Here is a 72,089-nt window from a genome sequence, read left to right as displayed (position 1 = left end):
TTATGCAATAGAACACAAACAATGTTGCAGTAAAGCCATCAGCACTACCATGTTCACTGCAGCACTGCTCACCGTAGCCAAAAATAGGGAATCTTGCTATTCATTATATATATGTATCATTATTTACTGTAGCCAAGATATGGTTGTCCTGAAATGGACAAACACCACTGAAATGTGAAATGGAAAGACTTGGAAAAATTATATTAAATGAAGTAAGCCAGACCCATAGAAACAAAGGTTTATGGTCTCCTTCATTTGTGGTGGCTACAAGTAAACACACTGGTAGTTTGAAAGTGGTTACAAATGAATTAATTGAATGATAACAGACTCTATGGAGAGTTCAAATAGTATAATCATCCATAAGGGCTAGGTCAAAACCCAACAAAATCAACACCATTTGACTAGATGAAGGGTGTGTGTGGAAGAACACAGTCCAGAATTTATTGTAAATACCACAAGAATAAGAAAAGTCAGGGAAGGGTTGGGTCAAAAAAGTGTGAGAATGTTGAAGGAGTTACACTGATCAAAGTACTTTGTATTCATAAACTGCTTTGTTATAGGGCACCTCCTTTGTACAAACTACTTAAAGATAATTTTAAAGGAATTCTATAGATATAATATCCTAGTTTGCATGGCATCTAGATTTGGTAGAATCTGTTCCTACACATCAGGACATTGTCATTACTTACCCTCAGATGTTTTAGGAGCTAGTTCCTCCTTCTGATCCTTAACCAGGTCAAGGCCTGAAAAGTAAAATACTTGTTATTTTAAGTCTCAAGGCATGATTCACAAAAACAAAACTAAGAATATTTCTCACTCTAGACTGAGATAAACGCCTTTGGTCTAGTGTGGTAATAGCATCATGAATAAAATTGCTAGAAAATCATTTCAAAAGCACCTCTGCACTTAATCCACTTCAGAAGACTTCCTTCACACTATTTAGCTAAACATTTTGTTCTTCTCTGGCATTTTATTATTACAATAATCACAATTACCTACCATACATTATGCCATGAGAGACTAAATGGAGAAAGAAACATGTACTAAATGTATAAAACTGGGACAAATTAATGAATGGCTTTCATAACTGGACTGAAGAAACTTTCCTTTTTCATCAGAGGCAATTAGCCTTTGAAAAACTAAGGACTTGGCCGATATAGAAGCAGAGTAAATGTTCATGACCAGTAAATGTAATGCAATATTCACAACTAGACACTTGTTAAAATAAATTCCTATAGAGGAAATTACCAAGACAAGCAAAATAAAATACCAAGACCATTTTTATCCTCAAATATGGTGTGTTCTCATTGCTAGATTAATTCAATGGAATAGGTCAAAAGATCATAATGTATGAAACTTAATTTAAAATATTCAGCTTTAAGTACAATTAAAAGGTACATGTGTATACATAAGAGGAATACAAAGAGACATAGAGAAGGAAGCAGATAAGAAACCAAAGACTATTAAAAGCTGATAAAGCTAAATAGTATAAATATGAGATTTTTCTATTCGTAAAAATAAATGTATAGATTCTATTACATCAATATCAAAAGAAAAATAATCATATTTCAAAATAGAACTGCTTTCTTAAGAATACTATTTTCTCTTTTTTAAAAAACATCAGAATAATGTGTATCTCATTTTAAAATCAAATACGTTATTTTTATTACACAGGTGATGTACATAGTGGTTATAGTTTCATAAGTCAGGTAATGAGTACATATCTCTTTGGACAGTATCACTGCTTCCTTTACTTTCTCCCAGGTTTTCCTTCCCATCCTTGTTTTACTGTTGTTGTTTATATGTTGTGGGCCTTGAACTCAGGGACTGGGCACTATACTTAAGCTCCTATTTGCTCAAGGCTAGCACTCTATCACTTTGAGTCAATGCACCACACTCTATTACTTTGAGTCAATGCACCACATCTGGTTTTCTGGTGGTTAACTGGAGATAAGAGTCTCACGAACTTTCCTGCCTGGTCTGGCTTTGAATTGCAATCCTTAGATCTCAGCCTCCTGAGTAGCCTAGGATTTAAGGGATGAGCCAACCAGTGCCTAGATCCAACTACAAGTTTTATAGTACATTTTCAACATAGTGTTTACTGAGTACCACTGCTGCATTTGTTCAACCGTTGTACTTCAATTGATATGTCCTCCGAACCCCTGCAAAAGATAAATGAACAAACAAGACAAAAAGAAAAGCAAGACAAAAGAAAAGAGGAAAAGAAAGAAAACCTACATTTGCAAAATTTAGAGTCAGATTTTATGTGTTTATTACTCTGTGTTATGGAATCTCTCTGTTCTAAAGGATAGCCTAAGGATAAATCACAATGCACTGGAATGTACTGAACCATGTGGTGTGTGAGCATTAACTATCAGTGACATCTGAAGTCTGCATTCTGGGGAGGATTCCAGGAATACTTTATGTCAAATTTTCTGTTATGTAAAATGAAGAATCTTGGAACCTGTTACATCTCTTTTATACTAACAGGAGTGATTAAAAGTAAACTCCATTTTATGAGATTTAAAGATATCAATGCCAATGACTGTCTAGAAAACTTTTCACCAGGGAGTGTTTGCCTTATGCATACCTTGTGGCACTCTAATACTTTCCTTTCAAATGCTGTACATTCGAGAAACAGTGTGGTTAGCGTCTTTAAATTTTAATTTTCTAAATCAGTTTCTTGAAAAGAAAAACCACTTTAACATTTATCTAATTTGGCGAAGGGGCGAGGAATAACAAAATGCTGAAACAAGAACGAACAGTGACCCACTGCAACAATGATACTCACAAGACACTATGTTGGAAATGATCTTTACAACTTCAATGGGGGGTGGAGAATTAGGAGAGGTAGGAGAGGGAAAGGATAGTTAAAAAAAAAAAAACAAAGGAGGGGTTAACAATGTTCAACAAGAAATGTACTCATTACCTTACTCATGTAACTATAATCCCTCTGTACAACATCTTTACAATAAAATAATTTTTTTAAAAAGTGTATCAAAACAGCTAGCCTTTGCCAAGTATTTCCTGCAAAGACTAATTTATCCCAGAAATCCTAGCTACCCAGGAGGCTAAGGTAGGAGGATCACAGGTTCCAAACAGCTCCTGGAAAATGTTTATGAGACTTTGTCTCAACCAACAAAAATCTGAACAGAGCACTACAGGTCTGTCATTCTAACTATATGGGTAAAATAGATAGGATCCTAGTCCAGGCTGTCCTGAGCAAAAAGCTAGATGCTGTTTTAAAAAAATCACAAAATCAAGAATGGCAGGAAAGAAGCATGAGTCAAGTAGCACAGCACCTGACTAGCTAATACAAAGCCCTGAGTTCAACATCCTGTACTGAAGAAACAAACACCCAAATCATCAAGCTTTCAATAAATGTTGCCATACAAAATTGTGAAGCCAAGGAAGCAATGGAAAACAAACTTCGAGCAAAATTTTCTGGCGTCTTTATATTCTTCTACTGAGCCAAGTCTACTGTGTGACATTCAGAGCTATTTTAAATTACATGCCTCTGATTTATAAGTAATTTGTTTGTTTGTTTGTTTTTTGGGCCAGTTGTGGGCCTGAACTCTGGGCCTAGGAGCTGTCCCTCAGCTCTTCAGCTCAAGGCTAGCGCTCTACCACTTGAGCCACAGCGCCACTTCCAGCTTTTTCTGCTTATGTGGTGCTAAGGAATCGAACCCAGGGCCTCATGCATGCAAGGCAAGCACTCTACCACTGAGCCACCTTCCCAGCTGATTTATAAGTAATTTAAGGAAAGTTATCTGTCATTGTTAAATATAGAGGGTAGGAAGAACACAAATTTTGGAATGAAAAATGCACCTGACTCCTTCAGTCTACTGTTTCTTGTTAAGTCACAATGTCAATGTTACTTACACCAATATACAACCAGGATTTTCTGAACTACAAGCTGTATTGGCTTAGAATTCTAACAATTTGGTTTATACATTTAATGCAATTATTATGAAGGTCCCCAAACACCATTCTAATGAAAACAATTTTAGTGCTTTATGTTGTGTGCACTGACAAATTAAAATTCCCTACTCTTTTGGTGTTGGTTAAAGTAGTGCTTTGACTATAGCTGTGTTTTTAAAATGCATTAAATATATCTTGGAGGGAAAGATACAATGCTTTTTGATATGAGACAAGTGGAATAAAATGGGAAGCCCCTCCACTCTCCATTCAATTTTCAGTACCATTTCAGACCCCTTTCTAACATGTTATTTGCTCACCTTCTTTGTATTTCACTATGCAGGATGCACACTCCTGTTCCCCAGCAAGCATTCTTCCCCTGGATTCATCTGGAATTGTGCATGCTCCTTCATCTTCCATCTCCATCTTAGCCATAATGCTGTACAGCTCAGCCAGTGGATTCACTGGTTTAGGCTTCTCCTCAGTAAATTGCTGAGCCTAGGAGTATGAGCACATGCAGTTTTATTAATGCTCATTAATAATACATAACACATGTATGTATGTCATATGTGCATTTTATTAATCAGATATATAATATCTACAAATAATACATAGGTAAATCTAATCATAAGGTTTTTTATTTTATTATTTTATTTTTTTGTCGGTTGTGGGCTTGAACTCTGGGCCTAGGCACTGTCCCTGAGTTCTTTAGCTCAAGGCAAGAGCTCTGCCACTTGAGCCACAGCCCAGTTTTCTGGTGGTTAATTGGAGATGAGTCTCACAGATTTTCCTGCCCAGGCTGGCTTTGAATCATGATCCTCAGATCTCAGACTCCTGAGTAGCATAGATTATATGTGTGAGCCATCAGGGCCCAGCTAATCATAAGTTTTAAACAGAAGTGTCTATGTATGTGTGTATGTGTTCATAGTAATGTTACTCCCTGCCATAAAGGCCATTCCAAATAGCAGTCCATAAGGACTTTGCATCTATCTTCAGCTACAATAAGATCAGTATGTGCCAACTCTTGTATAAAAGAACAACAGGGCGGACACAGACCATAATTCTGAAAAATGGATCAACATATGCACTCAGTCATCACCAGAATATCATCCTCCAGGCACATTAGACTTAAATGTTACTCACTAGCACTGCATTTCTGTACATTTATACCTACTTCTGTTCTAGTTTACATTTAAAATTCAATTCCTGTGACTCAAGTCCTGCAGTGTTAAGATACTTACCAGATGAGCTCTGCTCCGTAGGTAAGGTACTCCATAATCTCTCCGCCCTCTACGGGTAGATTTCCTTGCATTACTCATATTTCACTCTGAAATATGACATTGATATTAGCAAATTGTACCTCATGGATAACAATATTTGGCTACTCCCATGGTTAAAGGCAGGTTTATACATTTTATAAGTTCTGAAGGCATACTGACAATATTTCAGTGTAGTTTTAAATATCCACACTTTCCAATCAAAACACCTACATAAATACGTGGTAAGGTAAACTCATTTTAAATAGGCACAACAATACCTTTAAGAACTATGGCAAAATATTTTGCTTTGTTCTACCTTTTCTTGTTTAAAGATGTTAGAAATCAATTATTTGTAATATTTTCTTTGTAGCCTTAATAGTAAGGACGTCTGACTTTCCCAGTGTGCTGTGGTGTGCCATCATGGAGGAATGAAGGAAAACAGCAACAAGTTTATTGGAGATGAGTCTCACAGAACCGGTCCTGGTGGCTCACGCCTGTAATCCTAGCTACTCAGGAGGCTGAGATCTGAGGATGGCGGTTCAAAGCCAGCCCAGAAGTCCATGAGACTCTTATCTCCCATAAACCACTAGAAAACCAGAAGTGGCGCTGTGGCTCAAGCAAGTAGTTGCCTTGAGCTGAAGAGCTGAGGGAAGTGCCCAGGCCCAGAGTTCAGCCCCCGCCCCGACAAAAAAAAGAAAGAAAGAAAGAAAGAAAAGAAAGAAAGAAAGAATCTCACTGACTTTCCCACCTGGGCTGCCTTTGAACCACAATCCTCAGATCTCAGCCTCCTGAGTAGCTAGGATTACAGGCATGAGCCTCTGTTGTCTGGCTTTTTGTTTGTTCTTGAGATGCATTCTCTCCAACTTAACTGTCCAAATTCTTCTCAAAACACAATCCTTACACTCTCAGCCTCCTGAGTATCTATGCGTGCAGCCACCTGTACAGGTTTTTGTTTGTTTTTTGTCAGTCGTGGGGCTTGAACTCTGGGCCTGGGCACTGTCCCTGAACTCTTCAGCTCAAGGCAAGCACTCTACCACCAGAGCCACAGCGCCACTTCCACATGCACAGTTTTTATTACTGCTCAAGACCTAGGGGAATTGATTCACACAGCAAAGGGAACCTCTAACACCCCCTGCCTTATAGTCACTAACCCTGACTGATAGAGAACAAATTCTGCATTCCAGGCATTTTCCTCACCAGCTGCCCCACCCCATCCCACTAGTTTCCTGTGATTGGCTCTCCATGTTGCCATTGCAGCCAGCTGGGGATCAGAGAGAGTCCCAGTACAATTCCAAAAGTCCATCCAATCTCTCATTAACATCACCATCACTGTCTTACTCTAGGGTGTACTCTCATCCCCCAGTAGCAATTGCAGTCCCATTTTTTTGCCTGCACTGGAGCTTGAACTCAAGGCCTGGGTACTGTTCCTTAGTATTTTCAATCAAGGCTAGTGCTCTAACACTTGAGCCACAACTCTACTTTTAACTTTTTGTGGAGATAAAGTTTTCATAGACTTTCCTTCTCGGTCTGGCTTTGAACTTTGATCCTCAGATCTCAGCCTTCTGAGTAATTAAAATGACAGGCATGAGTCACTGGCGTCTGTTGTTTTTAATTAAGTTTTTTTATTGTGAAAATACTGTACAGAGGAGTTACAGTTACATGAGCAAGGTAATGAGTCCATTTCTTATCCAGCATTGTTGCCTCCTCTTCTGTTTTTCCCCTACAGTTGCTTCCCTCCCCACCTCCTCAGCTACACCCTCCCAACCCCACTGGGGTCTATTTTTAATACTGCTAACTGCATAGGCGAGAGGAAGATTCAAAGGGCAATGGTAGTTCCCTCGCCCCTACTCCTGCTCTAACTTCCTGCTGAACAGACAGATCCACAGAGTGAAGATCCACAGGCACTTTCCTCTTTCCAGACCCTGCCCTTCTTGCTGGACCATGGAAGATTCTAGCATCTGTCCTGAGGCCATCACAAACACTCACTCCCAGGTTTAGAGGGCTAAAAGCTGTTCTATCTCATATTACTTCTTCCTCCCTGACCTCAATGCAGTTGTTTTACTTCAGAGTGACCTCAGAAACAGGATCCTTCATCTCTTGGCCTCCCAAGGTGCTACCATTACAGGCATAAGCCATCAGTGTTCTAATTTTATTACTAAGGCACTGGAGAGAAATTCTTCACAGATCAGTGCAACCCTTTCATCTCCTCCTGCTCTGACTTCCTGCTGAACGGATATCTCCCGCAGTGTCAGGATTACCAGGCACTTCCCCCACTCCCTGCTCTGCCTCCCCCCAAAAAATGCCCATGGAAGATTCCACCATCTGTCCAGTGTCCAACACAGGGGCCCTGCCCTGGGCTCACTAAAGGTCTCTAGGACAATACTAAATGCTGGTCTCTTTATCTTACTCTTTGTTACTCCTCCACATTGCAACCATTAGACTCCAGTGGCCTCAAAACGTGATCCTTCTACTATCTGCCACCAAAGCATCTCCTACACTCTTGAACCACTGACATCTATCTTTTTGTCACACCTCACCACAGAGTGAAAATTTATTCACAGAGCAGTGGGACCCTCCTTTCACTCTCCTTCTGCTATGACTTCCTGCTGAACAGATCCCTCACTGTAAAGATTGACAGGCAATTTCCTCATGGCACACCCTATCCCCCAAGCTCCATCCCCAGGGATGATTCCGCATTCTGACAGGCAGTCAACACCTATATCCCATTCGTAGGATTTTTGAGGGCAGAATGCTCCTCTTTCCAATATGCCTCCCTCCCTGCCCAACTGTGATCATCTCACTCCAAGTGGCGTCAGATTTGATCCTTCATTCTACTAACGTCTGCTCTTTATTACTACTGACTGCCTACAAGAATTGCTTCACAGGCAGTGGGACCCTGGCTGCACCCCGGCGCTGACCAGGAGCTGAACACAGCCCCGCACCCAGGTGGCCAAGCATTTTCCTCAGCACGCTCCCGCCCCACCCCCACACTCAAGATCCTCTGTCCTGTGGCCATCAGAGGTGCCCTGCACCCCGGGATTCCATGAGCACCTCCTAGACACCCTTATCTTATCTCTCCCTCTACTCCTTCATCCCGCACCCCCCACCCCGGCTCCCGGCCACCTCACCACAGCATGGCGCCAAAACTGGATCTTTCCTCTCTCAGCCTCCCCCGCCCCCAAGTAGCTGCTATTATGTCTGTGAACCTCTGGCCTCCACCCGGTCCCTGGTGTGCTGACAGATCCCAGCATGTCCACGTGACTCAGGGAGTCCCTCCCAACCTCACCCTCCTGCCCGCCCCTCTCATACTGCCCATCCCCCACAGCCACCTCACTTTGTTCTGGCCGCGCCACCATGACAAAGGCCCATGCGACAGTGCCACCTGTCAGGGACAGGACGACGACCTTAATACAAGAACACCTCCAAAGCCATGGACCATACTCCAGACTCCTTCACCGACTCAATCATACTTAAAGTGCAGACAGGACTGCTCTTAGGCCTTACCTAAACTTTGAGGTCCAAGTTAAGGAGAATGCAGCACAAGCTCTTGCGCCACCTCCCGGTGCACAGCTCAAGCACCAAGGCTCACTCAACCGCATGCGCAGTAAGGAACAAGTATGGCGTGGGCACATGCGCAATGTGGAACATGCCCAGAACAGGACTTGAACATCCAGCCATAAGTCAGCATAATCACTAGAAATAGTCACGCCCACTGAGTCAAGCTCCCATAGGCCTTAAAGGTGTTTTCCTGCCCACATGGAAATAGACACGTCCAGATCACCTAAGCCTGGAAATGGACATGAACAACACTTCGCTCCTACCCAAACTTTCTCCCAATAGCAGGAAGTTCAGAAAAGAGACCCAGCTTGCCTCTATGAAGGGATGTGTCTGAAAACACAGATTGAGACAAAAAGGTTTTAAAGTGTTACTTTTGGAAAGTTACTCCAATCCATTTTTCCCATCCTTCTTTCTGTCTTTCCTGTCATTTAGGCCCACCCCTGTGGAATAAAGACATTTACTCCCGATGGCTTTCATATTTTTTGATTCCATTACTGTATATGAAAATGTGTGACCTATCTATACAGAGTGGAACAGTCTGGATGCAGTATGTTTGATGGAGAGCACCTTCCCTTTTTACTCTCTAACATTGAAATTCATTTTTAGATGGAATTATTTGCTTTTGATATCTTCCTTTGAGATGCCTAAACTTTATTGCTAAGATCCTATGCTCATTGATTTTTGCCTCTTTGTAATTAAAATATCAAGTAATACTTATACTTCCATGGTGTCTGTGAAAGATTAAAAATATCAAGATAGGCAGTTCCCTTAAGTCTGGGAGACTAGGGTAGCAAACTCCTGTAGTCTAGCTTTAAATAACAGGATTACTTAATTGTCTGCTCTCTGGGAGGGTCATATTATTCCATCTCATAGATAACCACGATTTAAATATGAAATCACTCATTTGTGTATTTTCAGTTGATACTTGCTTTGTTTCTAGATTTTAGCTGTAACACATAGGAGCTTATGTAGAATATACATGTTACTCTATACAAGCATATTGTGGTTTTCCAGAATGCTTACTTCCACAAATTTAGGTTCATATTAATGGACTTTTATAACACTATAGACACACTTATTAGAACAACCAATAAAAATTGGTGACAAGACACAATTTCTTATACTCAAAATCCTCTCAGATAGTGTGAGTCACTGCTGGCTATATTATACAACTGCTAACCTGGTGGCAGCTGGGATGATAGCACATGACATTAAAGTCACAGAAACTAATGGTAAAAAAGCTCACTGAGCTCCTTTTTATGTTCTGTGTGAACAGAGATAAGGACCTACCAGAATCAGATGGTGAGAGCAGAGGTTAGACCAATGCACTACAGAGACAATCTCAATACTTGCTGGACCGATGGTTGCAGTTCCCCCTGATCAGCTTCCCTGAGCACTTTTCACAAGACATCTCTTGGCTGTGCCTCAGTTGTTCCAAATCAGTCCTTTCTCAATGTTTTTGATCCATACATCCTCATAAATGAAATCCGCTTTCTCATGGCCCCATCTCTCCTTGGTCATGAGTACCTTGGTATACTGGGAGTGTAATTATGTCCACTGACAGGTGAGGAGACTGAGGTAAGCAGATGCTGGTCCTGCACCTTCACAGCACTTCAGTGATCAAGTTTGGATCAGAAGCTACTCACCGTATGGTCATCCAAATTCTCACACACAAGAAGTTTTTTACTGCCCCATCTCTGAAACACCACATTGTTGTGTGTTTCCTAGCTCTTCAAGATTGGTATATCATACATCAACAAGGGCCTCTGCACCCAGCACTCAGGCTTGGGTAGAGATTTTTCTTAAGCTGATTTTGTCTTGTTTGTGGCTTGCAATTGGTGGCCTTTTTTTAAACCCCAGGCAGTTCTGCAATAGTTCCCAAATCCTTTAGCATTGAGACCAAGCACTTTGAACTACAAAAGTTCAGGGGTCAACAAAGTTTTCTGAGGGCAGCTTTTGACATATAGGAAATCTTGCCATCTGTTCTTTCTCACTACATATTCATCAGTTAATGCTCTTGGGATTATTTGTATGGTATTTCTTAACATGCTATCCTGTATACTTTTATTTTATTGTACTGATCAAACAGGTATTGATTCCTGTTTTATATTGAATGTTTTACTTAAGTTGATGAAGTTTTGTTTTATAGTACTGCCATCAACCCGGTCAATTTGTACTGCTATTGCTAAATAGTAGCAGTGAGTGTTTAGATGGCCTGATACAGAGCTGGAAGATCTTAACAAATCTAGAGCCTGTGAAAATGTCATGGGAAGACATGAAATCCATTTGAAATGCACACTGTAGTGTTCTGTATATTAGACTCTGAGATATCCTTTGAGGTAGATACAAACAAGATTACACTTTGTTGCATAGTATATATATTTTAACTACCTATGGATATTTTCCAAATCCTTTTACAAATGTTTGCATTATAAATATATAATAATGTTCACAGCAAACCTCAATTTGCATGAAATATGGTGATATAAAGAAACAAGCTTACTTGGTGTGCACACAGATGCCTGTAGTCCCACCACTCAGTAGATCATGAGTTCAAGACTAACCTGTGCTACATAGCAAAACTCACTCTCCAAAAAGAATGTAAAAAAAAAAAGTAGGTTCTACTGACAACATTGTGACTATGCCAACTTCACTTGTTTTTGTAACACATTAACAGATGTAAATTAGGTATTGTTGATCTTCTAACATTCTTTTTAGCCTCTTCCTTTCAAATCCTCTCAAATATTTCCACAGTGGAAAATGTTTTGTACATATATATGTGTGTGTGTGTGTGTGTATTTATATATCCATATGTGTATATGTATCCACATATATGTACACACATATAGACACACACATATACACAAAAAGTACTCAACACACCTGCCCTTAAAAAATGCTAGTCATAAGAGAATTGATCCACTCTTCTTAGATACTCAGTAGTTTTGACATGGGTATCCAGGGTTAAAGTCAGCCCAGACAGGAAAATCTATGAGACTTTTATCTTCAATTAATCACCAAAATGCTTAAAATAGAGATTTGGCTTCAGTGGAAAAAAATAGCCAGCAATGGGATTTCATTTAATTCTAGTTAGAATAGTCATCATCAAAAACGTAACAACAAATGTTTCTAAGGTGGTGAGGAAAAAGGACCATTTATACCTTGTTGATGCCAATTTAAGCTATCATATAAGTCATAATGATTATATATATATATGCACACACATAAATGTATAAATGAACACAACCCCATATGATCATTTATGTGTAAGCCAATCTGCCAAGGAGACTACCCGGCTTACCTTGTGGTAGAGACTGGAGCTGCAAACTCTTTCCTAGCTTTCTCTCACATGGGTGCTCTCCCACACTCTTCAGCTGTCCTCTTTCTCTCTTGTGATTCTCAGTGTTCTTCCAGTTTGGCTCTTCTGAATATAGTCTCTCCTTTGTTTCCCAGATTTTACTCCTTCAGCCTCTGATAGGGAAACCTACTCCCCCACACTGAAGTTCACTCCTCTTGCTTTTTTCTGTTGGTCCTAGCAGGGAACCAGGAAAGAACTAGGGTCTGTTGAGGGCCAGATTCCTTACCATCTGTTCTCTTTTTGGGGTGCCACAAGCAAGTCTTTTCCAAACTTGGATGAACCTCAGTTTCCCTATCTATAAAGTGGAGGCCCTATAGTTTCCTTCACATCATCTATTCCATGTATGATAAGTTATTTACCAGTTGAGGAACCTGCCAGTCACCTGCTCTATTGCCTTCTCTACTTCATTTGCTCCCTGGGGCTAGGAAGGGCTGCCTACCTCATTACTGCATTCTCAAAGCATAGGGTCGCTGCTTAGGGAGATGAGTTATAAGAGAGTATGCACAATGAATCAGTTCAGCACTCCTGTACTATGATTGCCACCACTGTGTAGGGGGTGCCAAGATAATAAGGGAAGAGGGAGGGAGAGATAGAGGGAGGCAGGAAGGAACAAGCAGGAAGGGAGGAGGAAGGGAGGGAGAGAGTGACACTGAGATTCTGATAAAACTGAATGTTGAAGCAAGGCAGTCCATGGATGGCCTCCCCTCTTAGCTGCTGGCTGCAGAGCCCTGGCCAACCCATTTAGACAACTGATTTCTATTTCTGTACTTCTGGTTTTCTTCAGCCTGATCGATATGGTTATCCTAATGTTCCCGCTTCCTGCACTATAGACCTGGCCTTAGTAGGACACTACCTCTAGTGCCCTAGAGCACAATAAATAAACAAACAAACAAAAAACCATAACAAGCAGGCCTCAGCTTCCTGATCATCTCAGAGCTTGGAGGTCAGTGCTCTGAATCTTGTACAGTAGCTAGGTTGCCACCTGTGTCATTTCCACTCAGATGTTTTGGAATTGTGAGGAAGGAAAGTGTGAGGATGGCCAGTTTGAATTTTATGGAGAAGTAGGAAACCTGAGTGTGGGGTGCAGTATTGACCTGTAGTGACAGGGGTCAAACCTGGATTGCTCTTGTCTTTGCCCTGGGATCTCTTGGCATTAGGCAGGTCTTATGCAGGCTTCTTTTGCCATTTCCAACCCAGGTTTCTACTTTTGTGCTGCTCATGAAGCCTCTGTCCTGATTCCATTCTTGTTCAGATCCTTTCTCACAGAAATCCATTTAATCCATAGTAAGAGTCCCACAGTTTGACCTACCCTTTTGTATATAACTGGACTTCCCCAGGCCCAACTCAGCACATTCTGCTCATTCCACTCCCAATCCTCCCCAGATTTTATTTTGGTTTACTTGTCTAGGTTTTGAAACAAAGAAACCTGAGATTTGACCTCATTATCATCCTGAACTCCTCCTTGAACCCTTCTTAATTTTCACTGTCAGAGAACTCCTATACAGGCTTGAGGCTTAGCTCAACTCTCCTTTTTTGTGATAGTAATGGATCTTGAACTCAGGGCCTCTAGCTCTTGCTTAGCCTTTTTGCAGATGGCAGGTGCTTTGCAACATGAGCTATGTCTTCACTCCTGGAATTTTGGTGGTTAAGTTGCTGGTTAATAGATACTCATGAATATCTCTATAGCAGCTGGCTTGAAACATCAGTCCTCAGATCACAGCCTCCTGAGTGGCTAGGATTGCAGACATCAGCACTGTCAACCAGCAAATGAATGAGATATTTTGTAGTTGGTTTTTTTTTTGTGCTGGCGTTGGGGCTTGAACTCAGGCCTTGCATCCTCTCTTGGCTTTATCACTCATATCTATCTTTTTTCACTGCTTGCCAAATAGGGAAGAAGTTTATTCACAGAGTAGTGTGAACCCACAGCGCCATGGATGCTCTGACTCCTTGCTGCACAGATCACTAAGAATCAAGATTGACAGGCACTTTCCACACTGCTTGTCTGAACCCAAGCCCACGCCGAGGGAAGATGCCACAGTCTATCCTGTGGCCAACACGTGAGCCCACCTCTGTAGACTGTGAGGTCTAAAGTCTTCTCTTTCTTGTTATTCGTTTGTCTCCCCAACACACTGCAGCCAGGTTACAACACTGTGGCATCAAAACACGATCCTTGTACTCTGATCGTTAGCATTCTTCTTTTATTATTACTCAGTGGGACCCCTCACTCCACCCTGGCCTTGAGGAAATGTTGAACTGATCCCACGGAGTTCAGGTCGCCAAGCATTTTCCTGAAGTTCTCCCTGTCCTGTGGCCATCAGAGGCACCCTGCAAATTGTGGCTCAATGAGAGTCTCCTACACAGCTCAAAGGCTCATCTCTCCCTCTACTACTCCTTCCTGCCCCTCCCCCCACCTCACCACCCCATGGCGCCAAAACCAGATCCTTCCGCCCAAAGCCACTAAATAGCTGCTATTGCCACAGGCGCTTCCGGCCTCCATCTTGCAAGAGTGCTCAGGGCAGCCGGCAGAAGTTGACCCACAGAGCCGTGCCCCCTCCCCACCCACCCGGTCCCCGGGGTGCTGACCAGCTCCCAGCATGTCCACGTGACTCAGGGAGGCCCTCCGACCTCACCCTCCTGCCCGCCCCTCTCGTTCTGCCCACCCCCCACGGCCACCTCCCTTTGTCCAGACCGCGCCACCATGACAAAGGCCCATGCGACAGTGCCACCTGTCAGGGACAGGACGGCGACCTCGAGCGAGGCTCGTCCACCTACAAGGCCACGGGCCACACGCCACACCCACCGGAGCCCTCTGGCCCGCCCCTCCCCCCTCCCACATATACACTCAGTCCGATTTGCTTAAAGTGCAGCCAGGACTTCTCTGAGGCCTTACATGAACTTTCAGGTGAAAGTTAAGGAGAACACAGCACGAATGTACGCAGCAATCCCTGGTGCACAACTGCAAGCACCAAGGTTGGTTCAAGTGCGTTCACAGTAAGGAGCACACATGGAGTAGGTTAGGCACGGAGTCTGCACATGCGCAATAGGGTGCATTCCCAATATGGAACATGCCTAGCCTGGGCATGTAGAGCCAAAGCTCAGCATAAACACTAGAAATGGCCACACCCACTGAGCCAAGTGTCCATGAGCCTTAAAGCTCTTTTCCTGCCATCATACAGAATGGATTCTTGTAGCCATCCTAAGATTGAAAGTGGACGTGCACAGCACTTTTCTCTGCTCCCAATCAACCTTTTTCCCATTTGCAGGAAGTACACAAAACAGACCCAGCTTGATGCTGCAGAGGAATGTGTCTAAAAACATCCACTGTAACAAAAAGATTTTTGAAATGTTTCTTTTAACCCAGCCTGGGTACTTTTGACTCATGCCTGGGTACTAAGGATCCTAGAATTGAGATTGGAAGCCAGACCTGGCAGAAAAGTTTGAGAATCATATCTCCAATAAACTACTAAGAAAAAGCCAAAAGTGGCACTGTTACTTAAATGGTAGAGGGCTATCCTTGAGCAGAAAGATGCTCAGATAAAGCAACCAGGCCCTGAGTTTATGCATGAGGAATGGATATATAACTGTTGGAGTATTACTGAAATTCTTTATTTCCATCGTGCCTTCTGGCTTTTCTGTCATGCAGATCAGGACATTGTCTACTCCTCAGGAATAAAGACATTCAGTCATAGCAGAGAACTTCCCAAATATCCAGAAGGATAGGCCCATTCAGATACAAGAGGCTTAGAACTCCAAACAGACTAGATCAGAAAAAAGCATCCCTTTGAAACATTGTAATGCTCACAGGAGCAACAGAGAACAAGGAAAGGGTCATTAAAGTTGTCAGAGAGAGAAAAAAATAATTATTTATAAGGAAATCCAGTCAGAATAACTGAAGATTTCTCACCTTAGACCTGGGATGATGTATGCCATGTTTTAAAGGCAAACAACTACTAATCAGGAATACTGTATCTACTCTCTCTCTGCTCTCTCTTCTCTCTCTCTGCTCTCTCTCTCTGCTCTCTCTGCTCTCTCTGCTCTTTTCTAGCTCTTTCCTCTCTCTTTCCTCTCTCTTTCCCAGCTCTCTCTCTTTCCCATGCCTTTTGCCAGCCGTGTGGAGTGCCAACCTTGCCTGGTCCCAGCAGGTCTACTGAATAAACCTACCCCTTACTTGAAAAAAAAAAAAAGAATACTGTATCTAGCAAAGCTTTCTGTCATAAGAGAAGAACAAATAAAAACTTTCCATAACAATGAAAATTTGAAACAATTTGTCTCCACAAAATTAGTACTATGAAAGATACTTTTATTTTTTATTTTTATTTTTTTAGGAAGACATGCATTTTTATTGCTATTAAATTCTACAACAAAAAGACTCAAAAGCATATAAACTTCATAACTCAACCACGATATGAAAGATACTTTTAAAAACTTTTTTATTGTAAAAGTGATTACCAAGGGGCTACAGTTACACAGATAAGGTAATGAGTATATTTGTTTTTGAACAGTATTACCCCCTCTCCATTTTCTCCTGCTTTTCCCCACACTCTCCTCCCCTCCCTGCAAGTTCTAAAGCTCATTTCCAAAATAGTATCTAGTGATTATCACTGTTGCATTGGTTTACCCTTTGTCCTACCTTTATTGTAATTCCCCTTCCCTTCTCCAATCAGATAAACTTATATAAGACAAAGGGTACAGAAATAAAAAACAGTGACAACAGGTAATAAACCCAAGTAAAGAAATGAAATAAAAAGAAATAACTGCAAACAGTATACTAAAAAGTCTTGCTTCTATTTCTTGGAGTTCATTGTGATAAGCATCATTTTATATGGTCAAATGTACATAGCTATTGAGCTATTGTGATCCTCTGCTAAGAATATCCTAGATATATTCTAGTTATTACAAATGAGGGGAAACATATGGCCTTTTTTTTTTGGTCTGGCTTGCTTTGCTTTTCTTAAAATATTTTCCAAGTCTTTCCATCTCTTTATGAATGGGGCAATGTCATTCTTTCTCATAGAAGCATAGAACTCCACTAAATATATATATACATACATATGTATATATACATATATATACATATATATACATACATATGTATATATACATATATATACATATGTATGTATATATACATATGTATGTATATAACATTTTTTGATCCATTCATCTACTGAGGGGCATCTGGTTGATTCCATAACTTAGCTATTGTAAATCATGCTGCAATGAACATGGTTGTGTATGTAGATTTAGTGTGACTTTGTGTTCATTTAGGAATGGAATTGCTGCACCATAGTGGGGCTCTATGTTTACTCTTTTGAGGAACCTCCATACTACTTTCCAGAGTGGTTGAACCAGTTTACATTCCCACCAACATTCCCCTTTGTCCATATTCCCACCAGCATCAGTTACTATTAGTTTTCTTGATAATGGCCATTCTAACTGGAGTGAGGTAGAATATCAAGGTTGTTTTGATTTGAATTTTTTTTTAAATTTTTATCATGTTTTATTAGTAGCATTTGTGTTTTGGAAGGCATATTTTCACAAGTTTCAAGACAGGTGCATTCAACAGATTGCATGATGTCTTCAGCAGGATTGGTGATTAAGGAGGAATGATCATTTCCACATGAAATTGAATTCAGTTGGAATTTAATTTTATTTTTTTATTGTGAAAAACTGTACAGAGGGGTTACAATTACATGGGCAAGATAATGAGTACATTTCTTATCAAGCATTGTAGCCCCCTCCTTTGTTTCCCCTTCCCATCCCTTCCAAGCCTCCCCCCCTACCCAATCCTCCCCCCACCCCCCCCACCAAAGTTGTAAAGTTCGTTTTCGACATGACAACTTGTACTTCTCATTGTTGCAACGGGTCCACCTGTATCCTTATTTAAACGATTTGTTTTTCCCCTTCCCCTCCACAAATTATACCAACATCAAACACAGTGAAAGCAGGGATTTGAATTTCTTTTATGGCCAGAGATATGGAATATTTCTTCATGTGTCTATTGGCCATTCTCATTTCTTCTTCAGAGAAGTATCTGTAAGATTTTAGCCCACTTATTAATGGAGTGGTTGTTTCTTTTAGGATTTGTTTTTGGGAGTTTAAATTTTTGAGCTCTAAATATATTTTAGATATGAGGCACTTGTCTGCTGTATGGCTACTGAAGATCTTCTCCCAATCTGTGGGCTTTCCACTTATCTTGCTAGCTATGTCCTTTGCCATGCATAAGCTCTGCAGTTTAATGTAATCTAATTTATCCAGACTTTCTTTGATTTGTTGTGTTTCTAGATCTTCACTTAGGAAGTCTTGACATATGCTAAGGAACCCTTGTGTATTCCCTATCTCTTCCTGTAATATTTTCAGGATATCTTGCCTTATCTTGAGGTCTTTGATCCATTTGGAATTTATTCTGGTGCAGAGCGATATATAAGTATCTAACTTAAGTTTTCTATATGTGTTTAACCAATTCTGTCAGCACTATTTGTTGAAGAGGCTGTATTGATTCCATCCTCTGTTTTTGGCTCCCCTATCAAAGCTTAGGTGGTCATAGGTCTGTGGGCTCATTTCTAGTTCTTCAATTCTATTCCATTGGTCCTTAGACCTGTTCATGTGCCACTACCAAGCTGTTTGTTTTTTTTTAAATAACTACAGCTTTGTAATAGAGTGTGAAGTTTGGTATTGATAGTTCTCTAGCACTTTCTACTAAGGACTACTTTTGCTATTCGGGGTCTTCTATTATTCTATACAATTTTTTTGGATTGCTTCTTCTATTTCATTAAAGAATGTTGTTGGGATTTTGATGGGTGTTGCATTGAATATGTAAATAAGCTTTTGGCAATATTGCCATTTTCATTGTGTTAATCCTCCCAATCCATGAGCATGGGAAGTTTTTCCAGTTCTTTAAGTCTGCTTTGATTTCCCTTTTCAAGTTTTTAAAGTTTTCATTATAGAGACCCTTCATAGCTTTGGTTAAGTTAATTCTTAGGTATTATTTTGAGGCTATTACAAAAGGAGTTTCCTTCATAATTTCAGCCTCACTCTTCTCATTATTGGCATACAGAAAAATCTATTTATTTTTGTGGGTTACTTTTATACCCTGCTACTTTGCCAAAGTTTCAGATCAGGTTAAGTAACTTGAGGGAGGATTCTATGGAGTTCTTTAAATACAGGATCATGTCTTCTTCTAAAAAGGAGAGTTTTACTTCTTCTTTCCCTATTTTGATCTTTTCTATGTTTGTCTCTTTCCTTATCTCTCTACCTAGAAATTCCAATACTACATTGAAGAGGAGTGGAGGTGTCAGACATCCTTGTCTCATTCCTGATTTTGGAGGAAATGGTTTTAACTTTTCATCTTTAAGAAAATTTTTACCAGCTATGCACCAGACAAGGGCTTCATATCTATAATATATTTAGAGCTCAAAAAATTAACCCCTCCAAAATAAACTCAAAGAAAAAAGATCCCAATTTGCAAATGGGCTAATGACTTAAAGAGGGATTTCTCTGCAGAAGAAGTAAAAATAGCCAATAGACACATGAAGAAATGTTCAGCATCTCTGGCCATAAAGAAATGCAAATCAAAACAACATTGAGATTCCACCTTACCCCAGTTAGATATGTTGTCGGCCCTGTTGCCCTGCAGTGGAAGAATGGATCTAGAGAATGTGGTATGTATACACAGTGGAATTCTATGCTTCTGTCAGAATGAATGATATTGCACCAATCATGAGGAAATGGAAAGACTTGGAAAAATTATATTAAGCATAGTAAGCCAAACCCAAAAACATGGTTGCATGGTTTCCCTCATTTGTGCTTATAAATCTACAAGTAACCCCAATAGATAGTAAAAGACCAAAATACACTTGTACATGATGAATTAAAAAGGACTCTAAACATTCACACAGTGAGACTACAGTAGGACATCTTTAGGAGAGGATCACAAGGCCTAAAAAGCTTTGTGCATATGATCATATAAAATGATGCTTATCGAAATGAACTCCAAGAAATGGAAAGGGCAGGGGATTTTTTGTTTTATTTTTGTGTTTTTTCTTTTTCCCCCTTTTGTCTCTGTTTTTAATTTTGGTACCTATTGTCTTATATGTAAGTTTATCTGATTTGGGGAGGGCAAAGGAAGCACAGAAATTGTGGCACAAAGGGTGAACCAATTCAGTAATGATACCCACTGGGTACTCTGTTGAAAATGAACTATACAACTTGTAGGGAAAAATGGAAGAAAATGAGGGAAGAGGTGACACTTCAAAAAGAAATGTACTAATTGCCTGAATTATGTAACTGAGACCCTTCTGTATATCACATTTACAATAAGGAAGACATTCAGTTCTGATGGATTTCATATTTCTTTGACTCCATTACTGTATATTAAAATCTGGGAACCTCCTACACAGAGTAGAGCATATGGATTAAGTATGAGTCCTGAAACCCCGCCTTCTCCTTTTATATTCTGACATTGGACTTCATTTTTAGTGGAATTGTTTAGTTTTGATTTCTTCTTTTGAGATATCTAACCTTTACTGCTAAATTCCTATGATGAATACTTTTACCTATTTGTACTCAAAACATTAAATAATGCTTGTATTAGTGAGATAGATAAGAAGAGAAAGGGATACCTCTCCTTGGAGATCAGGGGCAGAGATTAAGCACTTGTTATACATAATAAAATGCTATTCAGTTTCAATAAATGCTATTAGAATTGCTCCTCTGGTGAACTATACTTAAATATGTATTGTGAGAACCTATTCAATGATTTCTCTGAATGATCCCCTTATGACTGGGAATCTTAAGTAGAAAATTCCTAGACTGTGGCCTTTAAAATAACTGGACTATTGTATTGTCTGCTGTGTGGAGACTCATATTACTCCATTTCATAGGTGTATACAATTCCATGAATTAAATATAAAATAATTTGGGTGTTTTCAGTTGGTGTTTTCTTTGTATATTTTAGCTATTACACATAGGAACATATGTGGAATAAACATATTACATTATGCAAACTTTTGGAATTTACCAGAATGGTCACATCAACAAATTTAGGTTGGCATAAATGGAATTATGAAGCCAGCCCCAGTGGCTCACAACTGTAATCCTAGCTACTCAGGAGGCTGAGAGCTGAGGATCACAGCTCAAAGCCAGCCTGGGCAGGAAAGTCCATGAGACTTGTATCACCAATAAACCACCAGGAAACAGGAAGTGGAACTGTGGCTCAAGTGGTAGAGTGCTAGCCTTGAGCTGAAGAGCTGAGGGACAGTGCCCAAACCCAGACTTCAAGCCCCATGACCAAGAGAAATAAATAAATAAACAAATAAATAAACGGAATTATAAAACCCTATAGAACTGTTTGTTAAAACAACTAAATAAAAATTGGTTACAATGCATAATTTCCCATACTCAAAATTCTCTCAGACCCTGTGAGTCACCACTGGAAATATTTATATTATATAATTTCTAACCTGTTGGCTGCTGGAATGACAATTCTTAGCATTAAGGTTACAATAACTAAAGGTGGATGAGCTCACTGAGCTCATACAGAGGCTCCCAGTGATGAGAGGAAATGACCTGACAGAAGAGGATGGTGACAGCAGTGGCTAAGCCAATGCACTACAGAGACAACCTCAGCAGGTGCTGGGCCCATGGGTCCAGTTACCCCTGACCAACTTCCCTGAGCTTCTGACAAGACTTCCATTGGCTCAGGCTCAGTGGCTCCAAGTCAGTGTTTCCTCAGTGATTCTGACCCACTCCTCTTCATAGTTAAAATCTGCTCTCTCATAGCCCCATCTCTCAACTACTCATAAGAATTCTGGCTTAATGGAGGGTATAATTATGCCCATTTAACAGGGTAGGAAAATGAGTTGAGCAGAAGCTGGGCTTTCAGCTGCATAACACATAAGTAATCAGGGGAAGATCAAAACTATTCACGGCACATTCATCCAACTTCTAAACACATGAAAATTTTCTACTGCCCCTTCCCTGAAACACCATCTTTTAAAATACATTTTTATTGTAAAAATACTGTACAGAAGGGTTACAGTTATATGAGTAAGGTAATGAGTACATTTCCTATAGAGCATTGTTACCTCCTTCTTTGTACTTCCCATGAAGCACCATCTTGTAAGATGTTTCCCAGCCCATGAGGAATAGTCCAACTTACATCAAGGGATTCTACACCCAGCACTGGGACTTGGGGAGAGACTTTGTTGAACTAGACATGGATTTTGGCTTGTGTGAGCTTTGGGTTGACAGCCTTTTCTTAAACGCCATGATGTCTTACAAATGTCCCCAAACTCTTCAGCATCCAGACCTGTGCCTTAGGATTAGCCAAGGTTTTGGCTGTCCATACTCCCTACTGCAAAGTCAGAGCATAGTATGTGTGGGCATACAGTTATAATGAAAACTGTGTATGTGTGCACACCCACGTGCATATGAGTTTGTTGTGTGTGACAATCCTAGAACAAGAAATCAGGACCGGAACACTATCCCTGAATTTTCATGGCTCCAGGCTCATGCTCTACTATTTGCACCACAGCTCTACTTCTAGCTCTTTTGGAAGTTGATTGGAATTCAGTTACAAGGACTTTCCTGCCAAGGTTGGCTTTGAATTGTGATCCTCATATCTCAGACTCCTGAGTACCCATCTTAACAGGCATGAGCCATAGGAAGCTTTCTAAATGTAAACTTTTATGGGAGAAAAAGGAAGTATGAGAACTGTTTCTTCCTTAATGATAAAAATGAGCTCTTGGTAGCAAGAAAATAATTGAGGGTTGCAGACAAACTGCCTTGAACTGTACTAAAACCTGAGCTTTCCAGAAAGAAGGAACAGAGACCACTCCAGGCTGCCTCTACCTGTCTAGCTATAAAAAAGCATATTCCAAGGAACACCATGGTCTTAGGCCAATGCCAGCTGTGACCTTCCAAGAGTTACTCTTTTAAAGTTCTCCTACTGTCATCTCTGGCCTTCACTGTCTGGGACATGAGATGCTCCTTTGTGCAACACTGGGCATCACTGTAATGTGGATACTCAATGGCTGAACTGTTTCTGGTGACACCAAGACTTCACTGTGGACCATAGCCACCACAGGGCCACTCATGCTCTGAATGGAAAAGACACTGTGAATTATTCAGATCCTCACTAAGAGATATGTCATCCTGAACCAGAGACATCCAGAATAAGTAGTCATTTTAATTTCAATTCTCTGGCAGTGTTTCCTAATATTTTGTTGATGGAGGTTCTAGACATGAAACCAGAATTTAACATGTAAGCCCTTTTTCTTTTACCATGTGCATTAAAATGATTTTTATGACTACTTGGCATAGAATAAACAGACATTTTGGTATAATTAGAAACATGTACATTAGAACATCAATGGAATGTATTGTTAAAATATTTTCAAATATCCAGGCACTGGTGACTCACACCTCTAATCCTAGCTATTTGGAGAGACATCTGAAGAGAGTACCAATCTGGAGCAGAAAACCTGAAGGACAGTGTCTAGATCCTAAGTTTAAGCCCCAGGACCAGCACAAGAAAAGTATTCTCAAATGAAAATGAACACATTTCACCTTTTTGTCACATAGTGTTCAAATGCAAGAATCTTTCATCAAGAGAAGTTTTTGCATGTGAAAAATGTTGAACTAGGATAGATAGGCTGATGTGAGCATCACATACTAGGAACATATGCTCACTAAGTCTCATGAATGACCCCTTTACTCAGGAAGACTGCGTTCTGACGTTGCCTGCCTGGGTGCTTTTACATTCCTAAACCTATGACAGATGCAAACTTCATAAAAACAGACTTCTGACATCCATACGGTGTGAATCACAATACTTAACACAACATTTATAGGTAACATTTTTATTATAAAGAGGGGTTACAGTTATATAAATCAGGTAATGAGTACATTTCTTTTTGGGTAGTAAGTAACTTGTTTTAGAAAAGACTATAACGAAAAAGCAACTTACCCATTATATTTGTACAATTAGTATAAAAGAAACAACTACTAAAGAATCTTCTACACAAGAAAAATAAGAAAAAAATAGAGGGCTATGTTGACCTTAGCAGTTATTTGTGAGTGTATGTATACATATGAATATAGTATTGAATTTGCTTTTAATCAAGCTCCTATTTCTATGAATCCAGCAAATAAGGGATGAACCATGTCAATGAAAGCCACTGCCAACTGACAGGATCTATGCTGGCTTAAGAGAAATGCTCCAGTACTTGATCTTTTAAGTAAAGATTAAGAAGAAGGAGATAGTGAGGGCACATGATGGATACTTGCACCACTCATCATGGCATACCAGGTAAGAAAAAGGTAACAATAGGATGGTGCCTCTAACATTGCCTGAAAATTGACTGGAACAATGAACATAGTAGAGTTTACTGCCAAGTCCTCTCCCTTAGTATAATGAATTTCCCTTCTTTATGAGACCTTATTTACTATTTGTGAAAATAGTGTACTTGCTTGCTCATCTTTCTTTTTTGTCTCCATGGAGCCTCATGGTAAGTAAGCTATAAGGGTCTAAATAGTATCCATGAGAGACATGAGTTCAGTCTTTGGTTCCCAGTCTAGTCTGAAAGGCTTAAGAATTTTGAACTACAAAGGCTCAGAGATCAACCAAGTTTTCTGAGGCAGCTTTTGACATTTAGAAAATTCTTCCATCTTTCCTTCTCACCACACACTCAATAACATTCTTGGCATTATTTTGTATGGCATTTCTTACCATGCTATCCTGCAGAGCTTTATTTCATCCTGATGACACAACAGATATCATCATTTCCTGTTTAATATCAAATGTTTTACTTCTTATTTTTTGTTTTATACTCATGCCATGAACCTGTTCATCAGATACTGTTACTGCTAAAAATAGAGGTGAGTGTTGAGATGGCCTGATATGGAGCAGGAAGATGTTAACAAATCTAGAGCTTGTAAAAATGTCATGGGAGGATATGATATTGAGTTACATTGTAAACTGTGGGGTTTCTGTGTCTTAGACTATCAGAGATGGAAACAAATAGGATAACACTTTATTTTGTACTATAACTCATTTAATCATCAGCTAACATCTTACAAATACTTTGATAAATGTTTGCTTTATAAATATATAATATCTTCACAACAAACAGGTTTTTGCATGAAATATGCCAATGTAAAGAAATAGGCTCACTTTGGAAAATCATAAGCTCAAGGCTGGCTTGTGTTGTATAGCAAGACCCACTCTCAAAGAAGAAAACTAAAAAGTAGACTCTATTGTTGACACTAAAGTAGTTTTTGTGATTATGCAAAATCCGTTAGCCTCAGTCATTTTTGTAACACGTTTATAGATGTGATCCTGCAATTGTTCATCTTCTAACATTTTTAACATTATCCATCAAAATCCCTCTCAAGCACTTCCACAATGGCAAAGATATAGATAGATATAGATATATGTATACATATGTATCAGCATTTATGCATCCATATATATGTGTGTGTATACTCATATATGAATGCATGCATGCATGTGCATGTGCACACACACACACACACAGAAATGCTCAATATCCTTGGCCATAAAATAAATGTAAATCAAAACAGAACTGATCTTGGCACCAGTGATTCACTCCTCTAATACTAGATACTCAGGAGTTTGAGATCTGTGTATCCAGGCTCAAAGTCAGCCCAGACAGGAAAGTCTATAAGACTTTTTCCTCAATTAACCACCAAAATGGTTGAAGTATATCTTTGGCTCGAGTAGTACAAAATAAAAACCCGCACTGAGATTTCATTTAACTCCAATTGGAATAGTCATCATCAAGAACATAACAAAAAATGCTTTAAAGGGAGTAGGGAAAAGAAATCTTTACACACTCTTGTTGTCAATGCAAAGTATTATATAAATCTATATGCATATATTTGGATATGCATATATATGCACATATACAAAAACACAGAAATGTACAAACATATACTCATATGATCTTATATCTGTGATTCACTCTATCATGGAGACTACCAGGCTTATGTGTAGCAGGAGCTGGAGCTGCAAACTCTTTCACAGCTTTTTCTCATATGGCTGATCTCCCACACTTTTCAGCTGTCCCGTTCCTCTCTTTTGGTTCTCAGTGTTCTTCTGAATGTAGTCTCTCCTTTGTTTCCCAGACTCTTCTTCTTCAGTATCTGATGGAGAAATCTACTGCCCCACACTGAAGTTCTCTGCTCTTGCTCTTTTCTGTTGGTCCTAGCAGGGGAAACATGAGAGAACTAGAATCTATTGAGGGCTATATTCCTAACCATTTGTCCCTTTGGGGGGTACTGCAAGTAGGGCCTTTTACCTTGCATTAACCTGTTTCACCATTTGAGAATTTGATTTCCTATGGTTTCCTTCACATCATCCATTCTAAGTATGACACACCATTTAACTCTTGAGGAACTTATCAGTCACCTGTCCCATGGCCCTCCCACATCATCTGCTCCCTGGGTCTGGAGGAAGCTGCATATCTCATTACAGCATTGAGATAAGAGCACAGATTTACTGATCAGGGAGATGAGTTGCAAGAGAGGATGGACAATGAAACAGTCCAGCACCTCATGGAACATGATTTGCCATCACAATGCTGGAAGTCAATATCCTGAGAGAATGGAGGAAGGGAAGGAGGAAAGAAAAGAGAAAGGAAGGCAGAATGGAGGGAGAAAGGAAAGGAGGGAGGGAGTGACATGGAGCCTTGAATACAGCTTGATGTTGCAGCAAGGCAGTCCATGCATGGCCTCCCCAGATTGGGGCATATGGAACTTCTGACCACTTGCCATTTTGTTATAAGAAGTTGTATATAGGGGCTGGGAAGGTGGCTCAGTGGTAGAGTGCTTGCCTCTCATGCATGAGGCTCTGAGTTCGATTCCTCAGCACCATATAAACAGAAAAAGCCAGAAGTGGCCCTGTGGCTCAAGTGGTAGAGTACTAGCCTTGAGATGAAGAGCTGAGGGACAGCACCCAGGCCCAGAGTTCAAGCCCCATGACTGACCAAAAAAAGGAAATTGTATATCCAATTGGTATTGAGGCCAAATGAAGACATCAAGGTGATGTAATTTCCAAGACTTTTGAATTCTTTATGAGACAACCAAGGAAAGAGTTAGTTGGAACAGAAATTTGAGAGCCCATTTCAGAAGAGAAAGTACCAGAGGGTTGTTCAATACATCTCCTCAAATAAGAATTATGCAGAGAGAAAATTCTGTTGGCAGAGGGATGTTTCCATTCAGCTGTCAAAGGGGACCTCAGAGGTCCTGAAAGGCTGTATTTCCCAGGGCATATATTGAGAAGACAGGGACTCCTCCAGCCTGTCTGAAGGGATATCTCTTACCCATGCTAATGAAGGCAAGGATGAGATTACCAATGGTGCATGCAGGAGACAAAACAGCGATGGGCCTCAGTCTAGAGTTTGCAATAGAGAAGGTCAGATGTGAGAGTCCCTAAAAGCTGAGCTGGGAAACCTGAAAGGATTGGGAGGATGGAATACTTCCTCCCAGAACTCTTAGAATGCTGAGAGTTCCCTGGTTTCTATCCTGGGTGTAGGCTAATTCCACAACAAACTTTCTGAGACCTTGGGGATAGACAAAAATCTATTACTTGGGCTGGGAAGGTGGCTCAGTGGTAGAGCGTTTGCCTTGCATGCCTGAGACCCTGGGCTCGATTCCTCAGCACCACATAAGCAAAAAGAAAAAATCCAGAAGTGGTGCTGTGGCTCAAGTGGTGGAGCGCTAGCCTTGAGCTGAAGAGCTGAGGGACAGCGCCCAGGCCCAGAGTTCAGTCCCCACGACCGGACCTCCCCCCTCAAAAAAAATTCTATTTACTGCCTACACCTACTTCTTAAGATAAAGAAGTTATCACTTGAGTAAGAATATACCACATAATTGATGCTTGTGACTTCAAGGAATTGTGACTTCACTTTCTGCATGTATGCTCCTATACCCTACTCAATAAATACCTTGTAAAATGGACCCAGGGCACATGAATCTGGCAGAAGACTTCAGTCCCCTGGTGCCCCAAACCTCAATTCCACAATCTGGTGACCATTATTGTCTTGTCCCTGATTGTTGCAGGTTGTGACAGTCAGGTAACAGAAGAAAGAGTAGACCAACTGACTTAAAACTGAGATTACAAGTCAAATAAATATAAATCTAGGTCAAGGCCTACCCTTGCTTACATGGCAATGAGGCTGTGGAAAACTGACATGCCAGGGGTGAAGCTCCATTCTGGCTAAGACAGGGTGCCATTCAGCCAAACTGACTCTCAAAGTGACATCGATGGAGGTACATACACACACACACACACACACACACACACACACACACACACACACACACACACACACACACAGCGCCTTGCATAAGGAGAGGAGAGGATTCTCCCCTTCAAGAGCTCTGTTCCCACTAAAATGTTAACAAAGAAAAGAAGAAGAGCAGAAAGGGCAAAACTCAAGAGATCAACCAGATTTATCCAGGAAGAATGCCTGGGAAGGGCAACCACGTCCCCTTTAGAAGGGGAAATGGCACACTTCCTCCTTGTAATTAGAGTTCCTTTAAATGCTAGGCAGGAACAAGTGAAGTCAGGGTGCAGATGAAAGCAGGTGAGATGGAGGCAGATGGGAGAACATTCTTCCTTTACGGAGTTTCAAGGTTTCGATAACATCTGTGTTTTTCAAGGGTGTCAGTGTTGGATGTTGACTTGCAGGGTATGTTTGTTCAGGGGAAACAGGAACAGAGATGATTCAAGGGGATCTGCAGTAAGAACAGTTCTAAGACATGGCTGTCAGGGGGAAATTAGTGCTTTCAATTTAAGTCATCTTCCATCAAAATGCATATTACAGTAATGGAGACACAACTCTGCTATGACCTAATAGGATGCTGGCTCCAGGCAGGTCCGGGACTTGTACTATAAGAAGGATCAGGCAAACTTCAACTGTCCTCAAGGGTAAGCAGATATCCAGGATATAGAGGGGATTTAGTAGAATTTCATGTCAAAGTTTGGAAGTGGAGCTGTAAAAGTAATAAAATTAGAATGAAAAGGAGAGGAGGACAAGGGCAAAGCATTGAAAAGCATGGTGAGTGAGAATTAAAATATAAGCCATTACAGAGGATTGTAATGAACACTAAACAGGGGTTAAAATGTTCAAGGTTGAAAACTAACTTCACTCAGGAGTAGAGATTTGACTTGGTAAAAAACTTCTGATCCTTTTTCTACCTCCTCAAAAATATAGGCATAAGCCAAGCACCAGTGGCTTACATCTGTTCCTAGAAATTCAGAAGGCTGATTGGAGATCTGAAGATCTGAGGTTTGAGCCAGCCTGAACAGGAAAGGACATGAGATTCTTATCTCCATTTAATCACCAAAAAGCCAGAAGTGGAGCTGTGGCTCATGTGGTGGAGCACAAACCTTGGAAACAATAGCTCAGGGACAGTGTCAGGCCCTGAGTTCAAGCCCCAAGATTGGAAAAAATAAACAGGAATAGTAGGAATCTAAGTAGAGTTTGATCAGTATTTCCTTTGTAAATAAAGATGTTGAACATTCCTTTATGTATTTATTGGTCATTGGTATTGCTTCCCCTGAAAATTTATTAAGTTGTCCTTTTATTAATCACATTATGGGTTCTTACACTGTTTAATTTTGCAAGATCTTTGCATATTTTTTATATTAACCTTACACATTACCTGATAAAAATTTTTCTCCCATTCTGTGAGTTGTCTCTTGATTCAGGCAAATGTTGTTTGGGGTATACAGAAACTTTCAAATTTGATACAATCCCATTTTCTAATACTTGTTCTTATAACATGGAAACTAGAGTCCTATTGAGAGAATAATTATCTTTGTCTATAGTTAGTTTGAGATTCCTTCTAAAACAAAAATATACCTACATTTTAATGCCTCAATATCACTTTTTTTTGGGGGGGGGGGTCCGGTCATGGGGCCTGAACTCTGAGCCTGGGCGCTGTCCCTCAGCTCTTCAGCTCAAGGCTAGCACTCTACCACTTGAGCCACAACACCACTTCCGGCTTTTTTCTTTTTTGCTCATGTGGTGCTGAGGAATCTAACCCAGGGCCTCATGAATGCAAGGCAAGCACTCTACCACTGAGCTACCTTCCCAACCCCTCAATATCACTTTTGAGTGTATATGAAGGAGTGTAAATCAATGTACAAGGGAGATATCCATCTACCTATGATTATTACAGCTTTGCTCACAATAGTGGCTCAGCAGAAGTGCCTAATTAATAACTGATGAATGAATTTTAAAATGTATGCCTAAAAATAAAGCAACAAAGGGAAAACCTCTTGTGTTCATATCTTGGGATTCATTTCATTTAGCATCATCTTATATGGTCATATGTACATAGCTTTTGACCTTTTCTGCTTGTCTGGTAAGATTATCCTAGACATACACTAGTTATTGCAAATAAGGGAAACCATGGGACCTATGTTTCTTTGGATCTGGCTTACTTCACTTAATATAATTTTTTCCAAGTCTTTCCATTTCCTAACAAATGGGGCAGTGTCATTCTTTCTTATGGAAGCATAGAATTCCATTATATATACATATATAAAACACATATATATTATATATATATTATGTTATATATGCCACATATTCTTGATCCATCATCTACGGAGGGATGTCTGGGGTTGGTTCCATATCTTAGCTATGGTGAATAATGCTGCAATGAACATAGTTGTGTTGGTAGCTTTAGTGTGGCCTTGTTTGTGATCCTTTGGGTAAATGCCCAGAAGTGGGATAGCTGGGTCATAAGGGAGCTCTATGTGTAGTCTTTTGAGGATCTTCCTTCCATACTGTTTTCCAGAATGGTTGAACAAGTTGTTTTTAATGTACTATGTGATGTTTTTGTTTCTTTTGTATGTTCTTCCCCCTATGGTATTACCCCTCTTGTCACTGTATTTAATTATGGTGCCCTGCATCTTATATATACATTTTTCTAATTTGGGGAGGGGAAGGGAAATAACAAAATGCTGAAACAATGGTACAGGTTGACCCATTGTAACAATGAGACATACAAGACACTATGTTGAAAACAAACTTTACAACTTGGAGGGGGGAGGGAGGAGTTGGGGAGGTAGGAAGGGAAGGGATGGTAGGGGAAAAACAAAGGAGGAGGTAACAATGCTCAATAGGAAATGTACTCAATACCTTATTCATGTAACTGTAACCTCTCTGTACAGTATCTTTACAATAAAAATATTAAAAAATAAAATGTATGCCTATAGGTAGAGGAAATTTCTCTGCCATTAATAAAAATAAAATCATGTCCCAGGTAGTAAAAGTAAATAGGCAGAACTGGAGATCATCACCCTGAACAGGAGAATCCATGCTAATAAGGCTAGATATCACTGTTCATTTTTTTTTTTGTCAGTCCTGGGGCTTGAACTCCGGGCTTGGGTGATGTCCCTGTGCTCTTCACCTCAAGGCGAGCACTCTACCACTTGAGCCACTGTTCTGCTTCCAGCTTTGTAATTTTTGTAGTTGAGATAAGAGTCTCATGGACTTTCCTGCCAGGGCTGGCTTTGAACCATGATCCTCAGATCTCAGCCTTCAAAGTAGCTAAGATCATAGGCATGAGCTGCTTTAAATTTTTTTTTTAATTGAAAAATAGTGTACAGAGGGGTTACAGTTACATGAGTAAGGTTATGAGTATATTTCCTTTCGAGCATTGTTACCTCCTTCTTTGTTTATCCCCTGCCATCCCTTACCTCCCCAACTCCTCCCTTGCCCCCAAGTTGTTGTTGAAAATGAGATTTAAATTTTTACATTTTAGGTTGATTTGGATTTTCGAGTTCCTCTGGCAATTTTGGCATTTCTGGTAATTTGTAATTTCTAGTAATTTAGGTTATCTGTTAACATACAATTGTTCATAGTAGTTTCATATTCTTTTTGATAAATTGTTTTTTTTAACATTTTTATTATTATTTTCTTTAAGTAGTTGTGCAAAGAAGTTCCCATTCTACAAAACAGTATATGAGTACCAGGTGTCTGACAAGATTGTCACCCATCGCTCCTAACCTATCCCTTCTATCACTTTTGTTTTCTTTTTTAAAAATTGAGATTAGATGATTACCCTCTTTCCCTCTTATCCCTCCTTCCAATCACTGTCTTTGGGTTGCTTAGTTCTTTTTCTTCTATGTCCAGTGCAGCTGATGGGCCCCTTTGTTTTATGTTGTAAATTGTTTTTAATGTTTCTTCTTTCCTGTCTAATTTTAACTACTTACGTATCTGTTATTTCTTAGTATGATTAGGAAAAGCGTTATCAATTTCAATGATCGTTTTCAATCTTAAAATATTGGATTCCATGGATTCTATTGTTTTTAAGTTATTTCAATTATCTCCATGGTTGGCATCATTATCTCCTTTTTCTAGATTTCAAGTTAGCTTGTTCTTTTTTATAATAAGTTAAAAATTTCTATTATTAATCTGAAACATTTTCTTTTATGTTTGAAAATTTTACTTCTTTAAATTTCCCATGCAGCTTTTCTTTTACTATATTCTGTAAATCTTTTTGTATGCTGTGATTTGTTTTTATTCTTCCAAAAGTCTTTTCTAATGTTCTTTGTGATTTCTTTTTTGGCACATCATTGAAGTGTGTTGTTTGGCTTCTACATATTTGTGAATTTTGTAGCTTTCCTCATGCTTTAATTTGTAACTGTTCCATTGTATTCAGGGGCAATAACTGGTATTATTTCAATACTTCAAAAATGTAACGGACACTTGTTTTTCATGCCTATTATATGGTCTATCTGTCTGTGGAAATATTACAGGGACACTTGAGTCATATTATACTCTGCAATTTTTAGTGGAGTCATTTATATGTATTTAGTTCTCTTGTACTGTTCAAGTTTTATCATACTAGTAGGTGCCAGTATTGGACTTTGACTCAGGACATGGTTACTGTCTCTTAGATTTTTATCCTGCTGGTATTCTACCACTTGAGACACAACTCCAAATCTTACTTTTTGCTCTTTAATTAGAAATAAGAGTTTCATGAACTTTCCTGACCAGGCTGGTTTCATACCAGGATCCTCAGATCTCAGCATTCTGAGTAACTAGGATTAGAGTTGTGATTTGCCAAGCACAGCAAATATCCTATCATTCTATTTTTTAAAATTTTTATTGTCAAAGTGATGTACAGAACGATTCAAGTTACATAAGTAAGGTAGTGATTAGATTTCTTATCTAAATTGTTACCACTTCCCTCATTTTCTCCCTCTTTTTCTCCGTCCCAATCCCCCCACAAGTTGTACAGATCATTTTGTAATACTGTATTATGAGTATTGATGTTGCACTGGTTCCCCTTTTGTCCTTTGTCTCATCATTTTGTTGTTCCCCTTCTTTTCCTTAGTTCAGATAAACATATATACAATACCCAGGGTACCAAAATTGAATGCAGTGACAACAGGGGATAAAACATGGGGGGAAACATAAAATAAAAAAGAAATCACATAATACATTGAGAACATGAACAACAAAGAAAACCCTCTTGTGTATATGTCTTGGAGTCATTTCATTTAGCATCATCTTATGTGGTCATGTGTACGTAGCTATTGATCTACTCTGCCCATCTGCTAAGATTATCCTAGATTTATACTAATTATTACAAATAAGGGAGACCATGGGATTTTGTTTCTTTGGGTGTTGCTTACTTCACTCAATATGATTTTTCAAGTCCTTCCATTTCCTTACAAATGGGGCAATGCCATTCTTTCTGGTTGAAGCATAGAATTTCACTAGATAGATCGATCAATCAAGAGACAGACAGACAGACAGACAGATAGATAGATTAATAGATAGATAGGTAGGTAGATAGATAGATAGATAGATAGATAGATAGATAGATAGATAGATAGATAGATAGATAGATAGATACCACATTTTCTTGTTCCATTCATCTACTAACAAGCATCTGGGTTTGTTCCATATCTTAGCTATGGTAAATAATACTGTGATAAACATAGTTGTGCTGGTAGCTTTAGTGTAGCCTTGTATGTGGTCATTTGGGTAAATGCCCAGAAGTGGGATTTCTGGGTCATAGGGGAGCTCATATGGAGTCTTTTGAGGAACCTCTATACTGCTTTCCAGAGTGGTTGAAAAGTTTACACTCCCACCAACAATGCAGTAGGGTTCCCTTCTGTCCACATCCCCTCCAGCATCTGTTGTTATTAGAGTTGTTGATTATAGCCATTCTAACTGGGGTGAGGTGGAATCTCAATGTTGTTTTGATTTGCATTGCTTCTATGGCTAGAGATGTTGAGCATTTCTTCATTTGTCCACTGTCCATTCTTATTTCCTCTTCAGAGAAGTTTCTCTTTAAGTCTTTAGTCCACTTATTAATGAGGCAGTTGTTTCTTTGAGGATTTGTTTTGGGGGGATTTAAATTTTTGAATTCTAAGTATATTTTAGATATGAGGCCTTTTTCTGTTGTATGGCAAGTGAATATCTTCTCTCAATTTGTGGATTTTCTACATCTTATTGTTGCCATTCAGGAGCTCTGCAGTTTCATGCAATTTGATTTGTTCAACCTTTCTTTGATTTGCTATATTTCTGGGTCTTTATTAAGAAAATTTTGGCCTGTGCCAAGGAGCCCTAGAGTTTCTCCTATTCCTTTCTATAATATTTTCAGGGTATCTGCTTTTGCCATGAGGTCCTTGATCCATTTGGAATTGATTCTGGTACAGGGTGATATATAAAGATCTAACTTTAGCTTTCTACATGTGTTTCACCGATTTTGCCAACACCATTTACTGAAGAGATTGTCTTACTTCCACCCTGTTCTTTCGGGTCCCTTATTGAAGATTAGGTGACCATAGATTTGTGAGTTCATTTCTGAGTCTTTAGTTCTATTCCATTGGTCCTCAGGTTGGTTTTTGTGCCAGTACCAAGCTGTTTTGTTTACTATAGCTTGGTAATAGTGTTTGAAGTTTGGTATTGCTATTACTCCAGCAATGTTCTTTCTGCTATTCATGGTCTTTTATTGTTCCTTATGAATTTTTGGATTGCTTCCTTTATTTCATTAAGGAATGAGGTTGGCATATTGATTGGTATTGCATTGAATTTATAGATAGCCTTTGGCAGTATTGCCATTTTCATGATTTTAATCCTCCCAATCCTGGATCATGGGAGGGTTTTCCACTTCCTTAGTTCTGCTTTAATTTCCTTTCTCAGGTTTTTAAAGTTGTCATAATTGAGGTCCTTCACTTCTTTGGTTAAGTTAATCCTTATATATTTTATTCTAGGGGAGGCTATTACAGAAGGAATTATTTTCCTGATTTCCGCCACGGTCTTTCCATTCTTGGCATACAGAAAAGTCATTGATTTTTAATATATTTTTATTGTAAAAATACTGTACAGAGAGGTAACAGTTACACAAGCAAGGTAATGAGTATATTTCCTATCAAGCATTGTTGCCTCCTCCTTTGTTTTTCCCTTACCATCCCTTCCCTCCCACCTCCACAACTTCCCACCCCCCCTTTCTCCAAAGTTGTAAAGTTTGTAAGTTCGTTTTAAACATAATGTCTTGTACATCTTATTGTTACAATGGGTTAACCTGTATCCCTATTTAAGCATTTAGCTTTTTTTAAAAAAATAGTTTTTTTAATAGTTTTTGGTTTCTTATCTTACCCTTTTTCCATGTCTTCCTTACTCTTTCCCCCTATGTATACTTTGCTCATGTAACTGTAAAGGCTCTGTACATTATTTTTTACAATAAAAATGTACAAAAAAATAAAGCTAAATGAAATAAATATAAGGATATTTCTTTTGTTATTCCTCAAAACAGAGATTCAGTTATATCACTATCAAAAGTAAAATATATAGAATGTTTCTTTTTAAACATTGCTTTTTTTTAGGAATATTTGGGTATTTTCTTTTTGGGGGGGTCCAGTTGTGGGGCCTGAACTCTGGGCCTGGGTGCTGTCCCTCAGTTCTTCAGCTCAAGGCAAGCACTCTACCACCTGAGCCACAGTGCACTTCCAGCTTTTTTCTTTGTGTTTATGTTGTGCTGAGGAATTGAACCCAGGGCTTCATGCATGCAAGGCAAGCGCTCTACCACTGAGCCACCTTCCCAGCCCTATTTGGGTATTTTTAAAGCTACACTTTCAACATATGAAGCCACACTTCATATGGTTATGTCCCTCTGTTATGGAATCTCTTTGTTCTAAAGGATATCCTGAGGATCAACCGTGTGGTATGAGAGCATTAACCATCAGTGACATCTGAAGTCTGTTTCCTGGGGAATATTCCGGGAATATTTATGTTTTAATTTTCTATTATGTTTAAATAAATAATCTTGTAACTTATTGCATTTTTGATAGTGACTGGAGTGATGAATATAAATTCTGTGTTGTAAAAGTATAGTTGTATTTAGCCATAAAGGGGTTACATGCAACTTTGCATGAAGAAATCCACCGTGCAGGCAAAACATGAAAAATATCAGTTACCTCATGGGGAAAATAAACAATGAAATTTAAAGACATTAATGAACTTTGTTGTCAATGACACTCTAGAAAACTTTATATCAGAAAACTTTTCATCATCATGCTTGTTTTATTTTTTTATGTTATTTTATTTTTTTGCCGGTCGTGGGGCCTGAACTCTGGGACTGGGCACTGTCCCTCAGCTCTACAGCTCAAGGCTAGTGCTCTACCACTTGAGCCATAGCACCACTTCCAGCTTTTTCTGCTTATGTGGTGCTGAAGAATCGAACCCAGGGCCTCATGCATGCAAGGCAAGCACTCTACCACTGAGCCACCTTCCTAGCCCCTCATACTTGCTTTATTGCTCACAAATGTTTTCCTTACAAATACTGTTCATTGAAGAGATAATGGGCTTAGTGAATTTTACTTTAGATTTTCTAAATTTGAAGTTAGTTTAAAAAAAATCCACTTTAAAAGTTCATGAGGCTAGGCACTGGTGACTCATGGCTATAAACCTAGCTACTCAGGAGGCTGAGATCTGCTAATCACTACTCAAATGCAGCCTGGGCAGGAAAGAACCTGAGGCTCTCTCTCCAATTAATCACCAGAAATCTGAATGTGGTGCTGTGGTTCAAAGTAGAAGAGCACTAGCTTTGAATGAAAACATTCATGGACAAAACTTAGAGCCTGAGTTCAACCCTTACAGCTGACAGAGAAGAAAGCAGAAAAAAAAAGTTGTATGGAAGCAGCTAACCCTTGCAAAATATGTGTGGTTTATTCTGGAAAATCTCACAATCCAGCAGACTGATATAGGGAAGATCACATCTCCCAAACAGTTCCAGGAAAAAGTTCATGAGACCATGAACATTGTGATATGGGCCTGTGATATGGGCCTGTCAACCTAATTACACAGGCAAAAATAAATACAATCCTGGTCCAGGATGTTCTGAGAGAAAACCTAGACAATGCTTAACAAGAACTGTACTCATTACCTTACTCATGTAACTATAACCCCTCTATACAGAATCTTTACAATAAAATAAAAATTTTTTAAAATCACAAAATCAAGAATGGCTAGAAGGAAGCATGACTCAAGTGGCAGAAAACCTCATTGGCTAGCACAAGTTCCTGAGTTCAATCTCCTGTACTGAAGAAATAAAGCAAAATAAAGACCTAGATCAACAGGCTTTGAATAAATAAATATTACCATATAAAATTGTGAAGCCAAGGAAGCAATGGGAAACAAAGATTGAGTGAAAATTTCTAGCACCTTTTTACTTTTCCATTGAACCAACTCTAGTGTGTGGCATACACACCTATCTTACTTTACATACCTATGATTTATAAACATTTGTAAGAAAGTTGTTTACCAAACAGTGTTAATTATACATGGCAGAAAGAACAGAAATTTTGTAATTAAATGCCATCTATCTCCTCCTTCAGTCTGCTGATCTTTGTTACAACATCTAAAGTCTGAATTCAAATATTTATTAATTTAGTTTCATATCAATATGAAACCAGGCTTTTCTCATCTACAAGCTATGTTTGGCTTAAAACTAAAAAATTTGGGTTGCACTTTTAATGAAATAATTATGAAGGGAACAAGACCACAGTAAAGCTACCAGCACAACAATGTTTATTGCAGCATTATTTACCATAGCTAAGATATGGAACCAACCCAAATGCCCCTCAGTAGATGAATGGATCAAGAAAATGTGGTATATATACACAATGGAATTCTATGCCTCCATCAGAAAGAATGACATTGCCCCATTTGTTAGGAAATGGAAAAACTTGGAAAAAATTATATTAAGTGAAGTAAGCCAGGCCCAAAGAAACATAGGTCCCATGGTTTCCCTTATTTGCAATATCTAGTATATGTATGAGTCAAGCGGAAAAGGTCAGATAATGTGATGTCAGGAAAATGAAACCTTAGATATGTATTTTAATGTTTTTTTCTTTCATGCATGTGTTTCTAACGCATTTATAAGATTATCTCTTTGTTGCTTTGTATGTCCCTCCCACACAGTCTAACCCCTGCTTTCACTATATTTGATGTCAGTATAACTTGTGGAGGAGATGGGGAAAAACCAGTTGTTTAAGGAAACAGGTGGACCTGTTGCAACAATGAGAAGTACAAGTTGTCATGTCCAAAATGAGCTTTACAATGTCGGTGGGGTGGGGGGGGGGGGAGGGCGGGGGAAGGGGGGGGAAGGAGAAAGATTGGGATTGGGGGGGGAGGGGGGAGGCTGGGAAGGGATGTGAAGGGTAAACCAAAGGAGGAGGCTGCAATGCTTGGTAAGAAATGTACGCATTATCCTGCCCATGTAATTGTAACCCCTCTGTACAGTATGTTCACAAATAAAATAAAATAAAATTAAAAAAAATAATTATGAAGGGCCCCAAATACCACTCTATCAAACCCGAGTTTAACTCTTTACATGGTGTACACTGACAAGGTAATCCAAGTTCCCTAGTTACCAAGGGCTTGTTACAGCAGTGCTCCAACAAGAACTGTGTTTTCATCTGCATGTTTTCAATCTTTTCATTTACCATCCTTGCCAGCAGTGTTTGTAGAGCTATTTGGGAACTCTCCTCTTGATTATTCATTATCTGTTCTGTCCCCTGATTATCATGAGTGGGAGTTGAGATACCCGGACTTGCCATTTTTCTTGTGTTTTTCCGGCTTACTCTGCCCATTTGGGATGAAAGTAACAACAGTTTTGTGCTAGAACACTATCTTAAGGCAAGAATCAACCAAAGTCTGTATTTGCACAGTCAAAAGTCTACAGATATAATCTAGTTCAAAAAGAATCCCATAGACTCCACTTCCAAATTACTCAAGCTGATTCAAAACTTTAGCAAAGTAGCAGGGTATAAAATTAACCCTCAAAAATCAATGTCTTTTCTGTATGCCAACAATTAGATAAGTGTGGCTGAAATTAGGAAAGCAACTCCATTCGTAATAGCCCCACAAAAAATAAAATACCTAGGAATTAACTTAACCGAAGAAGTGAAGGACCTCTATGATGCAAACATTAAAAACTTGAAAAAGGAAATCAAAACAGAACTTAGAAAGTGGAAAAAAACTCCCATGCTCCTGGATTGGAAAGATCAACATCGTGAAAATGGCAATACTTCCCAAGGCTATCTACAAATTCAATGGGATACTTACCAAATTCTAACCTCATTATTAAAGTAAATAGAAGAGGCAATCCAAAAATTCATATGGAATAATAAAAGACCCTGAATAGCAAAAACGATCCTCAACAGAAAGAACACTGCCGGAGGAATATCAATACCAAACTTCAAACTCTACTATAAAGCCATAGTAATCAAAACAGCTTGGTACTGGCACAAGAACAGACCTCAGGACCAATGGAATAGAATTGAAAACCCAGAAATGAACCTACAGACCTATAGCCATCTAATCTTCGGTAAGGGAGCTAAAACAATAGAATGGAAGAAAAACAGCCTCTTCAGTAAATGGTGCTGGCAAAACTGGTTAACAACTTGTAGAAAACTAAAGCTAGATCCTTATATATGACCTGCACCAGAATCAACTCCAAATGGATCAAAGACCTCGGAGTCAAAGCAGACACTCTGAAAACATTACAGGATGGAATAGGAGAAACCCTAGGTCTCCTTGGCGCAGGCCGAAATTTTCTTTATGGAGACCCAGAAACACAACAAATCAAAGAAAGGTTGGACAAATGGGATTGCATGAAGTTGCAGAGCTTCTGCATGGCAAAGGACATAGCTAGCAAGATCAATAGAAAGCCCACGGATTGGGAGAAGATCTCCACTAGCCATACAACAGACAAGGGTCTCATATCTAAAATATACTTGGAACTCAAAAAATTAAATCCCCCAACAACAAATCCTCAAAGAAACAACTGCCCGATAAATAAGTGGGCTAAAGAGTTAAAGAGAAACTTCTGTGAAGAGGAAAGAAGGATGGCCAATAGACACATGAAGAAATGTTCAACCTCCCTAGCCATAAAAGAAATGCAAATCAAAACAATATTAAGATACCACCTCACACCAGTTAGAATGGCTAAAATCAATAAATCTAATAACAACAGATGCTGGAGGGATGTGGACAGAGGGTACCTTACTGCATTGTTGGTGGGAGTGTAAAGTTGTTCAACCACTTTGGAAAGTAGTATGGAGGTTCTTCAAAAGACTCCACATAGAGCTCCCCTATGACCCAGCAATCCCACTTTTGGGCATTTACCCAAATGTTTACAAACAAGACCACACTAAAACTACCAGCACGACTATGTTTATTACAGCATTATTTACTATAGCTAAGATATGGAACCAACCCAGATGCCCCTCAGTAGATGAATGGATCATGAAAATGTGATATATATACACAATGGAATTCTATGCCTCCATCAGAATGAATGACATTGCCCCATTTGTTAGGAAATGGAAAGGCTTGGGAAAAAATTACATTAAGTGAAGTAAGCAAGGCCCAAAGAAGCATAGGTCCCATGGTTTCCCTTATTTGCAATATCTAGTATATGTCTGAGTCAAGCAGAAAAGGTCAGATAAGGTGATGCTAGGGAAATGAACCCTAAGATATGTATTCAAATGTTTTTTTTCTTTCATGCGATTGTTTATAACACATTTATAAGATTATTTCTTTGTTGCTTTGTATGCCCCTCTCCCACAGTATATAACTCCTGCTTTCACTGTATTTGATGTCGGTATAATTTGTAGAGGGGAAGGGGAAAATCAAGTTGTTTAAATAGGGACACAGGTGGACCCATTGCAACAATGAGAAGTACAAGTCATTATGTTGAAAATGAACTTTACAACTTTGGTGGGGGGGGGCAGGGAGGATTGTGTGGGTGGTGGGGGTGAGTATGGGAAGGGACAGGAAGGGGAAACAAAGGAGGAGGTTACAATGCTTGATAAGAAATGTACTCATTATCTTGCCCATGTAATTGTAACCTCTCTGTGCAGTATTTCACAATAAAAAAATAAAAATTAAAAATAAAGAAGAACTGTGTTTTCAAAATGCATTAAATACACCTTGGGGAAAAAGGTACAAGGTTTTTTGATGTGAGGCAACAAGAAGAATAAAATAGTAGTTACCTCAACTATCCAGTCAATTTTCAACAATATTTCAACATTTTACTTGCTCACTTTCCTTGTATTTCACTGTGCAGGATGCACATCCCTTTTCCACAGCAAGCATTCTTTCTGGAAAATCACCTCCAATGTTGAACACTCCTTCATCTTTCTTCTCTCTAGTACACATAATATCGTACAGCTTAACCAATGGATATAAAGGTTTGAGGTTTCTCCTCAGTTACCTGCTGAGCCTAGGAGTGTGAGAACATACAGATTAATTGATATACAACAGCTATATACATCATGGATATATGCATTTTATATATCACAGATATGTAATATGCACAAATAATACATAGAGCTAATCATGAATAATTTGAAAATATTTTGAATATCTACATATATTTGCAACTATATATATGAATATGTATGTATACATATTTATACTAATGCAACTCTTCTCCCAGACAGGCTACTCTAAATAGTAGGTCACAAGGACAAAGACTTTACAGGTATTTTCATCTGCACTAAGATCATGTGTGCCAACTCTTGTATAAAGGCTTGACAATGCACTCAGATGACATATTCCTGGTAAAAATATCATCCTCCAGGATCATGAGACTCAAATATTATTCAATAGCATTTCACTTCTTTACTTTTATACCTGCATCTATTCTAGTTTACATTTAAAGGTCAATTCTTATGACTCAAGTCTTGCACTGCTAAGATACTCACCACCTAAGCTCTGGTTTCTTGGATGGTGCTCCAAAATGTTTCAACACACTGCATTTATATTTCCTTTGCTTATCCATAGTTCACTCTGAAACATAACACTGATATTATGAAAATGCAACTCATAGACAACAATATTTTAAATCCTATTGTAAATGGTTGAATTATAAACTTTAAAATTTGTGGAGGTATATTAAAATATGTCATAATGCATTTGTAAACATGTATACTTTCCCATCAAATGCATACATGTATGATAAGGTAAACATATGAATTGTACAAAATACCCTTAATTCCTTTGGCAAACATCCTTTGCCTTGTTTATCTTGTGAAAGATGTTGAAAATCCAATTTTACCAGGAAATCAATTGTTTATAATATTTTCTTTGTCGCTTTAACAGATTTTATCAATTGGTTTTGGATTGCTGTCATCATGTTTGCATCAAGAAAAAAGTGTCAGAAAATAGATAACATTCAAAAAACTTGTTTTCACATGAACCAAAAGATGTGCCATATAAAAATGCAAAGCTTCTTGTCATCAACAGCCGTGACCACTTTAGAATGAACCAGTTTATTGCATGCTGAAGCGACATTGTTAGTCAAGAAACCAGTTTCTGGCATAGAGCTATTTGTAGTAACTTTTGCTTTCTTTGAGAGAATTCAGATAATAAGATGTAAACACTAACACCTCGTGAATACAGTTTAACTTCCATTTAGCTATAGCTTTACTCAGCATGACTGTAGATAAGGATAGCAGCAAATAATCATTGGAGCTTAATGAACATTTTTAAAAATAAGTACCAAGGCCTCCCCCTTTACTTGTGAGTTTTGAAATAGTTTTATTTATTTTCATGGATACCATTTAATTTAATTATATGATTTGTCTGCACTCAGTTTATTCCCTTCCCAAATCTCAGCCTCATGTTGTTCTTTGTTACTGTCAGAACCTGGTGAGTTGTTTTGAACAGCTGTTTCCCCCTCCTGTAAGATGTTACTGCACAAGAGCACTGCAGTGTTTTTCATAATAAACTTGTGAACTAAAAAAAAATAGTAACAAGAAAAAAATTCAAGGTGGAGACAGTAGAATTTTGATTACATGACCTCTACTTAGGCCCTCTTGTAAGAAACATGGCTTCTTGGATGGAACATAGTCCTCCATTCCTCTTTGGGTAATTTTTAGTTGTTCTGCTAGCAGGACAATTGTTCATTTCTGGCCTGGACATTGAACACTCAGTCTCCAGTTTGCTAGTTTGGTGTTCTACTACTTGAGACATATCACCAGGCCAGGTTTTTGAAGATTGTCTTTGAGATAAGGCTATCCAATTATTTTACTCAGGTTTCCTCAAAATGTGATCCTTTAATCTCAGCCTCCTAGGCAGCTATAAGTAAAGCCAGTGCTACAATTAAGTTTTTTTTTAAAACTGCTCAAGGCCTAGTGGAGTTGATTAACACAACAATGTGAACCTCTTCCATCCCTATGGTCCACCAGTCCTAACTGCTTCACAATAGTTCCTGTATTCTAGGCATCTTCCTCACCAGCTGCCCACCCCATCCCCTTAGCTTCATGTGGTTGATTCTCCATGTTTCCATCACCAGCACCCGCAATGTAGGTTCAGTGAGTGTTACAACTCCAAGTGTAACCCCCCTCACCTATATGAAGCATTTCTTACACTGTAAGCCACTCCAGTAGTCAATTTAGTCCTACCTTTTTGTGCCTGCACTGAAGCTTGAACTCAGGGACTTGATGCTGTCCTTTTACTTTTTTGATCAAGACTGGCAATCAAACCCTTCAGGCATAGATCTACTTTCTGCACTTTGGAGAGAAAACTTTTATAGACTTCCCTGCCTAGAGTAGCTTCCAACCCTAATCTTCAGATCTCAGTCTCCTGTGCAGTTAGGATGACAGATATAAGCCATTGTCACCATATTGGCATCTATCTTTTACTACTGCTATACTCACAAGAGAGAGGATAATTCAAAGGGTAGTGATGGTTCCCCCTCCCAGATTCCTCCTCTGACTTTCTGCTGAACAGGTCCCACAGAGTCAAGAATGCCAGGCAAGTTCCTCATTTGGGCCCTGCTCTCCATTCCTATGTCCCTGGAGGATTCCATCACCTGTACGTTGGCCATTAGTCATCCCCTCCTCAACTCAGTAAGGCTAATGCGGCTCAAATTACTCCTTCGACTTCCACCCCACTGCTGACGCCAGAAAACACAGTGGACTCAGAAAAAGAACCTTCAGCTTTACCCTCCTAATTAGCTAACATTACACCTGTGAGCCATCAGTGTCTTGAATTTATTACTGCTCAAGTCATTGGAGAGAAGTTTATTCACAGAGCTGTTAGACCCTACAATTCAGGTCCCCACCTCCAGCTGTGTATTCCTGCTGAACAAATTGTGGAGGGTCAAGATAGCCAGGCAATTTCCACACTGAATACCCTGCTTCAGCATGCCCATGCAAGATTCCAGCATATGTGTGTGTGGAACACAAGTAAGGCACTCTGAGGATCATTTGGGGCTTCCGATATCGTCTTAAAAGTTTATCTCTCATATTTCTCCATTCCCCAACTCCATCCAATTCCACAGCCACCAGACTACAGTGGCCACAAAACGTGATCCTTCCACTATCCACTTCCCAAGTATCTACTACCATCTTGAACCACTGACATCTTGTTTTCACTCCTTACTGAAGAGGGAAGAAGTTAATGCATCGAGCTGTGGGAAGCATCCTTCCCAATGCCTGCTTTGACTTCTGCTGACCTGATTATTTAGCATCAAGATTGACAGGCATTGCTTGTCCTGATTCCAGGCGGGTGGTCAGGGAAGAGTCCGCAGTCTGTCCTGTGGCCAACACCAGTGCTTATGTCTGGGGACTGTCAGGGCCCAAGGCTTCTCTTTCCCCTTACTCCTTGGTCACCCGCCCCACCGCGGCCAGGTTACTCCGCAGTGGCCTCCAAACGCGATCCTTCCACTGGGACCAGGACGCCCGTCTTTATCCCTGCTCACAGGAGAAGTTGCTTCACAGGCAGTGGGACCCTGGCTGCACCCCAGCGCTGACCAGGAGCTGAACACAGCCCCGCACCCAGGTGGCCAAGCATTTTCCTCAGCACGCTCCCGCCCCACCCCCACGCTCAAGATCCTCTGTCCTGTGGCCATCAGAGGCGCCCTGCACCCCGGGATTCCATGAGCACCTCCTAGACACCCCAAAGGCTCATCTCTCCCTCTACTCATTCCTGCCCCTCCCCCCAACTATGACCACCCCATGGCGCCAAAACCAGATCCTTCCGCCCAAAGCCACCAAGTAGCTGCTGTTGCCTCCACCTTACAAGAGTGCTCAGGGCAGCCGGCAGAAGTTGACCCACAGAGCCGTGCCCCCTCCCCACCCACCCGGTCCCCGGGGTGCTGACCAGCTCCCAGCACGTCCACGTGACTCAGGGAGGCCCTCCGACCTCACCCTCCTGCTTGCCCCTCTCGTTCTGCCCACCCCCCACGGCCACCTCCCTTTGTCCAGACCGCGCCACCATGACAAAGGCCCATGCGACAGTGCCACCTGTCAGGGACAGGACGGCGACCTCGAGCGAGGCTCGTCCACCTACAAGGCCACGGGCCACACGCCACACCCACCGGAGCCCTTTGACCTTCCCTCCCCCCTACACACACATACTGTCAGTCCCATTTGCTCAACATGAAGTCAGCACTGCTCTGAGGCCCTACCTGAACTCTTACAACAAAGTTAAGGAGAAAACAGAATGAATGCACACACCACTGCCCGTGCACAGCTGCAAGCGCCAAGGCGCATTCAAGTGCATGGGTCATAAGGACACCGCACGGGGTGCCTTGGGCACAGCCATAATGAAGCATAAGACCTAGAAATGACCACGCCCACCAAGGCAAGAATGTATGGACAGTAAAGCTCTTTCCCCGTCTGCATGCAGAATCGACACTTGTACATATCCTAATATTGAAAATGGACCTCCACAGCATTTTTCTTCGTTCCTGCCCAACCTTTCCACATTTGCAGGACATTCAGAAAGCAGACCCTTTATACATCCCTGGACAAGAATGTATCTCAAAACACTCACTGTCACGAAAAGGTTTTTTAAATATTACATTTGGAAACATACTCCAATCTATTACTTCCATCCTTCCTTCTGGCTTTCCTGTCACCCTGAATAGAATTTTTCCCACTCCACAGAAATATAGATACTCACTTCTGTTAGCTTTCACATTTCTTTGACTCCATTACTGGATATTAAAGTCTGTTACCTACCTGGGCAGAGTAGAGCAGTGTGGATGCAGTATGCTTGCTGCAGCCCCACATCCTCATTCTGTTCTCTGACAGTGCACAGGGAATTGCTTGCTGTTGGTATCTGCCTTTGAGATATCAAACCTTTACTGCAATCTTTCGAAGCCAACGGCTTTTGCCTGTTTGTAGTGAAAAGCTCAAGTAATGCTTGTACTCCTGAGACAGAGCAGAAGAGAAGGGGAAACCTCTTCCTGGGAAACATGGGCAGAGATTAGGCACTTTTTCAGCATAATATTATTAAGTTTTTGTAAAGGCTACTAGACTTGATGCTCTGTTGAATTAATCTTAAGTCTCTATTGTTAATACCATTTCCATGCTTTCTGTGAATGAATAAACTATCAAGACAGTCATTTCCCTTATGGCTTATAGACATATGGAAAAGTCTTTTACTCTGGCTTTTAAAATAACTGGATTATTTTATATTGTCTGCTGTGTGGGAGGATCATACTGCTCCATCTCATTGAAGAATACAATTCCATGATTTAGATATAAAATCATTTAACAAGTTCTGTTAGGTAGAACACACAGGAACATATGTGGAATACACATGTTACACTATACAAATCTATCCTAGTTTATCAGAATCTTTGGTGCAGCAAACTGAGGGCCATATTTATGGAATGTTGTATACCTAAGGAAACATTCATGATAACAACTGAATATAAATTGGTGACAATACACAATTCTCCATAGTCAAAAACCTCTCATTTTATGAGAGGTTTTATATATATGCACATGTATATATAACAAAGGGGACAATTTGTGCAAAGTCAGCAGAATCCATGGATGGAGGGGCCAAAGGAGAAGTGGATAGTGTGGTAAATTGTGGAAATTCTGTATTTGTTTGTCCTCAAGCAAGATCCTCAGGTATGTGAGCTTTGCTAAAATGTTGACAATTTATTCAACATTTGTGCTCTAGGCATTCTACAACAATGGATAGACAAGACTCAACTCTGTGACCTAATAGGATGCTGGCTCCACACAAGATAAGGACTGGTGCTCTAAGGAGGGGCAGAGCAAATTCATCTGCTCTCAAGGGTAAGCAGATATGCACGATGCAAAGGGGATTTAGCAGAATTTCATGTCAAGATTTGGAAGGGAATCAGAAAAAAGAGTAATAAATGATGATGGAAAGCAGGGGACCTGAAGTACAGAGCATAGGGAACCATGGGGAAGGGGATTTAAAACAGAAGCAGATACTTAGAATAAACAGAGGGCTATAATGAACAGTGAACAGAGGTTACAAATGTTCAAGGTTGAAAACCACCTACACACAGGAGTTTGACCCAGGAAAAACATCCTTCTCTGATCCTTTTCCTAACGCCTCACTAAAAAAAAAAAATTTAAAAACCTGTATCCCTATTTAAGTATTTTTTCCCTTCCCCTCCCGAAATTAGAAAAGTGTATATACAAGATGCAGGGCACTGGACTCAAATACAGTGAAAACAGGGGGTATACCATGGGGAAAGAACATACAAAAGAAACAAAAAGGGCTGGGAAGGTGTCTCAGTGGTAGAGTGCTTGCCTTACATGAATGAGACCCTAGGTTCCATTCCTCAGCACAAAATAAGCAGAAAAAGCCGGAAGTGGCACTGTGGCCCAAGTGGTAGAATGCTAGCCTTGAGCTGAAGAGCTGAGGGACAGCGTCCAGGCCCAGAGTTCAGCACCCATGACCGACAATAAAAAAGAAAAAAGAAACAAAAAATCACATAGTACATTTTAAATATGTTAAAAACAATAGCAAGAAAGAAAATAACCATTTGTGTCCCTCTCTTGGGGTTCATTTTTCTTAAGATCATCTTATATGGTCATATGTAATGAACTTTACAACTTGTGGGGGGAGGGAAGGAGGAATAGGGGACATGGGGAGGGAAGGGATGCTAAGGGAAAACAAAGGAGGAGGTAACAATGCTCGATAGGAAATGCACTCATTACCTTACTCATGTAACTGTAACCCATCTGTACACTATCTTTACAATAAAAAAGTATTTTAAAAAACAGGGAAAACTCTGGCTCATGCCTATAATCCTAATTCTAGTTACTCAGGAGGCTGAGATCTGAGGATCTGAGTTTCTAAGCCAGGCTGAACAGGAAAGACCATAAGACTTGTATTTCTATTTATTCACCAAAAAGCCTGAAGTGGAGCTCTGGCTTTGATGGTAGAGCTCTATCCTTGGGTCCCATCTCCTTTCATTACCAAAATGATACCTATGTAACCAAAGGTTGAAAACAAGAGAAGACTTTAAAGTACGATAAAACTTTCAAATGTAGGAGCATTTAAGAGGCTAAACTGTGCCATGTAACACTGCTATACTGGATGCACAAAAGCCTAATAAAATAATAGATGCTAGTGACTTTTCCTGGTACTTATTTGGTTGGGCTTTGACTTAATCTTTTAAAAGTATTCTACTATTTGCTCTCTCCATAGAGTCTATTATAGTTCAATTAATTCATTTGAAAAATGGGAGAGTGGATCCAAAGGGAGGGGGTGGAAGAATGAAGGAGGAAGAGAGGAGAATGCTTGCAATATTTCATTGTATATACCACAGAACTAAGAAATATAAGGAAGAGGTGGGACTAAGGGGAGTGATGATCACCAAGTGGTGACACAGATCAAGATGCGCTATACACATACTTTGCTAAATGGCAAAAAGTTCAATACCTAATCAAAAATTAAGAGAAGTAAGAAAAGAGGTATGTTTGAGAATACTGGAAGGGATGACATTGATCAAGAGACACTGTATTCATAAACTACTTCTGTGAATGGCAACACCTCTGTACAACTACTTAAAGATAATAAAAATATTCAAAAAAGTAATGTGGGATGGTTATGGGGAAACAGAGTAAACAAATGAAGAGAAGAGAGGGGAAATGCAATAAAAATCTGATGTATATCCTAGAAAATAAACAACTCTTCTGCATCCTCCTTTCTCTTAAGTGTGGGAGTATCTCAAGTCTTATATGATTTATGTCCCAGTATCTCTGTGTGTGTGTGTGTGTGTGTGTGTGTGTGTGTGTGTGTGTGTATTACTCATTCAGTGTGCTCACTTGTAGATTTGTAGGAATATTCTAGTTACCACAAATGAGGGAAACCATGCAACCTATGTTTTGTTGACTCTTCTTCAAGTCCTTCCGTTTCCATACAAAGGGTACATTATCATTCTTTCTGAAAATGAGTATAATTCCATTGTGTAAATTTGACACATTTTTCATGTATTTGGCCAATGAGGTGAATCTAAGATGATTCCATATCTTAACTATGGTAAACCATTCTGCAATGACCATGGATGTGCTGGTGGCTTTAGAATGGCTTTTTTGTGGTCTATTGGATAAACGCCCAGGAGTGGGATTGTTGGATCATAGGGAAGTTCAATGTTCAGTCTCTTGAGGAATCTCCATACTGCTTTCATTCATTGTTTACATTCCCACCAACATTGTAGTAGTCTTGCCTTTTAGCTACCTTCCCACTAGTATCAGCTATTGTTCGTTTTCTTGATAAACGTTATGCTAAGTGGGGTGAAGGGGAATCTCAGTGTTGTTTTGAACTTTTTTTATGGCCAGAGATATACACCTAGTGGAGAATTACAAATAGTGGAGAATTCCTAGTGAGAGCAAAAACACCAGGGAAAACCATAATGGGGATCCAAATAGGGAAAGATGGAGTAAAGCAATCCCTCTTTGCAGACAAAGAACTATATGGATTCCTCACTTAAGCTACTTGAGTTGATCCAAAACTGGCAAAGTTTCAGGGTACAAAATCAACCCACAAAAAGCAGTAGCTTTCCTTTATGCCAACAGTGAGAAGACTGAGACTGAAATCAGGAAAGCAACTCCAAGTGTAATTACCTAAAATACCTAGGAATTAATCTACGATGTCAAGGACCTTCCTTATGAAAGTTGTGAAATTCAGAAAAGAAGAAATTGAAGCAGATTTAAGGAAATAGAAAAACTTCTTATGCTCATGGATGGAAAGTATTGGTAGTGCAAAAATGTCAATAATGCCCAGAGCAATATACAAATTCAACACAATGCCCATCAAAATCCCAACAATGTTCTTCAATGAAATAGAGAAAGCAATCCCAAATTTCATATGGAATAATAAAAGATGCAGAGGAGCAAGAACAATCCTTAGCAGGAAGAACAATTATGGAGGAAAATCAACATCAAATTTCAAGCTTTATTACAAAGCTATAGTAATAAAAACTGCTTGGTACTGGCACAAGAATAGGCATGTGGACCAATGGAATAGAACAGAAGACCCAGAAATGAGCCCACAGACCTAGAGCCACCTAATATTTCCCAAGGAAGGGAAAAACACATTTTGGAGGAAACACAGCCTCTTCAACAAATGATGTTGACAAAATTGGCTATCTATATACAGAAAACTGAAGCTAGGTACTCATATATCACCCTGCACCTGAATCAGTTCCAAATGGATCAAGGACCTCAATATAAGACCTGATACATTGAAAATATTACAAGAAGAGGTGGGGAAAATACTAGGGCTCCTAGGCATGGGTTGAAACTTCCTAAATATAGATCCAGAAACAAAACGAAGCAAGGAAAGACTAGATAAATGGGATTACATCAAACTGAAGAGGTTCTGCATGGCAAAGGGCATAGTGAACAAGATAAACAGCCCACAGAATGGGAGAAGATTCTTACTGGAAAAGTACCAGAGAAGGACCTCCTATCTAAAATATACTTAGAGCTCAAAAAAATTAACCCCCCAAAAACAAATCCTCAAAGAAACAACCACCCAATTAATATCTGGGCTAAAGACTTAGAGAGACTGCTCAGAAGAAGTAAGAATGGCCAATAGACACATGAAGAAATGCTCGACTTCTTTGGCCATAAAAGAAATGCAAAGCAAAACAACACTGAGATTCCACCTCATCCCAGTTAGAATGGCCATTATCAAGAAAATTAACAATAACAGGTGCTTGTGGGGAAGTGTCCAAAAGGCCACTGTTGGTGGGAATGTAAATTTGTTCAAGAGCTCTGGAAAGCAGTATGGAGATTTCTCAAACAACTAAACATAGAGCTTCCCTATGACACACCAATCCCACTGTTGGGCACTCAACCAATAGACCACAAACAAGGCCACTCTCAAGCTACCAGCACAGCCAAGGTTGTTGCAGTATTGTTTACTGTAGCCCGGATATGCAATCAACACAGTTTCCCATCAATGGACAAATAGATCATGAACATGTGGTACATTTACACACTGGAATTCTACTCCTTAGTCAGAAAGAATGATACTGCACCCTTCATAAGAAAATGGAAAATTTGGAAAAAATTGTATTAAGCAAAGAGAGCCAGACCCAAAAGAAACATCGTTTACATGACTTCTATGATTTGTTGTAGCTTGAATGTGCCTATAAATCAAAAAGTGAACAACCTGGTTGGTAAAAGACAAAATATATACTTGGACACAAAATATGCAGGATGCTAGACATTCACACAGTGAGATCAAAGGAGTATAATCTTAGAAGAGGATAATAAAGGCTCAATTGCCATTTGCATATGATCATATAAAATAATGTTTATCAAAAATGACCACCTAGAAATGCATATGAGGTTGTATGTTATTTTGCTTTACTTTTTTCTCTTGGTAGCTGCTTTTTGTTTTCTGTACCTTTTGTCTTTTATGCAATTTTACCTGTTTGGAGGAGCACAGGACAAAGGGTGGCAAGGTGCAGCAGTGTACTCACTGTACACTATGTTGAAAATGAGGTATAGAAATTGTGTGGAGAGTCAGGAAGGAAAAACTGGGAGGAAATGAGGGAAGTGGTGATGCTATTCTAAAAGAAATGCCCTCACCACTTTTTCTAGGAACTTCCTTAGCCCAGTGGTAGAGATGCTGAGATTTTTATGGGTAGCTGTGCTCAGGCGAACATGTACTGCCTGGGGCCTGGGGCTCTTTTCAGCCAGTGGGGACGTGGACTCAGGTAGCTGTGGCAGTAGGACTAATGGGAGTAGCAGGGGTTGTGAACAGTAGCTGGACCTAGACCAGTCCACAAAGAGCCCACACTTGACCCTGATGACCCAGCACAGCTGGTTAAAAGCTTGCACGACTCACCCCTGACAGTCTTCATCCCACCTGTTCCCAACAGTATCACTTAGGCTGAGTTGGGTGGCACCCCGATGAGCTCATGGATATGGAAAATACTGAAGAAAACTACCTGAGCCTCCAACAGCCTCGTCAGAGCCTCTTGGAAGAAGGAATGAAGCCAGAAGGAGGCTGTTTCTACCTCTAGGCATTTGGGAAGAGAAATGGGGCCCAAGGGCCCCAGCCCAGGTGGAGAGTGAAGGCTTGGGGACACTGATCCCAATGGCATTCTGACCAATGATGTTGGTATTGGTGGCCCCAGTGGGCATCACAGAAATCCCCCATACCTCTGAAAGAAGGAGGAGAATAGCAAGGAGAGGTGCCAGGACAGTGGGCAGAGCTGGAGTGAGAGTGGCAGGGCCACACCAGCAAGAGAACTATGAGACGGTGTCATATGGAGACAATCTGTATGTGTGCTTGCTCTGTGCCAAGGGCTTTCCTGCCTGTGAGCAGCTCACTGCTCATATGGAGATGCACACAAAGGAGGAGCTGTTCATCAAGGAGGAGGGGGCACGTGAGACTGGCAGCAGGGGCTGCTGAGGAGGAGGCTGAGGATCTTAATGCCTCACACAGCCTATGCAGCAGACACCCAGTCATTTAAGTTCTCAGTCTGTGAGAAGGCTACAAGGACCTGGCCACCCTGAGGCAGCAGGAGAAGACACTCTGGCTCATGAGGCCCTTCCTCTGCAATATCAACAACAAGATGTGCACCCAGTGTGACCCTATGACACAACCCATGCAGAGCCACCTGGGCCTGAAGCCTTTTGCCTGTGATGAGTGTGTCATGCTCTTGACCCAGCAGCACTGCCCCAGATGCCCCCCACCCAGAGCTTTAATCAACTGTCTGTACCTAGGGAAGCCAAAAGGAGGAAAGCCTTCAGGCCCAAGCTGATGTGTGATGCTGGTGGGGACCATTCTGCCTCCTGTCCCACTACTTGCTACAGCCCTGGGGTCTGCCAAGAATAATTGTGAGTGGATTTCCTGAGAGCTGGTCCCTTTCCTTCAGGATGGGTTAGGGAAGGGGTAGAAGGGAACCTCTTCATGCTAGTGAAGCACTGTTCTTCCTGAGATTATGGGTGGTGCCTGGAACAGGCCCCTGCCTGAAAGGAAACATGACTATGTGCATGTGTCTGTATGAGTCCCTGACTCCAGGGAGCAGATGCTTGGGGGCAGCTCCTTTCCTCCTTTAGCCAGGGTGGCATTGCTCTCTGGCACAGGGATAGTCAAGGTGACCCCACCACCTAACTCTGGGCTTGTGTTGCTGTTACACATATGGATATGTTCTTCCTCCATATGTTTTGTAAATTGAGAACTCTTTTTAAACCCAAACAAGCAATCCTTAATTTTCTTCTTACCCCTTTGGGGCTGAGCAAGGGTCTGCAGACTGAATGTAACTGGAGCAAGTGCTCCTACCTGAGAGGTGATGTTGTGGGCCCATCAGTGAGCTTATCTCCCCAGGCCCCAGAAGCCCTCCCTTGCCCAAAGGCTTCCCTGGTCCTGAGCCCTGCCTGGGCTGCCTCAGGAAAACACGTTTCCTATATTTTCAAGAAATATTCTTTGTCTAGAGGTGCTTGTTTTTGTTTTTGCCTTTTGTTTTTCAGTTGAGAACTCTCTGCCCCACCTGCCACCCCACCCCCACCCCCATTCCATCTAACATTTATGGTTATTGAAGTGTTGGAACTGCAAGGGTTAGGGGTGGAGGGAGGCTGGACTTGCTGAAAGGGCTTCAGTATTTGTGTTTCTCATTTCTGTATGTGTGCGTGAGTGTGGTTGCACTGTGTCTGCACAGATGCTTCACGTTCTTTCCTCACTGAACAAGGGGGAGAGACTTTTGACCATTGCTAGCTCTTGAAGTCATGAGAACAGTACAGTACTGTGGTGACTGGAAGCTGAGGGTGAACTGATTGCTTTTTTTATTTGTAGGAAAAAGCATGGCTCAGGTCATTCACAGAAGCCATCTTGAGTCCTGGAGGTCTGGACCCCAACCTATCAACTGCTACTCACTATGCATGCTTTTGTCAGGCAGTGTGACCCACAAGGACAGACCAGCTCACAGCATCTCCTGCCAAGAACAGGATAAGTTGGAAGTGAGACCTGTTCCCCCCTCCCACCACTCCAAGCCTACACACTCCACATCCTGTCCAAATTTGGAGCTGGAAAGACCCAAAACCTCTATGGGCACATCTAGTGTGGGCAAGAGCCAATCACGGAACTAGGGAAGAGAACAGAACCTTTGAACCCTCCTGGCCACTCTAGTGAGGGTTGATCATGCCCATGGACTCAACCTAGGCTGGGTCCAATGAGTTCCCCCATACCATAGGTTTCTCAGATATTTGTGTGGGTCCTAGCCACAAACTCGGCCAGACCATGGTTGCATGCTTCCTTCCATTGCCCTTGGCCAGCTGAGCCACAGGACTGGGCTATCAATCTTTTGTCTTCATTTTGCTTCATACATTTTTCTTGTTTCCTTTCAATTTTAAGTTCAGACCAAAAAAAAAATTGCAGAATAATCCCCAATCCCAACCATTCAGAGACCATCCAAGTGAAAACAGCCAAGCTTAGGGACTGAGGTGGTGAATGATGTTTTCTGGGAATGAGGGAGTGAGGTCACAGATTTCTTGGTGGAGCCTCCATGTGGCCCCCCTATCCCTGAGCTGGCTCTCTTTCCGGTGAGATAGGAGATGGAGGTCTGGACCCTTGGTCTCAGTTCCAACAAGTCTCGCTGAGCACCTGAGGAAACACCTGGGCTACTCCCTAACCCTATTAGCACTTAAACTCACATGTAGCACATGGGAATTGTGCATGCTCCCAGTGGCCCTCGTGGCCTCTAACACCATAGGCGGCTGCATCTATGACTTGACTCCTCTACACAACTTCAGGGACTTGGAGCAGAGCTTCATCGTTCAGTGTCTGTGTGACAGAGCAATGTACCCACCCAGTACTGTATCAAGGTTTTTCTATATTTTAATGAGAAAGAACCACGTACATTTCTGTTTGTTTGTTTTTTTTTTGCCTGTCATGGGCCTAGAACTTGGGGCCTGAACACTGTCCTTGAGCTCTTCTGCTCAAGGCTAGTACTATACCACTTGAGCTACAGCAGTATTTCTAGTATCCTGGGTATTAACTAGAGAAAAGAGTCTCAAGGACTTTCCAGCCTGGGCTGGCTTTGAACCATATCCTCAGATCTCAGCCTCTTGAGTAGCTAGGATTACAGGTATGAGCAACCAGTGCCTAGCAAGTTCCCTATTTGAGATGATAAGGGTAGTTGGGATAAGGAGGGATTAATACAACACTTGGCTTTGTTTTCATTTCCTTGGATTCCATGTCAGTATTTGTTGAAAGTGTGTGTGTGTGTGTGTGTGTGTGTGTGTGTGTATGAATGATAAAAGCCTCACAAGGAAATTAAGCCATGGGAGGTAAATGCAGCTTACAGATTTCTGCTTCCATCTCTTAATTCCTAAGTGTTTCAGAGAAACAGTAAGCAGAAAATGGCAAATGTAACTAAGGAATGATGACTTCTTAGAGGGGGGAAATAAGCTCAACTCAAATTCACAAAACCTATTTTTTAAACCAAAATATATTTTGAATAAGTATGGAACCTCAGTTAGCTCAGATACAAAATGATAGTAATATACGTTGCTCATTGTTTACAAAAACTTTTACAGTTTCAGATCTCAGCAGCTCTAAAGCCAGTCCCAGATAAGCCTCATCTTCCAATACAGGTCCTGGGCCAGCTCTGGAACAGCTCATGGGCAGACATAGGGCTGGGAAGAGGTGGGAAGCCTCCCTGGCTTCACCACGGACCTCATCATCAATCCCAAGGATTCTCCAAGTCCAGATGGCACTTAACAGCTTGGGCCTGTGCTACCCAAGCCTCAGGCCTGCTGGCTTTACCTTAAAATGTTGCAACAGCTGCTGCATATTGGTGGCTGTGAGTTCTGGTCACAGGACCTGAGTCTGGACGTGGGCCTCAAGGGAAAGGTGAGCTCCTTCTGATGCTCTGCCCCTGAACTTGGGGGTGTGGGTGGACTGAGGTGAGAGTCTAACTAAAGCCAAATGCAGGGACTTTTGCATAGCTCAGTTGACTCCAGTGGGTCCGTTAACCTCCTACATCTCTATCTAGTGACGGGCTGAAAGGACTCTCAACAGTGTTGTTCTTATATCAATGTGTTTGTGCAGTCATGAATGTATTCATTTCTCAGACTTGGGACAAAGAGATAACAGCAAAATGGGCACTGCCACTGCCTGCTCCCTCAGGATCCAGACACTGCAAGGCCTCCTCCAAGATTAGGGGGAAAAGAGGGAAAAAAAGAAAAAAGATGAACCTTTTTTTTTTTGTTTTTTTTTTATTTTTTTGGGGTCCGGTCATGGGGCCTGAACTCTGGGCCTGGGCGCTGTCCCTCAGCTCTTCAGCTCAAGGCTAGCACTCTACCACTTGAGCAACAGCACCACTTCCGGCTTTTTTCTTTTTGCTTATGTGGTGCTGAGGAATCAAACCCAGGGCCTCTGGCGTGCAAGGCATGCGCTCTACCACTGAGCCACCTTCCCAGCCCCAAAAGATGAACCTTTAAGAAAATGAAACTCTCAAGCAATTTGCAACATAGCCATACACCTCAACCTGTGAATCCAACAACCTAAATCCAAACTGACTATCCCCAACTCACGTAGCCTGGAGGGGGTTCTAGTCCATTAGCACTTGGGGGCACTGGACCACCTGTCCACTGTCCCCATGCCGACGTTTTCACTGGTCCTTAGACACATTTGTAGGAGTGTAACCAGGCTAGCCTGTTGGAAGGCATTGCCCTCCTATAAATATCTTGGGTGTGGGAAGCCTGTGCATCCCAGAGGGCAGGGCTTAGGAGAGCAAGTGCTGTCTCCCACCTCCAGGCCTGAGTAACAAAAGCTCAAGCCAGGCTGAGAGGAGCAGATGGAGTGCTTAGCAGAGTCCCTTCTGAAGGGACCAAGTCTTCCAAATGGCCAGTCACAATGGGGACCATATAAAGTGAACCTGTAGATGCTATGAATAAGGGAATGGCAAAAGACTTGACCAGTTTTAGTTGATGTTCCAAATGGGATTGGTGGGAATTGAGGCTGCCCGAAAGCCCTTCCTAGGATGCCCCCAGCTTCAGTTGAGCCACTTTAATTTTCTACAGAAACTGCTTTCCCTACATCCCTTCACTATTAATTGCTGTCACTTATTGAATTCAAAAATGCTCCATAACAGGGGCTGGGAAAGTAGCTCGGTGGTAGAGTCCTTGCCTTGCACACATGAGGCCCTGTGTTTGATTCCTCAGCACCACATAAGCAGAAAAAGCCAGAAGTGGTGCTTTGCCTGAAGTGGTAGAGCACTAGCCTGCTGAAGAGCTGAGGGACAGAGCCCAGGCCAGAGATCAGGCCCCACGACTGACAAAAAAAAAAATGGAATCAAAGGGTTCCATCACAGTCCTCAGTTGGGGCAGGGAGGGGCCCAGAGTACCCATCTACTTGGCAGGACACGTTAGGGCCAGGTGCTGTGTGGAGCCACTCTTACCCGTCCTTCAGTTGCTTGCCCCAGCTACTTCAGGAGCCCTAGGTTGGGCTCTGGCTCATTTTCATATACCTCAAGGGGAATGGGATGGAAAGTAGATATAGTTCTTTTAGGGAATTGGTATTGCAAAACCCATTAAGTCCTACTTTATAACCTTCACAAAGAGGGGCAGAAGCACTAGGGTCACACTTCTTTACTGGTCGAACCCTTTGTACTCAGCACATTGAGTTCACATCCCTCAAGGGTTAGGATAAATTCAGGTCAGAATTGCAGGTATGCAGCCCTCTAGTGTCACAGAAAACTGGTTGACCAATGGCTAATTTCCATTCAGAAATGTGCAGTATTAATGTATAGTGATGAGAAAGTATTAACCATTTCAAGAAAAGCATGATGGAAAACATTATAAAAAGAATTTGATGCAGAAAACAGTAAATTTTTATTATAAGTAAGTTCCCAGTGACATGGCTGGCAGAGTTCTCTGTTGTACTTGTATTCAATTACTTCTTGGATTTCCCTTTACCTGTAAGGAAACAGCACTTGGGGTGTTAATGAGTAGAACGTCCCTGAGAAAATGTTCAAGGTATAGAAAACACATGGACATTGTTTGTTTCCAAAGGGACTGAACCAGAACCCTAAGTGGACCTTTAGGCTAACGTATAGTGAACACCTGGGTAGAATGTGAAGGTGGACTCTGACAAACCTTCAAGGTACTTTGGAACACAACACTCTGGTAAGATATATAAGGAAATGTAAGACATTCTTCTACCTCAGAAATGTTTCAATGTGCTGATTTGAGCAGAATTTTTAGTACAGAGGTAAAATAGAATATACGCTTAGAGAAAGTGAATCATGAAACAACTGTAAACAAAGAAAACATTTTAACAAGACTTATTTGGATATTTTACATAAAATAGCTTCCTAAATGTGACATAAAAGAACAACATGTCAACTGGAATTACTTAAGCAAAATATGTACAACCAATAGTGCTTTTTTAATTTCTCAGATAGAAAAGTATAAAATATTTTGATGGCCACTTTGGCACTTGTGTAGTTATTTTAAACAAGGTAACGATTTGTCCTCATTTTCATCTACACTCTTTATTTTCTGAAGAAAAATATCTGTTCATATGCTCGCGAACAACCCAATTTGACTGGAAAATTTTATGGACACAAGGGTTGTAAGCAATTTTTGTGTAGCATGATACCAAAATATTAACTAGCATAGTTTACAAATGTGTAGCTGTGAACAGCAGCCACTTTCATAGGTATGTGAAAATACTCAAAAATATAAACAAATAGTTTTCACTTCTCCCAGTTTAGTATGAGTTTTCATTAATCTGGTACTTCCACAAGCAGTCTGGGACTAGCATTTGCTTTCTGAACTACTTTTCAAAGAGCCTAGATATGTGACTTCAGATATGAAAGTGGTGGCAATGATTCCTGTAGATGAGTAAAAGAATAAAGTGGTGTCAGGCTGAAATCTCCTGATCCCCCTTCATGGTGGTGTGTATTCCTGCCCCTGGCCCTAAACACCCCTAGATTTGGTACAATCTCTTCCTGCACATCAGGACATTGTCATACTTACCCTCAGACTTTTCAGGAGTCATTTTCTCCTTCTGATCCTTAACCACGTCAAATTCTGAAATTAATACACTTGTTATTTTAGGTCTCAAGGCATGATTCACAAATTCACAATCTTTTCTTACCCCAGAACAGGCCTTTTCTCTAGTGTGGTATTAAATGCCATGACTAAAATTTGCTTGACGACCCTATCCAAAGTTCTATGCCAGAAACCAAAGAAAGCCCTGATCAACAAACACTTTTTCTCTTTCCCAAGACTTCCTTCAGAATACTCACTTGTATTTTTTCACCCTGGCATTTGATTTTTTATGTTTAACATATTTATCACCACATTTTATGATGTAGAGAATAAATGGAAAATGAAAAGGGTAAGAAAATAAGAAACAGGGACCAATTAGTGGTTTTTAGAAGTGGACTGATGAAACTTTCCTGTGGCATCAAAATCAACAGAGCTTTTCAAAAACTACAGATCAGGTCCATATTGAAGCAGAATAATTGTTCCTGACCAGTAAATGCAATGTGACATTCACAGCTGGACTCTGGTTCAGATAAAGTTCCCATACTGGAAATTATCGACACAAGTAGGAAAAATACCAAGACAGATTATATCCTTAATTCCTGTATTTTCTCATTGTTAACAAAATGAGTGGGGCAAGTACTCATAATATATGAAACAAATTGAGATATTCAGCTTTAAGAGCAAATGATGAAAATGTACATATATATATATATATATATATATATATATATATATATATATATATTCACATAGTGGAATGAGACGTGGAAAATGTGGAAGAAAGCAAGAACTATTAAAAACTGATAAAGCTAAATGAAATCAATGTGAGGGTGTTTATTTTTATACTCCTCAACATTGAAACAGATTAAATTAAATCAATATCAAAAGTAAAAATATAGAGGATATTTTAATACTGCTTCTTTATGAATATTGAGGTATATTTAAAGCTATACTTTCAATATATGGGGCCACACTTTTATGTTTATTTCCCAGTGTTATGGAGCCTCTGCATTCTGAAGGACAGCCTGAGGATAAACCACACTGCATTTTCATACAGCATATGGTGTGGTGTGTGAGCATTATCTATCAATGTCATCTGAAGTTGGCTTCCTGGGGAACATTCCAGCAATATTTGTGTCAAACTTTGTTATTTTAATGAAAAATCGTGGAACCTGTTGCATCTCTGATAGTGAGTAGAATGATAAAAGTTAACTCTGTATTGTAGAAATACAGTAATATTTAACCCTAAGGTGCTACATCCAACTTCTCAGGAAGAAATCCAGTGTGCAGGCAAAGCATGAAAAACATCAATTAATTATTACCTCATAGAGATACTAAAGAAAGCGAGATTTAAAGAAATTAATGGACTACGTTACTAATGATGCTCTAGAAAACTTTCATCATGGAATGTTTTCCTTATGCATACTTTGTGCCTCACATATGTTTTCCTTATAAATATTCTTCATTGAAGAAATGGTGGGCTTGGCTGAATTTATAGTTTCTAAATTTGAAGTTAGTCTTTTTTTTAATTCACTTTAAAAGCATATGAGCCTGGGCGCTGGTGGCTCCTATCTATAATACTAGGTACTCAGGAGGATGAAATCTGCTAATCACTGTACAAAGCTATCCTGGGCAGGAAAGGTCCTGAGACTCTTATCTCCAATTAATCACCAGAAATGTGGAAGTCGTGTTCTGGTTCAGAATAGAAGAACAGCAGTGTTGAAGGAAAAAGTTCATGGACAAACCCAGACCCTGGGTTCAACCTCCACAATTGCCAGAACAGAATAAAAAAAAAGTTGCATAATAGCAGCCACCCCTTGCAAAATATTTGTAGGAAAGTGTGGTTTATCCCTAAAATCCTCACTGTCCAACAGGCTAAAGTAGGGACGATCACAGTTCCCAACCAACTCCAGAAAAAAATTCCTCAAGACCCAGTCTCATGAACAGAGTAATATGGGCCTGTCATCCCAAGTACAGGAAAAAATAAACAGAATCCTTGTCCAGGCCATTCTCAGAGAAAAGCTAGATGCTATTAAAAATCACAAAATCAAAAATGGCTAGAAGGAAGCATGACTCAAACGGCAGAAAACCTCATTGGCTAGCACAAGTTCCTGAGTTCAATCTCTTGCACTGAAGAAATAAAACAAAATAAAACCCAGATCAAAAGGCTTTGAATAAATATTATCATATACAATTGTGATGCCAAAGAAGCAATGGAAAACAAAGATGGAATGAAAATTTCTAGCATCTTTCCACTTTTCCATTGAAAAGTACACAGCTGTTTTACACTGCACACCTCTGATTTATAAGCATCTGGAGGAAAGTGACTCAACTCTCATTGTAGGAAGTACAGAAAGTTTGGGATGGAATATGAATCTGTCTCCTCCAGTCTACTGCTCCTTGTTAAGACAGTATCTAAAGTCTAAGTTCAGATATTTATTCAGTGGGTTTCCTATTAGTATGTAACCAGGCTGTTCTCATCTACAAGCTATGTTGGCTTAAAACTCCAAAGATTTGGGTTACACTTTTAATGAAATTATTGTGAAGGGCTCAAAACACCATTCTAACGAAACCAAGTTTAACTCTTTACGTGGAGAGACTGACAAAGTAATCCAAGTTCCCTAGTTACCAGGGGTGTGTTACAGTAGTGCTCCAACAAGAACTGTGTTTGCAAAATGCATTAAATACATCTTGGGGGAAAGGTACAATGCTTTTTTAATATGAGACAACAAGTGGAATAAAATGGCAGCTACCTCTGTGGTAACCAAATTTTCTATTTCTTGGTAACCCCCACTTCCAATCCTGAATCTCTGGCTTCCAGAATGCTGTCTGCCCAGTCCTGACCACAGCTGAAGAAGAGCCCCCAGTCATCTTTGAGCTTCTGTAAGCCACCACCTGTGTGTGGTTCTGCCCTGATGATATAAACTCTGCCCCACTGAAGGTCGGTGCTGCTCTTATCCTTCCAGGATGAGGCAGTCATTGGCTGGCCAAATAAAACTCCTTGTCACCTTTAACTGTGCCTTTGTGGATTTTCTTGACTTCAGGGACATTACACTGGAGGCTACAGCGAGAAAATCAATCTGGATAGCATCAGACCTTGGCCCCTAGGAAACCCCCCTCGTAGGCCAGTGTCTTGGCCCTCAGGGGAACAGCTTCTTTTTTGTCTGTTGTGGGGCTTGAACTCTGGGCCTGGGCGCTGTCCCTGAGCTCTTCAACTCAAGGCTAGAGCTCTACCACTTCAGCCACAGTACTACTTCTGGTTTTCTGAGTGGTTTATTGGACATAAGAGTGTCACAGTCTTTCCTGCCCATGCTGGCTTTGAACCACGATCCTCAGAACTCAGCCTCCTGAGTAGCTAGGATTACAGGCATGAGCCACTGGCAGCCAGCCTCAGGGGACAGCTTCTGAGCGAATCCATTAAGTTTCTCAGCTCTAATGTTCCCTGAGCCTCCCTGGAGTATCTGTTTCCCCAAGGACCAATGTGGACAGGAATTATTTGGCTGGGGCTTCCTTGGGAAGCCAACTGGGACTTCTTTGAGAAGCCATGTGGGTTATCTCTCTGTCTTATCTGTCTTTTGGTGTTGTTTTCCTCTTGTTCTCTCTGCCTAATTTTTACAAATATGGGTCAGACATCTGTGTTCCTTAAAGCCACTGTCTGATGGCCTCAGTGGGCTAGTAACAACGGACGGAAACCCCCACTGGGGAGGTGCCCCCTGAGATGCTTCAGTGCCCTGTGGTCTCCCGCCACTCTGACACCTGGCTCTGGGACACTGAACTGCCAGAAATCTTTTTAGAGTTATTCAGAAATCTTCTGGAAGTCTCTGTCTTGTCTTCTCTCTAGGCAATGGCAGGGAGACACACTGCCCAGAATAGGCAGTAGGGAGATTGGTTTGCTGAGTGGGAGTGGCAGGCCCATTCAGCAGAGTTAGAGCCCTTAAAGGATGAACTGGAGGCCCACTAGGCCCCAACTTAGCCTTTGGTTTTGGTCTTGTTCCGTTTAAAAATTGGTACCAATTTTAAATGTGGATTGTTGTTTTTGTTGATCAATTGGATATCTCTGGGCCCAGTCACAGGCCTATTAAGTCCCCCTCCCTGTGTGGCAGCAGTCAAGAGGTATGGCTGGATGGTTGTAGGCCTGGCTTGGTCCCCTAGCAATTTGGCTAAAGACAAGGCTATAAGCTTGGTCCAGACATTTGCCTGGTCCTGGCAGTGTAAAAAAGTTGTAAAATGCTCTTGTCTAAAAGTGGATGAAAGACAAAGTCAGGCCAGTTTAGTTTCAGGTGACTCCTACTCAGCCTTCTTCCAACTGTAGGTATTCAAAAGGCCAATTCGTATGATAAAGTGTTTGTTAAACAAGCAGGTCCTGGGGAAAATGAGGCCTAGCTAAAGTTCATTGTTCTGCTAATGCTTGGAGAAATATTTCACTGTTAAAATGTTTTGTCTTATTCATTTTTGCATGCTTTAAGATCTTTGTGAACAACTGTGTTTGTATGTGTGTGTATGTGTGTGAATATGTTCAAGAAACTGTTAGCATGCTGTAAAAAAGAGGAAAAATTGGGTGGGTTTATACTTAAACCACAAATAGGTAAAAGGGTAAATGTATGAGTTTAAATTCTTAGAAGATCATCAGGTTTGGGTGTGTAAAAGGTCTTCTAAGGATTCTCTAATTTGCAAAGTAACAGAATCTGGTATTTTAACATGTAAGAGTGTTAACACTATGTAATCAAGTTATCTGGCCTGGCAAAAAGGCATTGGGAACTTGGGATTCATTTCCTTTCTGCTAAGTGGGGAATACAGAGGAGAGAAGTATTCGAAATTTAAATGTAAACGTTTGTTTATCCCTGCCAAAGACTTTGTCTTTTCTGTATAAAACTGCTTGGCTTTTTTTTTTTTTTTTTTTTCAGAAAAAAGCACAGGAAAACAGGACTGTGAGGCTATCTTCGGGGGTTAGGGATCAACTGGCAAAGGTACAACTCAGCCAGTCCATGCCTGGTAGGACGGGCCCTAGTGGGGAGTCCATGGATGGTGGAAGAGGATAAACTGGCACAAAGGCAGTTCATCTAACCCTAAGGAGTGTGATGGGAATATGCCCATTCTCTAGCATGGGCGGGGTGCCTATCTTTGTCCTCTTTCCTTTCCCTGCAGATAGACACTGGAAATGGGTGATGTGATTGGTACTTTGAAAACTGCCCCTTGAATTGTAAAGGAAGGTTGAAAAGGGTTTATGTAATTGGGTCTCAATGATATTTTACAATTAGCTATATTTTAGAAAAAGTAAAAAGATGCTCTGAGATTCCTTGTTTGTCAAATCTGGATGTGTGCTGGCGCTTGATCACCCCCACTTCCAATTCTGAATCTCTGGCCTCCAGAATGCTGTCTGCCTGGTGCTGATGACAGCTGACAATATCCCTGCCCCCAATCATCTTTCAGCTTCTGTAAACAGCCATCAGCATGTGGTTCTGACCAATATAAACTCTGCCTCAAGGGAGGTCCCTGCTGTTCTTGGCCCTCCCAGGACAAGGCAGTCATTGGCCAGCCAAATAAAACACCTTGTCACCTTTAATCATGCCTCCTTGGAGTTTCTTGACTTTGGGGATATTACATCTCCACTATCCAGTCAATTTTCAGCAACATTTCAGGCCCCTTTCTGACATGCTATTTGCTCACCTTCCTTGTATTTCACTCTGTAGGATGCACACCCCTTTTCCACAGCAAGCATTCTTTCTGGAGAATCACCTCCAATCTTGAATGATCCTTCATCTTTCTTCTCTCTCTTAGACATAATATCATACAGCTTAACCATTGGATATAAAGGCTGAGGGTTCTCCTCAGTAACTTGCTGAGCCTAGGAGTGTGAGCACATACAGATGAATTGGGATACATCAATAATATACAACACAAGTATATACATCATGGATATACACATTTTATACATCACAGACATGTAATATGCACAAATACCACATATAGCTAATCATAATTTGTAAATGTTTTGAACATCCACATATATTTGTGACTATACACAGACACACACACACACATATATACACACACAAAGGAATGTATGTATGTGTGTGTGCACGTATGTTCATAGTAAGGTAAGTCTTCTTCAAGACAGGCTACTCTAAATAGCAGGCCACAAGGACAAAGAGTAGGTATTTTCATCTCCACTAACATCAATGTTTGCCAATTCTTGTATGACAATAAAAAAGAATATCACCCCCAGGATTATAAGAATCAAGTGTTATTCAATAGCACTTCACTTCTGTACTTTTTACCTGCATGTACTCTAATTTACTTTTAAAATCAATTCATATGACTCAAGTCCTACATTGCTACGGTACTCACCACCTCAGCTCTGGTTTGTTGATAAGGTGTTCCACAATGTTTCAATGTACTGCGATTAGATTTCCTTTGTTTACCCATATTTCACTCTGGAATATGACACTGATATTAGGAAAATGCAACTCATAAACTGCAATATTTGGCAGCACCAGTCCAAAGTGTGACTTGTAAATTTTTTAAATTATGGAGGTAGGTTAATAATATGTCATGCAGCATTTGTAAACATGTACAATTTCCTATCAAAACACATACATATATGATAAAGTAAATATAGTTCAATTAGGCACAAAAAACTCTTCATTCCTATGGCAAAGATATACTACTGTCTTGTTCAAGTTTATCTTGTTGAAAGATGTTGAAAATCCAATTTTACCAGGAAATCACTTGTTTGTAATAATATCTTTATAGCCTTCACAGATAATGACTGACCACTGATTTTATCAAAGAAATATTGCTTGCTTTCAAGGAGGCATCACAAAAAACAGTAACAAAGAAAATTTAAGTTGGAGCTAGTAATAACTTGATTACCTTTATCTACGCCCCCTTGCCACAAACATGGCTTCTTAGAGGGAAGAGACCTCCATTCCTGCTTGTGTAGGGTTAGGCTGTTCAATCTGGCAGGATCTCTCCTATTTTTCTCTTCTGGACTTTGAATATTCAATTTCAAGTTAGCTTGGTGTTCTGTCATTTGAGGCATATCACCAGGGCAGGTTTTACCTGATTGATTTTGAGTAAGAGTCTGGCTAAATTTCTTACCCAGGTTTTGTTCAAAATATGTTCCATGACTCTCAGCCTCCTAGGCAGCAATGAGTACAGCCAGTGGTACATTTTAAGGTTTTTTTTAAAACTGCTCAAGGCCTAGGGAAGTTGATTAACAAAACAATATGAACCTCTCTCAACCCTATGTCCCACCAATCCTGACTGCTGCACAACAGTTTCTGCATTCTAGGCATCTTCCTCAGCAGCTGCCCATCCCAACCCGCTAGCTTCCTGTGGTTGGCTCACCATGTTTCCATCACCAGTACCCACAGTGGTGGTTCAGTGAGTGTTTTCAGCACAACTCCACAAGTTCTTCATACCTGCTGTCACCAACAACACCTTCTTACTCTAGTGTGGCCCCAAAAGGAATTCCTTACACTCTGAGCCACTCTAATAGCCAATGTGCACAACTTCCTTTGTGCCTTCATTGGGTCCTGAACTCAGGGACTAGACTCTGTCCTTTGACTTTTCAATCAAGGCTGGCACTCTCATCCTTGAAACAGAGCTTCATTTCCTGTGTTTTAGAGAGACAACTTTCATGGACTTCCCTGTCCAGGCTGATTTTGAACCCCAATCCTCAGATCTCAGCCTACTGTGTAGTTAGGATGACAGGTATGAGCCAATATCACCAGGCTAACATCTGTATGTTAGATCTACTAACCTCGTGGGGAGAGGATAATTCAAAAGGCAGTGATGGTTCCCTCTCCCAGACTCCTCCTCTGACTGCTTGCTGAACAGATCCCACAGAATCAAGAATGCCAGGCAAATTCCTCATTTAGGCCCTGCTCTCCATTCCTGTGTCCCTGGAGGATTCCATCACCTGTACTTTGGCCCTTAGAGACATCATCACCCCCACTTAATGAAGGCTAAATATTCCTCTCTCTCAAATTACTCCTAACTCCTGCACCCTACTGCAGATACCTGACAACACAGACAGAAACAACACACAACTCAGAAAAGGGACCTTCAGCTCTTACCCTCCTAATTAGCTACCATTGCACCTGTAAACCATCTGTGACTTGCGTTCATTACTGCTTAAGTCATTGGAGAAAATTCATTCACAAAGCAGCTACACACTGTACCCCAGGCCCCAACATCGACAGTGTCTTCCTGCTGAAAAGATTCTGTAAGGAGAGAGCCGGGTAGTTTCCCCACTGCTCACCTCGCCATGCTCAATGACCATGGAAGATTCCAGCATCCGACATCATCTTAAAAAGTTCATCTCTCATCTTTCTCCTTCCTCCTATTCCACATCAGAGCCCACAAACTGCACTGGCCTCAAAACGTGATCCTTCCACTATCCACCACCCAAGTATCTAATAAGGTCTTGAACCACTGACATCTTGTTTTCACTCCTTACTGAAGAGGGAAGAAGTTAATGAATCGAGCTGTGGGAAGCATCCTTCCCAATGCCTGCTTTGACTTCTGCTGACCTGATTCCTTAGCATCAAGATTGACAGGCACTTTCCTCATTACTTGTCCTAACTCCAGGCGGGGGGTCAGGGAAGAGTCCCCAGTCTGTCCTGTGGCCAACACCAGTGCTTATGTCTGGGGACTGTCAGGGCCCAAGGCTTCTCTATCCCTTTACTCCTTGGTTTCCCTGCTCCACTGCAGCCAGGTTAATCCGCAGTGGCCTCCAAACGTGACCTTTACACTGGGACCAGGACGCCAGTCTTTATCCCTGCTCACAGGAGAAGTTGCTTCACAGGCAGTGGGACCCTAGCCCCACCCCAGCGCTGACCAGGAGCTGAACACAGCCCCGCACCCAGGTGGCCAAGCATTTTCCTCAGCACGCTCCCGCCCCACCCCCACGCTCAAGATCCTCTGTCCTGTGGCCATCAGAGGCGCCCCGCACCCCGGGATTCCATGAGCACCTCCTAGACACCCCAAAGGCTCATCTCTCCCTCTACTCATTCCTGCCCCTCCCCCCACCTAACCACTCCATGGCGCCAAAACCAGATCCTTCCGCCCAAAGCCACCAAGTAGCTGCTGTTGCCTCCATCTTGCAAGAGTGCTCAGGGCAGCCGGCAGAAGTTGACCCACAGAGCCGTGCCCCCTCCCCACCCACCCGGTCCCCGGGGTGCTGACCAGCTCCCAGCACGTCCACGTGACTCAGGGAGGCCCTCCGACCTCACCCTCCTGCTCGCCCCTCTCGTTCTGCCCACCCCCCACGGCCACCTCCCTTTGTCCAGACCGCGCCACCATGACAAAGGCCCATGCGACAGTGCCACCTGTCAGGGACAGGACGGCGACCTCGAGCGAGGCTCGTCCACCTACAAGGCCACGGGCCACACGCCACACCCACCGGAGCCCTTTGACCTTCCCTCCCCCCTACACACACATACTGTCAGTCCCATTTGCTCAACATGAAGTCAGCATTGCTCTGAGGCCTTACCTGAACTCTTACAACAAAGTTTCAAGCACCAACTGCCAGTGCACAGCTGCAAGCTCCAAGTCTCGCGGAAGCGCACTTGCATTAAGGAGACCTCGCAGGGAATGCTGGGCATAGCGCCTGCACATGCGCAATGCATCATATACCCAGGGCAGAGCATGCGTAGCTATGACTCAGCATAATCCCCAGAAATGGTGGCACCCACCAAGGCAGGGCCCCTAGGCCTGAAAACCCTTTCCCCGCCTGCTTGCGGAATGCACACCTCTCCATGGCCTAAGATTGAAAATGGACTTGCACACTCTTTCTCCCAGAATCTTCCCAGTGTTTCACCAGCTTGCACGACATTCCGAAAACAAGCAGACTGCCCCTGTCCAGTCATGTATCTGAAAACGCAGAATTACCAAAGAAGTTGTAACTGCTACTTTTGGAACGCTATTCCCATGTTTAGGTTGCGTTTTTCCTCTGAGTTTCCAGGCATGTGCACTAGAACTATACCCACTCCACAGGAATAAACACACTCAGTCCTGATGGCTCTCACATTTCTTTGGCTCCATTACTGGATATTAATATCTGTTACCAACCGTTAAAATAGGGATACAGGTGGACCCATTGCAATAATAAGATGTACAAGTCGTTATGTCGAAAACGAACTTTACAACTTTGGTGGGGAGAGGAGGGGGAACGAGGAGGATTGGGTGGGGGGCAGGGGTAGGATGAGAAGGGAAAACAAAGGAGGAGGCTACAATGCTTGATAAGAAATGTACTCACCTTGCCCATGTAATTGTAACCCCTCTATACAGTATTTTCACAATAAAAAAAAGAACATAAAGATAAAAAAATAAAATCTGTTACCTACCTAGGCAGAGAAGAGCAGTATGGATGCAGTATGCTCGCTGCAGCCCCACATCCTCATTCTGTTCTCTGACAGTGCACAGGGAATTGCTTGCTGTTGGTATCTGCCTTTGAGATGTCTAATGTTTACTGCAATCTTTCGAAGCCAACTGCTTTGGCCTGTTTGTAGTGAAAAGCTCAAGTAATGCTTGTACTCCTGGGACAGAGAAGAAGAGAAGGGGAGACTTTTTCCTGGAACAATTGGCAGAGATTTAGCATTTTTTGAAAATAATGAAATGCTATTAAGTTTTGGTAAAGGCTACTAGAATTGATGCTGTTGTATTATACTTAAGTCTATATTGTTAGTACCGTGAAAATGATTTCTGCAAATGAATAAAACTGTCAAGATGGGCATTTCCCTTACAGTTTGGAGACATGTGTGGAAAAGTCTTATGCTCTGGCCTTTAAAATAACGGGATTATTTCATTGTCTGCTGTGTGGGAGGCTCAGATTGCTCCATGTCTTAGGTATATACAATTATTCAAATATAAAATCATATACTGGAGTCCCTTAAGGTGATATTTTTGTAGGCTTTACCTGAAACACATAGGAACACATGTGTAATACACGTATAACACTATACAAACATATTGTGGTTTATCAGAATGCTCACTTCAGCAAATTTAGCTTCATATTAATTAAGTTTTGTAAAACAACTAAAATACTCATGAGGACAACTGAATATAAATTAATGACAATATACAATTCTGTATACTCAAAAGCCTCTCAAATCCTAATCACTGCTGGATATATCACATAACTGCTGACCTGGTCACTGCTGGGGTGACAGCTCCTGGAAATAAGGTCACAGAATCTAATGGTGTATAAACTCACTGAGCGCATATTGAGGATTCCTGTGAATAGACAGGAGGACCGGTAAAGGCTATGGTGACAGCAGTGGCTAGACACATGAACTACAGGGACATCGTCAACAGATGCTATGACCAAGTTTCACTTCTGCCTGCTTAGCTGTCCTGAGAACTTTCCACAAGACATTTGTTTGCTGTGCCTCATTTGGCCCTAATCATTCATTCTCAAATGACTCTGACCCACACAATTCAAGTCTATTTCCAAATGGCCTCATTTCTACTTTGCTTCTGAGTATTCCTGGAATACTGTGTAATTATACCATTGAACAGGGGAGGACACTGAGGTGAATGAGAGTTCTGCTGCATCTGCACAGCATGTCAGTGATCAGGGATGGAGCAAAAGCTATTGATCCTACAATCATCCATACCTTCAGTCATAACAAGAGTTCTTTCCTTCCCCTTCTCTGAAAAACATTCTTTTTAAAAAAATTTCAATATGTTTTTGATTGTAAAAGTACTGTACAGAGGGGTTACAGTTACATGAGCAAGGTAATGAGTACATTTCCTATCAAATATTGTTGCCTCCTCCTCTGTTTTTCCCTCCTACCCCAAAAACTATACTCCCCCCTCCTGCCTAAATTGTAAAGTTCATTTTTCAACATAGTGTCTTCATCTCATTGTTACAATGGGTCAACCTGTATCCCTATGTAAGCATTTGGTTTTTTCCCTTCCCCTCCCCAAATTAGAAAACTGTATATACAAGATACAGGGCACCAACATAAAATACAAAGAAAACAGGTTTTACCGTGGGGGAAGAACATAAAAACAAACAAAAAAAATCACATGGTGTATTACAATTACATTACAAACAATAGCAAGGAAGAAAAAAAACATTTGTGTCCCTATCTTGAGGTTTATTTCACTTAACATCAGCTTATCTGGTCATATGTACATAGATTTTGAACTTTTCTGCTTGTCCCAGACATAT

At 40.8% G+C, this 72,089-nt stretch overlaps 1 pseudogene; it reads left to right on the top strand.

The window, feature by feature from the left end:
* The first annotated feature begins 24,369 nt into the window (after positions 1-24,369).
* Positions 24,370-53,670, top strand: LOC122112027 (annotated as a pseudogene).
* The last annotated feature ends 18,419 nt before the right edge of the window (positions 53,671-72,089 follow it).

This window comes from Dipodomys spectabilis, unplaced genomic scaffold (genome assembly GCF_019054845.1).
Source record: "Dipodomys spectabilis isolate Male_0828 unplaced genomic scaffold, ASM1905484v1 ptg000091l, whole genome shotgun sequence".
NCBI lineage: Eukaryota > Metazoa > Chordata > Mammalia > Rodentia > Heteromyidae > Dipodomys > Dipodomys spectabilis.
The sequence above is the reverse complement of the archived record's forward strand: the minus strand, read 5'-3'. Positions and strand labels throughout refer to the sequence as shown.